Below are 72,089 nucleotides of genomic sequence, written 5' to 3'. Positions count from 1 at the left end.
CCTAGATCATACTATCATCTCTTGTAAAAATAAAATCATACACATGGAGAACAAATATGAGAAGACTACCGTCTATCATTATATAGTATATATTAGCCTCTTCTTCCCTCTTGGTGAAGCCCAATCCTCTCAGGTAAGTATCTACGCAAATTACCAGGCTCGGGGAGACTGGAGGAGCCCATACAGAGTTCTCATTAGTCTACACACATGTTTGTCTCTACTAAAGTTCTTGAACCCCTGAGGCTAATCAATGTAGATTTCTTCCTCAACCATCCCATTGAGGAAGGTAGTCTCAGCATCCATTCAATGTATCCTCCACCCCAACTACGTAGCCAATGCAAGTATGGTCTTGATATATGAGTACCTTGCCACTAACGCAAAGTTATCCTCATAATCAACCCCCTAAATGTGTGAGAAGCTTTTGGCCACAAATCTAGCCTTAAAATTCTTAATACTATATCTACTGCTTGTTTCACGTTATACAACTAGTTGGAGCCAACAATTAACTTTCCCTCAAGTCTAGATACAAGCTCCAAAACATCATTTTTCACGATGGAGTTATACTCCACCATGGCATCTACCCACACTTGCTAGGAAGCATCCTCATAAAAAGAATATGGATCAAAATATATCAATTTTGTCATGAATTCCATGTATTTTGTTTATCTATCTAGTGATCTGCAATGTCTGTGTGAGGAACTAGGAGCTCCAACCTACTCTTGAGCTTCCTACACCAATTTATCAACCAATATGGTCATCTTCCTCCCTCCTTTGGCAGTCATTGTCTAAGCAGGAGCCTCCACTCGACTTGATCTCTACTCCTCATCATGTGGCTACTCCACATCATCCTCCTAGAATTTTGCGTTCCCTTGGGCAAGGACTGACTCTCTGAATCTGAGTGAGGCTCCTCATTGCGAGCTAGAAGATACTCATCTGGTGGCATATCAAATTTCTCTATATAGACCTCCCCATGGTTTTGTCCTCATCAAATCTCACATCCCTTCTCAAAACAATAATTTTGAGAGAGGGAATGTACACCCTATAAATATGTGTTGTCTCAGTGTAGCTCGAAAATATCCCCTTCTCTGCAGCAGGCTCCTACTTCTTCCTCTCATCTCTGGACACATGAAAATACACCACGGACCCAAAAATGTGAAAGTGGGAGAGCACATCTATATTTATACCAGCAAAATCCTCCTTAGGTGTGATCACCCGAGGAATCTTGTGAGGTCTCCTATTTTACAACTACATAATTGTGCTTCATACATATACCCATAGGTATAAGGGTAATCCCTTGCCATGCAAGATTTCTCTAGCAGCCCCAACAATACTCTCGTTCTTCCTCTCTAAAACCCCATTTTTTTAGGATTGTCAAGCGGATAAATCATTCTTGCGGACAAGACCGATGTCCCTAGTATCAACTGATATCTAGCGACAAGCAGAACAAGCAAATCTATCTTTCCCTAAACATATTTCGATTCATTAATAAAAACTAAGAGGCATTTTAGACCCTACCTTAAGTCCAATGCTAGTTTGTGGCAGCCACACTCCAATAGCTCCAAAGAGTCTCCTTTTAATAACCTACAATCACAAACAAGCACACATCAAAGAACACCTGCATAGCTAATATAATAAATCATGTTCATCATAGTGATCAAGGAGTCTATGAAATAAACCATATAACACAGCTTATTGAGAAAAATAAACTTGATTGTATTAACTTTAAACAAAGAAGAACTTTACAACCTTGGTGCCTTGATGTTGTACAAGCTCCTCCCAGGGTCCAAGCAAGAATCTCCTCTACTTTGACAAGCTTCACACTCTTCCCAATGAGATCAAAAGGTATGTAATCTCTCCTCTCAAGCTCAATTAGGAAGTCTAAATTCCAACAGCATTTACCCTAAAAAATATTCAGCTTTCAACCTCCCCAGTAACCAGCCCAATGCCTCATTTTATAGTGCAGAGGAAGGAAGTTACAAGGGCCACCAATGAAGGGATATAATCCTCCTTCAAAGGGATAAGCTCCTCACATCAAGGGGTTAGCTCCTTTCATAATGGGATACATGAACCACCAAGGAGCGAACTTGCCACCTCAATATTCCCTCTAGAAGCTTCTATAAATTACTCAAAGTGAGTTTTTAAGAATAAACTTCTGCCTTTTTGACTTTTACAGGGGTCTGCACCCATTCCTTTAGAGACAGAGCGGGCAGGTCCGTAGGGGACATGACCAGTGGGTGCGGGAGCGCAGGCAAGGCTAAGAGAAAGTGTGGGCCCAGAGTTTTAGATATTTTTAATGGATTTCTCTCATTTTGAAGGCTTGACATGAAGAACTGAGGCTTAAGACTTGCAAAGGAGGTAAGTTTGAGTGGTGATAGACCCACACAAATTGCAAAAAGTCATGGTGACAATTTTTTGTGCAACAGATTACCCCCTAAAGTGCGAAGTCTGTAATAGATGAGGATAGTATTTATCATCTAAGAAGAGTGAAGTACTTTATCATTTCGAGGATCATCTTGTGGAGAGCCTGGTTGGAACCTGTAAAAACATTCAATACAAAATATATATATGTCATCATATCATCGCTGAGGTAGGCATTCCCATACTTAGATTAAAACTGACTAGAAAACTAAACTTCTTTGATACAGGAATGATTTTGTAATACATCACAAGTAGAAACATACGTAGACATAGTATGGGCGTAGCCATATGTTTATGAATAGTCCAATGTATAATGAATAACAAAATTCCTCGCAGCCTGGATGGTAGAAACTAGAACCAGGGTCTTGATTTCTGCTTCCCGAACTAGTACGATTCTATCCATGTGAATGAATGTGTCGAAGTCGAACATGGTAGAAACCACTTGATTACTAGTCAATGATGTAAACTGTTAACAAGTGTGAGAGAAACCACCAGTAATGTCAATGGCTCTCAAAGTATTCAGTACAATCCATGAAATGTGAATAAATGGGCCGATGTTGAACATGTCACAGAATCCTTTGATCGAAGGTCAATGATGCAACCTGTCGTTGAAGGCGAGAAACCTGCCATTGAGGCATACAGATTCCAAGGTACTAACGATTTCTAGATCATCTTTCTAGATAATGAGTTGGAGTCGATAAAAAGCGATCTGTCGTAGGCAAGCCCACAACACAAGATCATAGATCAAGTTTGAAGAAATATGTTTGCAAGGACTAACCCAGGGATGGTCAAGATGGATGACAGATATTTTGCAGATGAATGGTTTATTTGCACCTCTTGAACACATAATGAAACTGCAGATGGTTTGGTGACAATTGACCCAAAGCTAATACCCAGAAATCGGCTGAATACTTTCAATATGGTTTGATTAACTGTTAGGCAAAGGATTTCCCAACCCAGGTGAACAAAACGTGTCGTGTTCAAGAGTGGTTGAATGTTTTTCTGAGACACAAAGTATGAAAAACAAGTTCATTTTTCTCTCTTTTCCCCCACCATTTCTGGCAAGTACCTCTTTATTTTTGACAAGCTTGAGGAGGATAACATTTTCTTGATTATAAGCTCATCCTTTGGATGAGTCCAACTTAGTTTAAATTCGAACCCTAAGAAGGAGTGATCCATTCCTATTTGTAATTGAACAGGTCCTTTATTGCGAAATTTTAACGAGTCCAGTATAGGAGAAACTCGATGTTTTTCAATTTTAGGGAGTCAGAAGAAAAAAATTAAGAAAACTCCATGGTTGTCCTTTTTCGTAAATTTGTGTCTCCCAAGCCCGAAAAAGTATAAAATAATACTTGAGAGAACCACTTGATCATTACGATCAAGGAGTACTTTTCATATTTAGTGGCCCTGATCTAAAAAAGTAAAAAAGCGATCAAAGACACGTCGTTTTATTACCAATATCGAACTTGAAACGATAAAAGTCCAGCAATATTTTCATGTTCATACGGTCAGCAAAGAGCTGTAAGTGGACCGTCTTTTTAATTCCATTTTAACGAGTTTAAAAAGAGAAAACTTGGCAATCTTTTCATATTTTAGGAGTCAGAAAAGAGCTTAAATATGACTCTAATGTTTTTTGTTGAAAATGATCAATTTTGCTTGAAAAATCCGAAATTCTGCACAAAAACTCAAACATTACTCATACCTATTTAAAATAAATAAAAATGCATCAAAAAATTACCTTTTCAAATTGGAAAATAAACAAATTGAAAATTAATTTATTCAAAAAAGCTTATAAAAAGGGCTTTTGTAAATTCATTTTTACCGTTTGACTTTGGAGTGAGAAAAAAAAAGCTTTTGGGTAAGAAACTTCCCGTGAAGATTGCGGAAAATCCGTCCAGTGGAATCGAAAACCGTCACCTCAAGGTAATCCACATCACTTTAATCTTGCATTTAAATCATTTGAATTTTGTTTTTAGGTTTCTATTTTGAGTTTTTAGAGAGAAATTAGGTTAAAAGACCGCTCGCGGGGGTCCGCAGGCGCAACATGTGAAACCTGCGGACCCCGACTTTTTCCTACAGAGGAATGAGCCAGGGCCCCGCACCTGCTGTTTAGGTAGAGTGTGGACCTACGCACTGTCTCTAACTTAGAGAGTGCAGACCCCGCGACATAGGTTTTACAACTTAAATTTTTCAATTTCTGCCCAAAAACTTTGAACTAAGATGTTCTAATACACTTTTTCTTTCAATGTACGATACACACAATGCTCATTTGGCAGGAACGGGAGCACAAATACGTGGATGAAGCCGCATTAAATCATCAAACCTCAATAGATGCATTGAGGGCATGCAGGCTATTTAAATTCTAGGCCATACTTGGCATGAGGGCCCAAGTAGACTTTCTGCAGTGGTTGGTGGACAGATGGAATATACAAGACCAATGTTTCATTATTCGCGGCCACCGGCACGAAATGGAGCTAGAGGAAATTTACTTCTTAACTGGTTTGCCCAAGAGAGGTGAACGATTGTCTCTATTCGGGACTAGGCCAGGTGGCCAGTCTGTCGATAGTCTCCGACTAGAGTTTTGTAATGACCAAACAAAGGACAAAGGGATTGATATCAAAACTATCTCCCGTCCTGAACTCAAACTGATTGCATTTACTGTCACCAGACTCTGCGGAAGTGCAGCACTACATGTAGCTACCAGATCCCAAATGCGAATGGCAGTAGACTGTTATCGAGGCACCATCTTCAACTAGTACGAAGCTGTGTTGGCTAATGTAAAAGGCCAACTGACTAGAGCAAAGAATGGACAACTAAAAAACTTTGGATATGGTTTCTTAGTTGTGAGCTTTGTTTTGGAGAGGGTCCCGATGTTGGTCCCGCAACATCTTTCCGTTGAAGCTGGACTTCCCCGAGAGCCCAAGCTGATGCGTTGGGTTGCAGTTATGGCTCGTCATCCTGAGGAGGGTTCAGAGGTTGTTCGATTTCCTCCTAAGTATTTTCGTTGGTTTGAGAACCAACTTTTCATGATTCAGGATTTTCCTTATGCTGGGATGGATTATCGTGGTGACCCAGACATGGCTCTTCCACTAGGAGAGCAGTGGGATGACTCAGGTAAAATCATTCTCAACATTTTCTAAGTTTTAATTTATTTTTTTTTTTTTTTTTTTTTTTTAATATATATATATATATATATATATATATATATATATATATATATATATATATATATCTATATATATATATATATATATATATATATATATATATATATATATTTTAAATCGTCCAAAACTGATAATAAAAAGTTTCAAATGCAGATGTGGGTCCATGGAGACCAGCCACTCTCCAGCCCTATGAGAGGAGACACCCAGCTGCAGCAGTACCGGCCCCACGGGACGAATCTACAGAGACCCTGACCAAATTGGAAAATCATCTAGAGCGTTTGACAGTAGATATTCCAGAGACTAGCATAGATGATATTCCTCTTAGGTTACAGTGCTATGTGATTGGGGTCCCAGGACCTTTCAGGAGGTTCCTTTGTAGGGTGGCCCGAGAAATGTTTTCTTATCATGATCATCACCAGTGATAGGATGATCGCCTTTTGTAGACTCATATGACATTTTTGGATTTTCCTTCCCACACAAATTTGCAACAATATTGTCCCTAACTCCTTCTAGGATCAACCTCCCAACTTTGGAAATATCCTTCTTCCATTGAGTCAGTTGTTGTGCATCTGATACAACAAGTTTAGGAATATCAATTTTGATGTATTCCAAAACCCAATTATCATCTAATACAACCTCAATTCTTTCCTTCCATGCACAGAAATTTGAAGTTCCCTCTAGGGCATGCTTTATTCTCAAACCATATTATGACATGATTATTACACGTGTATAATTACTACACCAACTGATCTCCTCTTCAACTTTCTTTAATATAATCGAGGAACTTGGTATCTATCTTGTTTTTTGCTCCAATACCATGTAGAAATTTTTGAAAATCTTGCAACTGCTAATGAGATCGAATTGATAACAAAATACACAAGATTTATCTACTAAAACTTTTGCAAAATGAAAAAAAAAATAGAAACATAGTCATAATAGATCAATCATACATTCAACAAAATATTTATCTGGGGAACACAACTCGGAAATAACACTCTTGCTTGTATTGTCAACTGAGAAATCTAATCTAATACAAAGAATATTCTTAAAGCCTAAAGCCTCTACAATACTGATCAACTCATCCTGAAGAATTCCCCAACACTTAGCCAAATCAACTTACAAGGAATATCCTATTTCCTTACATAATTCAGTCCCTAAAAATAGAAAAATTTTCTATTTCCTTGTGTAATTCCCAAGAGAATTTGGTATGCTCAATTCTCAAACCTATACAAAAAACCTATAGTACAATAATGATTGAAATTGTGCCTCCATCCAATCTCCATAGGAAATTCAACTTGCATGAGAAACTAGAGTTAATTTTAGCAGTTAGAACTAGTTAACTGCGAGTCTCTTGAGTTGACAAAAATCAAACTACTCACCTGAACTCAAGACTATCTTTGTTATAGACTATAGACTAGTTAAATGACAAACAATACTATTTATCTCAATTAGATTGCTAAATTGTAGCAATCAACTAGCACATAACTCACTGAAATTCATCTAACTCTACTTACGGACAATAAACTAGTGATGAACCACACCACACATGTTAACTAATAACTAACTTGAATTTCTATGAGACTCGATTTTAATTTTCTTCTTTGACTAGGAACAAGTCAAAAGAGTCCCTTCCTTACTACCATTTTAACACATTGGACCATTTGTAGGATCATACTATATATCATTCAATACTTTTTCAATTGGCGCCTAAAAAGCTTCAATTATTGTAGAAATCATTGCAAATCTATAAAATTTAGCATTTTTATAGCTCTTAAATATGTAAGAATGGATTTCATAGTAAAGTTGTAGAAAAAAATTGTTGAGACCCTCTTCTCTTTAGCACTTGATCCTTTGACCCTCCATTGTGCGTAGTCAAGAATGTGGATACCCATAACTCAAGGAGGAGGATTCACACTAAAACTAATTTAGATTGAAGTCTCAATTTAGTAAGTAGAATCCATGGTCAAAAATTTAGAAGAAGGAATTGAGAGCACAATTATGCTAGAGAAATAGAGTTGAATATTGAGGAGTACACTACTTCCACTCACTTATTTCTACTTGGTTGCAAAAGCTGAAAATACCAACAAAGAACTAACTCCTAAAAAATAAAAATATATCTATGGAAAAATCTCATGACTCTCTAGCACAAAAAGAATAAAATAAACTAAAATAGAATAAAAGAAAATAAATAAAATAAAAAAATCCCAAATGTATGGTTTTCTCTACACTCTGAAGGCCAACACAATTCCATGACATGATTTACTTTGATAAATAGACTTGAAATCTCTTGATAATTAAAACATTCGCTCAAGGAAACTCATGCCAGGTTCTTCCCATCTATTCCACAATATTTTATAGAGTTATAGATGCATTAAAAGGTTCAAGCCTTACCATCATCCATCTAGAAGCGAGCATGTCATTCACAAAACTCTCATTCTCTGCTTACATCAAAAGGGAACACTAGTAGCCCCATATCCACCATTTTGGGATGTTCTCTATGTTAGAAATCTATTGTCAGTCTTACTATAAAATTATACTTCATTGTTGAAAACCAAGAAGCCTCTCATATGTTTAAAGTGACAAGTAAATTCCTTCTTCATATATACAAATTCATTGGCTCTAGGCTTACATCAATGTTGAGTTGATTTCTTAAGACTATTATATATTTGGGTGTGAGTTATAAATTAAAATTCTAATCTTTAGGGATAATGAATCCGCCAAGAATGAATATGAGAAGAAGAGATAACAAGACTCCAATATTGGTTAATATCATTGTTCTACAAATTCCTGCCATAAGATGAAATAGGGATATTGCCATCTAATTGACTAGGAAAGTGATAAGAAATTTCTAAAAGAACCTATAGAGTAGATAAATTTATGTCATTTAAAAGGAACGAATGTAATGAAAATATTAAGATTTGATTACTAAGAATCGAGACAATCCTCATAAACAATTAAATTGTTGATAGTACCTATTAGCTTCAAGGGAAACCCTAATGGTGTAGTAATTTTTTATCAACAAAAATCCAACCTCCAACAATGGCATTGGAATTCTTGGTAGGCAAATAGGAATATTGAAAGTCCATCTAGGGTAGATGAGTAAATCTTATTGCTTGAACAACTAAAGGATATTTATGATTTTTTGACCAATTCTACAAATCCGTTGAACATGTTTGTGAGGAAGTTGAAAAAAATAGCTCCAAGGAATATATTTGCATCATTTTGGGTCCTATGATGCATTTTAGTTTTCAAGAATACAATTGAGGCAAAAAGGGATCCAACTGTAATTTGTAAAGTAAATAGTTCCTATTATATCTCTCTAATCCTTGTAGTGTTATTTCTAATTTAAGATTGACATTTTGAAATAACTAAAACATATCTAAAACCAGGAAAAATTATAGGCTATAAAACATCTTGCATGTGTTGTCTTGAAGATGTGAATTGAGCAATGTGACTTGAATAGAAGCCAATTTTTTTTTCAAATGGGTCTTGAAGATATCCATTTTGGGCATAGGGTTCCTATCGAAAACTAATGTTTCTCCGTGACTTCTCTTCCTATCATATGGAATATATAACTCATTTTCTAAATGTGAACTACATGAAACTGCTTGAATCTTAATACAAATTCCTTGACATGTATATAGTGATAAGGTTGCTTCTTGTCTTCCCAATTTTTCTCTTGATCCTTATTTTATGTAACCTGCAACCATGGATATTGATGAGGAAATAGTAGTATAGTATTCTAATGAATTGAAAATCCAAGCTATTTTGAACTTTTTATAGTCTAAAGTACCTCTTGTAAAAAATCTACAGTGGAGTTTCTTTCAAGGAATTTGAATATATGGAATTCGAAAAGTTCCAAGAAATTACCCCAACGTGATCCAGGTGGCTCCAGACACATGTTGAAGTCCCAGAGGAATTAGAACGGGTCAAAATTAAAAGTGGTCAGATTTCTCCCAAACCAGCACCAGATCAAATTGCTTGTCGCCCTGATTCCAACTATGCGAACAACACTCAAATCTAAGCTCGTATGGAGGAGACAGAGCTAGTTAAAGTTTGGTCAAAGTTAGGTAGTGGGTGAGTTTTAAGTTTCCTACAAATTCAACATCAACCAACATGGAAACTTAGCTCCCGAGAGCAGGCGAAATTGTGGTCAAATTTCCCAATATCCCTTATTTTTGTGTGTGTGTGTGTGATGAGGTGGTGGGCCATGACCCCCGCCACCCCCCCTCCCAAACCATATGTATTAAAACAAAATTAATATTAAAAAAAGGGATGGTGGCCATGACCCTGCCGGACCTTACAACCACCAACCAAAAATATATATCAAACATATATTATGGGTGGACCACCTGCCAACTCACCCGTCCCCCCCAATAAAATGCAATGTATCAAGAACCAGAGGCGGTGGGGCTTGAACCTGCCTGGCCAGCCTGACCGACCCTCCTCCCGGGCGCCTCCACACAACACACCAATGCAACACATCATACGATAGTTCCGTATTAACAATAGTTATCAAACCACCACCTGAAAATGTGGACCACAAATGGTTATAAAACGATATGTCAGGAATAGGAGGGGCGGGATTTGATCCCCCGACCCCTCCTCAACCATCTACCTCCTTTGCCACTGCGCCAACGACCCAACCTTGGTAACTCTGCCGACCATCAGATATTTAATCACTCTTGCACAATGTGAATGGGGGGAGGGAAGACCTAGCATGGATATCTAGAGTTATAATATTTTAATTTTGACAGGCGGAACCATGCCTTGCCTAGATGCAGGAGTGGAACCCTGAACTTGGAGATTTTTCCCTGGAGGTAAAAATTCATTTTGTCAGAATGTAATCAAGTTTGCAGTCATTTTTCTCATATTTTCATAGGGAACGCAATGGCAAAGTTGGATTCTCCTTTTGAGCAGCGAATTTGTAGATCGTCAGCAGGGGAGAATCTTCGATAATCTTAAGGGAATCTTCCAGATTCCTTGGAGGTTGAAATTTTGTAGATCTAGAATGCAGCCAAATTTATACTCATTCTTCTTAGAATTCTACAAGGATCTCAATGGGGAGATCAGTTTTATGATTTGAGTTGCAGATCTCCAGTCAACCCAGAGGAGGGAATCTTTGGAGAATCACGAGGGAATCTAAAAAATTCCTAGATGCCCAAATTTTTCCGGTGTCAGAATTCGACAAATAGATAGTCGATTTTACACCTCTCAATGACACAAATTTAGTGGTACAGTTAGTTTTTGCATATGAGCCTTCTGTTTTTTTTTTTCTACTTTCCATATTGGAGCAATGGTGTCAGATTACAAAGCATGGACAATCGATTCTATGTCATTCTACCACAATTTCAATGATGCATTCAGACCCAACAACTGAGTATTCTATTCTTCAACTAGCATGAGAGTTGAGGTATATGAAGTGTTGTCGTCATGCACGTCTTTTATCATTTGCTGTGATATGTATTATGTTGTTTTGATTCCTGCTTGATGTATGATGCAGAATGTTTGTGTCTATTTCATGTGAGATGTATTCGTCATGGATTGTTATGTATGTTTTGATTGAGATCCATTTATTGTCATGATGGTGGGATACTCATTGTCACCATGGGTGTTTTGATTGAGATCCCTTTGTTGCCATCATGGCTGGATACTCATTGTCACCATGTGTGAGATTATGTCACGTTGATAGGTCTATTGTGAGTGATAGTTCCTGTAGCGGAATGTCTCGTGGAGAGACATTTCCACTCATGTAGAGGGCACATGTCCTTATATGACATAAAACATAGTCCATGTACATCTTCACCATTTCTAGCACTAAATGATGTGGCCAACACCATCTTGACATCGGGCCCGGAGACGTAGTCCACACTGGACGAACTCCGTTATCAATGCCTCTTATTTATGATTTTCTTATCATCATTATGTTTCCATTTGATTAAGAATTAATATATGTTAATTTATGCTCTTATAAACTGAAATTATAACTACATCATGGAAGCAAAATATCTTGTTTAAATCTTAATGTTGAGTCAACTCAGATCAAGTTTGGTATTAGAGCGGTCTTCATGTGGATGTGAATTGCGAGCGTGAACAATGGAACATGCAACAATGGAGGATGACAAAGAGATGTATGATACCATGCTTAGAGTGTCCAAAAATATGGACATAATGTATGAATCTCTATAAGAAGAGATAGAGGAAAAGCAACAATTACAGTTTTAGTTGTGAGCCATGGAAAAGGCACTGGAAGAAATGAAGCACAGCAACCAGAGTCTTCAAGAAGATAATGTTGAATTGAAGATGCTTCTAGGAGAAGAGAAAGAGGAGAAACAGAGACTTTAGCTTGATCTACAAGACACGACAGAGGCCTTCGAGGAGTTAAAGCATAATGAAGGCTTAGTGAAGACCTCGTCACCTATTTCTTCAGTTTCATCTTCACATGACACTATTTCTGTTGGAAATGTAGAGGTGCTGATTCTAGGAACTGCCATGAGACTCCTTACCAAGATGGGGTACAAAGGAGGAGGACTTGGTGTTAATGGCCAGGGCATAACATAGCCATTGGAGGTTGTGCAAAGACCTCAATTTGCAGGCTTGGGATACACCGAAGGAGAGAGCTCAAAGGTGTCAGATTCTTTTGAGACATTGTTGAGACCGTCGAGGGATGAGAATGGTGGTAACACATCACCATCATCCCATGGAAGTATTCATTCCGGAGAAAGATTTGAGGCAAGGTCTTGTTCCCATGATCATACTAGAGACCAACAATAAAGGTATAACCAGTCTCGATATTCTAATGTTAATTTTGATTACAACCATATTGTTAATAATTAATGAAAATCATGGAATAAAAGAACTTGTAGTTTTTGCGGTTTACATAACCATGTATTTTTTGAGTGTTGGAAGAGAATGGTAGCACGAAATAGGATGAGGCGTGAAAGGACTTCTCTATAGTAGGAGAAGAAGCATGTTAAGCAGACTTGGAGGAAGAAGACTTACTCTAGTTATTGCAACAGAGGTGGTAATCAAAGAGCCAGATGTAGAGGCTCCATCCAGAGTAATGCCTTAAAAAAAAAATGTCCATGCAGAAACCAGTTGAAAAAGTTGATCGATAAGTGAAGCCGCCACAGGGAAATGACCCATTCACTTCGATAAGTAAGAGATGATTTTTCTAGATGTCTTAGCTTGTCATGGCCTTATTTTTTCCAATCATGTGTTGTATTTTAAACTGTAAAAGTGGCCAGATTGGTCCCAAACCAGCACCAGATCAAAGTGCTCATCACCCTCATTCCAATAGTGTGAATGAAACTAAAATTCGAGATTGTATGGAGGAGATAGAGCCAGTCAAAGTTTGGTCAAAGTTGGGAAATGGGCCAGGTTTAAGTGTCCTACAAATTCACCATCAACTGGTGTGGAAACGTAGCTCCTAAGAGTGAGAAAAATTGTGGCCTCTTTAAATTCCCAATATCTCTTATTTTCGTGAAAATTGAAAATTGAAAATGGTAAATTATTTTAATAAAACGAATATATATATATAGATATATATATATATATATATGTATACATATATATATATATATATATATATATATATATATATATATATATATAGATATATATATATATATATATATATATATATATATATATATATATATATACATATATATATACATATATATATATACATATACATACATATACATATATATACATATATCTATATATATATATATGTGTGTGTGTGTGTGTGTGTGTGTGTGTGTGATGAGGTTGTGGGCCATGACCCATGTGACTCCCCCCCCCCCCTCCAAACCTTATATATGCGTGATGAGATTGCGGGCCATGACCCATGTGACTCCCCCCCTCCAAACCATATGTATTAAAAGAAAATTAATATTAAAAAAAGGGTCGATGTCCATGACCGCACCAGAACCTCCAACCACCAATAGATATTATGGGCGGGTCACCCACTAGTGGACCCTGCCCCCCCACTAAACTGCCATGTGTCAAGAACTGGAGGTGGCGGGGCTTGAACCCACTTGGCCAGCCTGGCTGGCCCACCTCTCGAGCGCCTCCACACAACACACCAATGAAACACATCATACAATGGTTCCATATTAACAACGGTGATCAAACTGCCACTCAAAAATGTGGACCATAGTCGGTTATAAAACAATATGCTAGGAATAGGAGGGGCGGGATTTGATTCCCTGATGCCTCCTCAACCATCTACCTTCTTTTCCACGCTGCCAACGACCCGACCTTGGTAACTCCACCGACCATCAGATATTTAAACACTCTTGCACAGTGTGGAAGGGGCGAGGGAAGATATGGCATGGAGATATAGAGTTATAATATTTTAATTTTAGTAGGCAGAACCATGCCTTGCCTAGATGCACGAGTGGAACCCTGAGCATGGAGATTTTTCCCCAAAGACAAAAAATTATTTTGTCAAAATGTCATCAAGTATATAAGCAATTTTCTCATATTTTTGGAGGGAACACAATGGTGAGGTTGGATTGGCATTTTGAGTAGAAGATTTGCAGATTCCCAACAGGGGATAATCTTTGAGAATCTTGAGGGAATCTTCTAGATTCCTTGGAGGCTGAAATTTCCTAGATCCAGAATGCGTCCAACTTTATACTCATTCTTCTCAGATTTTCACAATAATCTAAATGGCGAGATCAGTTTTCCGATTTGAGTTGCAGGTACCCAGTCAACCCAGAGGAGGTAATCTTTGGAGAATCGTGAGGGAATCTAAAAGATTCCTACAGGCCCAGATTTTTTTGGTGTCAGAATTTTCCAAATGGATAGTAAATTTTACACCTCTCAATGACACAAATTCAGTCGTGCAATCCGTTTTTGTAGATGAGCCTTCTATGTTTCATGCATTTTCCATATTGGAACGACAGTGTAAGATTTCAAAGCATGGACAATCGATTCTATGCCATTCGACGTCATGATTTTGATGGTTTTTTTAGATCCAACAACTAAGTATTCTATTCTTCAACGAACATCAGAGTTGAGGTATATGAATTGTTGTTGTCACGCACTTCTTTGATCATTTTCTATGTTATGTACTATGTTCTTTCAATTCCTGCTTGATGTATGATGGATAATCTTTATGTCTATTTCATGTAAGATGTATTCATCCTGGATTGTTATGTATGTTTTGATTGAGATCCCTTTGTTGCCATGATGGCGGGATACTCATTGTCACCATGTGTGTTTTAATATAGATCCCTTTGTTGCCATGATGGCAGGATAATCATTGTCACCATGCATGTTTTAATTGAGATCCCTTTGTTGCCATGATGGCAAGATACTCATTTTCACCATGTGTAAGATTATGTCATGCTAAGAGGAGGTCTATTGCGAGTGATATTTCCTATAGTGGAATGTCTCATGTAGAGGGCACATGTCCTTGTATGATAGAAAACATAGTCCATGTACATCTTCACCATTTCCAACACTAAATGAAGTGGTCAACACCATATTGACACCGGGTCCGGAGACGTAGTCCACACTAGACGAACTCCATTATCAATGTCTCTTGTTTATGATTTTCTTATCATCGTTATGTTTTCATTTGCTTAAGCATGCATATATGTTCATTTGTGCTCTTATAAAATGAAATTATAACTACATCATGGAAGAAAAAGTTCTTGGATGATTCCAGTAGCTGAAGGAACCCGGATCACTACGTCCATGTTAGACAATACAACTTGAAAAGAGTATTTGTAGGTCCAATGTTCATATCCCCTATAAATGGAAAATTTTAAGAGTGATAATAAAACTTATTGATTTTACTCACAAAAATGACATTTAGGATTGATTACACCTCTCATGTTTGTGAAGAGGAATTTTCAATATGATTATCATCCATACCAGTTGTGACACGTTTCTTTCTCCCACCAGAGATTCTCCTCAACATGTCATTGTCAACTATTATATCTACATAAACATCTAATCCCAACATTTGTTGAGTCACATGGATTGTATAATAACGAATTCTATAATCTCATCGGCTACCTACAATATTTATTTAAAGCTTTTATTTGCCACTAGATTTTTCTCCAAATTCATTTACAATGAGAATATAATCAATTTGAAGGCTACTCCATGCCTTATATTTCTTTTTCCTGTAGAAATAAATCAATTATACAATCAAAGAACCAAATTGACATCAACAAGAAAAGTCATCCCTATATTTGGGTAACAAATATAATCTATCAAGATTTTCTCTGAGAAATCATATGGCCCATAAACAATAGAGCACTAGTGTTGTACTAGCTTCTACAATGGATATTATCAAGTTGGTTCTAGCTATGACAACTACTACTAAATGGTAATTATGTCAGATGGATGTAAGGAATGATCTTTACGTGGATACCAACAAGAGGATATCAAAATGGAGCATCCACAAGGGTATGTTCCATATCTTTCTTCAGTTTGAAGATTGAAGAAATCAATATATGGTATTTTAAGAAACTTCGACATGGTATGCTAAAATATATATGTCTCTTCTCTCCAAAAGTTTTTCAATGACGTAAATCTAATAATAATATGTATGTTTTGAAAGAACCTTATTCTCTATTTCTTATATTTATATATGTGGATGATTTTCTTACTATAGGAAGTTCAATGGCTTCTATTTCAATAGTGAAATCCCCTTTACATTGATGGCTCTCCATGACTAATATGGGTTTTTTTTTTTCATATTTTGTTGGTCCTAATATCATCCAAGATGATAATGGGATTAAGTTAACCTAGTACAAATATGTTGATGAAATTCTTGATAGATTTCAGATGAGTAGTTGCAAGGATAGTCCTACTCCTTTCCTTTTTGGAGTAAAGCTAGAGGATGGTGGTTCTATAGAATTTTTTGGATTGTAGTATATATATAAATTTGATTCAGAATATATTATACATTACAAATTAGAGGCCATAAATATTGTATGTATTTGAGATGTTTCTAGGTACATGCAAGAGTTGCATGAACTACACTAGAAAGCAACTAACTCAATTCGTAGATATGTGAAGGGCACTAAAAATTATGGCTTACATTTTGTAGCAGTATATTCCTTTGATATTGTTGGTTATATAGACTCATATTCAAATCGTGATAACTTAGATCATAATTCCACATTAGAATATTTTCTCTACCCTTATTTTAGTCCCATGGGTTTTTCAAATAATAAGCACAAAACTATTACTCTTTCATCAGAAAAGGCAAAGTACATGGTGTAGTGAACATGGTTACTTAGACCATTTGGTTGTAGCACTTTTTGGTATAGATTTATGTACAATTTCAACTTCATATAGTTGTATGGTGTGATAACTAGAGTACACTAGAGTTTCGTAGAGACATAGTTAAGGGATAGTGGACCAAGCACATTAAGACTCACATGTAGTACATCAAAGAGCTACTTCATACAAATTTCATAAACATATAGTATTATCCTTCTTCTAGACATATTGTAGACATATTCTCAAGAGTTTCAGTAGGTAAAGGTGTTGGTATTGTAGTGTTGGACTTGTTGGCAACAGGTTCATGGTGCTACTTGTCATGTTCATGTGTGATGGATGTTTGGCTTGATGGCCTTGGTAGTTGGCATTGAAGTCAATATCCTTATGACTAGACCTAGTGGATATGATGTTGTGGTTGTTGAGTAGAGATGGATTTAACATGTGATGATTTGATTGAGGTTGGAATGTTTTTCTTAGTTGGATATGTTTTTTCTGCAGGTGGTTGGAGTGTTGCTATAGGTTTTACATATGTCTCTATTTGTCTTGGAGACACTGGATATGTTTCTACACGTCTTGAGTTGTGGTGGCTTGTGTTGGAGGTGCCTCTATCATTGTTGGAGGCAGCTGGATGACTTGATGTTGTTGTTGTAGGAGTTGGAGATGCTGCTACAGGTGCGAGAGGTGTTTAGAGATGTTGTGGTTGTTGTTTGAGGAGATGGAGGTGTTAGTCTTGGTGTTGAGGTTTGTAGACTAGGCCTTGCATGTCACTAACTTGTTGCAGAGGTTCTTGGCCTATGTCATTAGTTGCACATTTGTCACATAGGCTTGTAGAAGTGTTCAGATGTATAAGACAGTGTTCCATTAGCTCACAGAGGTTTTGGACTAAAGTTCCATGTTTTTCTTCATCCTTAACCCCAGATCACATGGAGCCAAGCCTGTGGGAGTGACTGAAAATCTCTAATCACTAGAAGATAGGTGTATGGGAGTGACTAGGATGTATGATGGAGCTAGTTTCATGCATGCGATCGAGCATTTGCATGAGTTTTTATCTAGATTTATCGCATTGGTCAAATACTTTTTGTGTTGGAGTGACATTCTTATTCGGATATTTTTAGTTTATGGTCGAAAAATTTGTGGGATCTCGAGAAGCTAATTAAAGTTGAAGATATCAAAATGAATATTGAGTTAGTGGTTTGATAGATTCAATGATCTCAATCCGGATCAACTCAAGCATATGAACAGAGTTGTGAATCCCAGTAGTTATTGCTAATGATTGACTTGAGCATCTCAATTCATTTATATATTGGAGGAAGCTCAATGCTAGTATGGTTGAGTATTTTGTGTTACGAGTGAGTGTGTGTCTGGAGGATTGTGTGGAAGCTGCGTGAATTATCTAGTGCAAAATTGTCTGAATTAGTTTGTAGTTATAGAAGCAATGAGATGAACTATGTTTCATCCATCATATTTGTGCAGTGAGTAAGGTGATCAAGTGTGGATTGAAGTAGTAAGTTGAAGATATTGTATTTCAGTTTCTGGACAATTTGGGGTTTGCAGTTTTGTTTTTTATTCATATTTTGTGAGCCTTTTGATGATACGTTGTTGCAGTGCTCATGTTGAGAAATTCTCAGTTCCCGTACGAAACATTTTTAAATGAGAACCACATAGAGGAAAATATTTGGAGGACTCAGGTGAAATCAAAGTAAGTGAGCAGTTTTCTCAAATCCAATGGTGGTTGGATAGTTCGGAAGAAACTAGGCAAGGCTCGTTGGTCGTGGTCGCTTCTAGCAGATCCTAACCTGTGGAGTCGATTGATAGTTTAGGAGTAACTGAGTGAGGATCATTGATTGTGGTGGCCTTCAACAACTGGTAGTTCGTAGATCCACGTGAGAAACAATATACATTTGATAGTAATGATATTTTTCTATCTATGTAAAGAAATGTTTGATATAATAGAATTTGAGTAGCGTAGTAACAATGGGTGGTTTTTGGCCCTAGATAGGGTTTTCCACCAGACATACTTGTGTCCATTGTGTTGATTTATTTTATGGTTGCATGTTTATATTTGATGTTATGATTTATGTTAATGTGTTTTAGTTTGTGCATGGTTAAAGCATAATATATTGGAGAAAAATTTATAAGTGCCTTCACTACTGATTCACCCCCCGCCCTCTCAGTGGTGATCTAGTTTCCAAAAATTGGTATTAGAGTGGGGCTCTCAGGTGCAGCTTGGTCATTGGAGAGTGGATCTTGGATATTTTGATAGAAATTTGCATTTTTTTTAGAATGAGTTCTCCAAAGAAATTGGTTCTTACTACTACAAATCTCAATGTATGGAAAGAAAATGTGAAAACTAAATTATTAAGGAATTTAGACTTCTATGATCCATAACATTGTTTAGAAAATCTTCAGCAAAATCACATAATCAATCTTTTGTCGACGCGTTTCGAACCAACCAGTGTGGTTCATCGTCAGGACAAGTTGAAGGACTGATCTGGCTAAGCTTGATTAAATAGAGTGTGCAGAGATCCCAACGGTTATATTGCAACGGCTAATTTTGACTTAGTCAAACTAATAATTTTATTATTAACCGAAACCTACTATTATTAGTTAATTGAATATAATAAATATAATGTTTAAATATAATGGTCATTATATTTATTAAAAATCTATATTTATTATTATTCTTAAATTAATTAATTCCAAATAAATAGTATTAAAATACTATTAATCTTTAGAATTTAGTTACAATGGTAATTGGTATTTAAAAATTGTTTATACCTAAGGATCCAATGGTAAAGATATAATAGTTAATAAATTATGGTAAATTCATAATGGTAAACTACCTATAATGGTCATTAATAAATTATATTAATATTCCCAAATTATTTAACTCTAAATGGTAATAAATTACTATTGTTTTTAGAATCAAGTTATAATAGGTAAAAGTTTAAACCAAAAAATCATTTTAATTTAAAATTTTTTAATTGTAAAGGCCCATTCGAAATTAAATTAATAAGTACTAACCACTAATCTATATTTTCTTAATAATTTATAGTTCTAATAATATTAAAAAACAATAAATAGTATTTTAGTTAAATTAATATTCCTAGAATGTAGTTTACCTAAGGTAAATGCCCTAATTAACATACATGTTTATTAATAATAGTATATTCATTAACCTAATATTATTGGTATACCATATACTTTTCTAATAACTTCTTGTTTATCATTTAACCTTAAGGGTCATTAGGTAAAATTGGATTACCTCTTATCATTAATTATATTCAATAATTTATCAATAATAATTTACTAAAATTCTTATTAGAATTAATTATGTTATTAGTTATTAATCTTATTACTTATAAGGTTTAGAAAAGGAAGGCCTTTATTAATTCAATATAAGGAAATCAGTTAAAAGTAAAAATCAATGAAACAATCTAATCTAATTTAAAATACCCCTTGGAATAAGGTTAATACTAACAAACTAAAACCTCAAGCACTCCAGATTAATAAGGCAACCCGCCAAAACCAGAACTTGAGGAGAGAGAAGACAGAAACCCTAAGAAGGAACAAAGAGGGAAGGGTGGAGGCTAGGAAGACAATGCTGGGACCCAGCAACTGCTAATCTTCCAGCCATCATCCCTATTAAGATTGTTCGGCCTTTTCTCAATCTCCAGGGCCTCTCTAAATTTACGATGGTGAAACTGCGCAACTTTGGCAATGACTTGAGCATCTTCTATACAAACATGATGCATAGTCTTCCCCGCATGCTCAGCCAGGGCTGAGGACTTGGTCCTACCATGTCTTAAGTCAGCCGAATGCTCACTGATCCGTTGATTGATAGAGCGACCAGTCTCACCAATATAAGGGGTCCCACAGGAACAGGGAATGACATAGACGCCTTTCATGTCCTTAGGGTCAATAGGGTCTTTCACAGACCTAAGGGAGCTACGGATAGTGCAGAGGGGTCTAAACGTTGCGGGCACATCGTATCTCCTCAGAACCCTCGCAATCCTATCTGTAGTCCCTTGGATGTAAGGAAGGTTCACACCCAAGACATGGTCTTTGGGAACCTTTCGGATTGAAGGCTCCTTCTTGGCCTTGAGGAAGGCTTTTTGACCAAGGCGCCTATTATAACCATTCTTCTCAAAGACATCAAGGAGATGAGCTTTCTCCGCTTCCAGGCTCTCCTCATCCGAAATTCTTACAGCACGTGTGGCAAGCGTGCTAAGGACTCCTAACTTCTGAGCGGGGAAATGATGCGACGACGCATGCAAGTATTGCTCAGTATGCGTCTTCTTTCTAAACACCTGATGAGAAAAGGAACCATCCACCTTCTTAGAGATGAGAACATCTAAGAACGGAAGACAACCATTATCTTCTTTTTCCATCGTGAATTTAATGGCGGTGGACTGGTTATTGAGGTGACAGAAGAAACACTCCAGCTCGACCGGACCATGAGACCAGACAACACCAGTGTCATCAACAAATCTTTTCCAAAGCTTCGGTAAGAGACGAGAGGAGGCCAAAGCCTTAGACTCAAAATCCTCCATGAAGAGATTAGCGACGATAGGGGAAAAGGGGGAGCCCATGGCAACTCCGCAAGTCTCCTCATAGAATTCTCCCTCGAAGCTGAAAAAGGTGGAGGTAAGGCAAAGCTCAACTAACTTAGCCGTATCAGGGTCAGTTAGCTTATTAATTACCATCATGGCCTCATTGATAGGAATACAAGTGTAAAGAGAGACCACGTCGAAACTTACCAAAATGTCCCCGGGCTCAAGATTAATTTTCTTAAGATCCTCAATAAAAGAAGCTGAGTCTTTGACAAAGGACTCAGTCTGCCCTACCAAGGGTCTCAATTTAGCAGCGAGGAACTTGGCCAGGAGGTAAGTCGGACCACCAATGGTATTGACAATGGGTCTCAGGGGGACCCCATCCTTATGGATTTTGGGAAGACCATAAATCCTAGGGGTGATGGGGTTACCCTCAATAAGTTTCATGGCAAGAGGAATCGTGGAATTGCACGACTTGATCGCATGAGCGACCGCTCTGGAAACCTTTTTGAGGGGATTTTTCGAAAGCTTCTTATAACTCCCACTATTACAGAGATGGTCAAGCATCTTAGTTCTGTAATCTTTCCTATCCATGATAACAGCAGCCCCACCTTTATCTGCTTTTAAGACCACAACATCCCGATTTTCGTTCAAGGTCCTCAGAGCCTCAAACTCAGCCTTGCTAATATTGCTACGGGGGGGCTTAGCCCTCCTCAGGGCAATGGCGCATTGAAGTCCCTGAGATTGGAAGATCTCCTTAAGCTCCGACAGTCCGCGAAGTATAATAAACTTTCGCGCTGTGTGGTTCCGGAATCAGGTCTAGTCGATGTCCATGGTTCAGACAGTCGGGTCTCCTCCAACCAGGTCTCCTCCCTGAGGGCTTGGGTTTTAAGCGGGTCTTCTTCCGATGATCTTAATCCGCCAACCGCTGGTTCGAGTTTGGTGAGAGGAAGCGGTGGTGTGAGTAGCAACCAGGTTTCGATCAGTGAAGAAGTCTGGGGTATCCGAGGGCCCGTATGTCTGATCAACCAAGCGGTGGGTTCTTGCGTTCGCTCTCCAATCGGTGCTCAGCAGTCAGATGATGTTGCGGATGTCTCAATGGATGGTGAACTGCGCGGAGTTTCTGTTTCAGCTGGCATTACTATGGACAAGTCAGCGGTTTTAGATCTGCGCAGAGATGAGCGGATTTGTGTAGAAATGTCAGGCCGTTCTGATGTGCGAAGTGATCCGGCCGTGGTTGAGCTGGATTCGTTGAGTCTAAGTTCGTCTTCCCTGGAGAACGAGACCTTAGGTAACGTTTTGACCGTTAATACTAATTTGTTTAACGAAAAGAGTAGGAATATTATGATTTTAAACGATGGCGTTGATAGTAATAAAAGCGTTTTATATATGAATAATGATGATGCTAATTTGAATTACGTTGATAGTAATAAAGGCGGTTTATATAAGAGTAATGATAATGCTAATTCGAATTACGTTGATAGTAATAAAGGCGCTGTATTTAATAGTAACGATAATGCTAATAGCGTAAATAACATGAATAATAAGTTAAAAAACAATTACGATGGTAGTTATAAAGCTGGTTTATGTAAAAGTTATGATGATCCTAATTGTGATTTTATTAATATATGTAATAATAATAATAGGAGTCAGTTAGTGATCGAAAATAAGCAGGATGATTGCAATAAAGAAGCGGCAATATACAGAGATAATAATATTAATAATAACCCGTTAAATAACGAAGACCCCAATCCGGTTAATGGTTTGGGTGTTAGCAGTAATTTAAGTATCATTAATAAGCATTATGGTATTAATAACTTGGGCAATTACGATAATAATAATGCATTATATATATGGGATAATAAAAATAAAAAAGTCAAGATTCCGAATGGTGTTAAAGCATACAATAATAATAGTGGTTGGTATGATAAAGGGTTAGATGGGATTGATTGCCTTGATCATAGAGTTAGTAGTAAGGGTCCGTCGTTGGGTAAGTCGGATTCTTTCCCTCAGGACAATAAGGTAATAAATCTGTCGAGTTTTTCCTTTCCGCCCGCGGTTTTTAGTCTCTTAAGGAAGGGTCTTAACTTTGCCTTAGCTCCCAGAAAAATCCCGGTTGAAGACATCATTTGTGATGTGGAATATGGCATTAAGAACCTTCCTGATAAGATTAAAGACACGATCAGACAGGATTGCGCCGTTGCCCTGAGGAGGGCTAAGCCCCCCCGTAGCAATATTAGCAAGGCTGAGTTTGAGGCTCTGAGGACCTTGAACGAAAATCGGGATGTTGTGGTCTTAAAAGCAGATAAAGGTGGGGCTGCTGTTATCATGGATAGGAAAGATTACAGAACTAAGATGCTTGACCATCTCTGTAATAGTGGGAGTTATAAGAAGCTTTCGAAAAATCCCCTCAAAAAGGTTTCCAGAGCGGTCGCTCATGCGATCAAGTCGTGCAATTCCACGATTCCTCTTGCCATGAAACTTATTGAGGGTAACCCCATCACCCCTAGGATTTATGGTCTTCCCAAAATCCATAAGGATGGGGTCCCCCTGAGACCCATTGTCAATACCATTGGTGGTCCGACTTACCTCCTGGCCAAGTTCCTCGCTGCTAAATTGAGACCCTTGGTAGGGCAGACTGAGTCCTTTGTCAAAGACTCAGCTTCTTTTATTGAGGATCTTAAGAAAATTAATCTTGAGCCCGGGGACATTTTGGTAAGTTTCGACGTGGTCTCTCTTTACACTTGTATTCCTATCAATGAGGCCATGATGGTAATTAATAAGCTAACTGACCTTGATACGGCTAAGTTAGTTGAGCTTTGCCTTACCTCCACCTTTGTCATCGAGGGAGAATTCTATGAGCAGACTTGCGGAGTTGCCATGGGCTCCCCCTTGTCCCCTGTCGTCGCTAATCTCTTCATGGAGGATTTTGAGTCTAAGGCTTTGGCCTCCTCTCGTCTCTTACCGAAGCTTTGGAAAAGATTTGTTGATGACACTGGTGTTGTCTGGTCTCATGGTCCGGTCGAGCTAGAGTGTTTCTTCTGTCACCTCAATAACCAGTCCATCGCCATTAAATTCACGATGGAAAAAGAAGATAATGGTTGTCTTCCGTTCTTAGATGTTCTCATCTCTAAGAAGGTGGATGGTTCCTTTTCTCATCAGGTGTTTAGAAAGAAGACGCATACTGCGCAATACTTGCATGCGTCGTCGCATCATTTCCCCGCTCAAAAGTTAGGAGTCCTTAGCACGCTTGCCACACGTGCTGTAAGAATTTCGGATGAGGAGAGCCTGGAAGCGGAGAAATCTCATCTCCTTGATGTCTTTGAGAAGAATGGTTATAATAGGCGCCTTGGTCAAAAAGCCTTCCTCAAGGCCAAGAAGGAGCCTTCAATCCGAAAGGTTCCCAAAGACCATGTCTTGGGTGTGAACCTTCCTTACATCCAAGGGACTACAGATAGGATTGCGAGGGTTCTGAGGAGATACGATGTGCCCGCAACGTTTAGACCCCTCCGCACTATCCGTAGCTCCCTTAGGTCTGTGAAAGACCCTATTGACCCTAAGGACATGAAAGGCGTCTATGTCATTCCCTGTTCCTGTGGGACCCCTTATATTGGTGAGACTGGTCGCTCTATCAATCAACGGATCAGTGAGCATTCGGCTGACTTAAGACATGGTAGGACCAAGTCCTCAGCCCTGGCTGAGCATGCGGGGAAGACTATGCATCATGTTTGTATAGAAGATGCTCAAGTCATTGCCAAAGTTGCGCAGTTTCACCATCGTAAATTTAGAGAGGCCCTGGAGATTGAGAAAAGGCTGAACAATCTTAATAGGGATGATGGCTGGAAGATTAGCAGTTGCTGGGTCCCAGCGTTGTCTTCCTAGCCTCCACCCTTCCCTCTTTGTTCCTTCTTAGGGTTTCTGTCTTCTCTCTCCTCAAGTTCTCGTTTTGGCGGGTTGCCTTATTAATCTGGAGTGCTTGAGGTTTTAGTTTGTTAGTATTAACCTTATTCCAAGGGGTATTTTAAATTAGATTAGATTGTTTCATTGATTTTTACTTTTAACTGATTTCCTTATATTGAATTAATAAAGGCCTTCCTTTTCTAAACCTTATAAGTAATAAGATTAATAACTAATAACATAATTAATTCTAATAAGAATTTTAGTAAATTATTATTGATAAATTATTGAATATAATTAATGATAAGAGGTAATCCAATTTTACCTAATGACCCTTAAGGTTAAATGATAAACAAGAAGTTATTAGAAAAGTATATGGTATACCAATAATATTAGGTTAATGAATATACTATTATTAATAAACATGTATGTTAATTAGGGCATTTACCTTAGGTAAACTACATTCTAGGAATATTAATTTAACTAAAATACTATTTATTGTTTTTTAATATTATTAGAACTATAAATTATTAAGAAAATATAGATTAGTGGTTAGTACTTATTAATTTAATTTCGAATGGGCCTTTAAAATTAAAAAATTTTAAATTAAAATGATTTTTTGGTTTAAACTTTTACCTATTATAACTTGATTCTAAAAACAATAGTAATTTATTACCATTTAGAGTTAAATAATTTGGGAATATTAATATAATTTATTAATGACCATTATAGGTAGTTTACCATTATGAATTTACCATAATTTATTAACTATTATATCTTTACCATTGGATCCTTAGGTATAAACAATTTTTAAATACCAATTACCATTGTAACTAAATTCTAAAGATTAATAGTATTTTAATACTATTTATTTGGAATTAATTAATTTAAGAATAATAATAAATATAGATTTTTAATAAATATAATGACCATTATATTTAAACATTATATTTATTATATTCAATTAACTAATAATAGTAGGTTTCGGTTAATAATAAAATTATTAGTTTGACTAAGTCAAAATTAGCCGTTGCAATATAACCGTTGGGATCTCTGCACACTCTATTTAATCAAGCTTAGCCAGATCAGTCCTTCAACTTGTCCTGACGATGAACCACACTGGTTGGTTCGAAACGCGTCGACAAAAGATTGATTATGTGATTTTGCCGAAGATTTTCTAAACAACTAAATTATTGCTTTGTAGCTCTAACATTTGGAGATTGGTTTTTGAAGGATAAGATGGATATTTTCTTGCATATAAAGTATGGAAGAAAAAGGATCAATCAAGGAAAATTATTTTTGAAAATATACATAATCCATATTTAGAGATATTGGAGATTTAAAATCTTCCAAAGAAATATGGGATAGATTGCATATGCTATATGGAGCTAGTAGCACCAACAATGATGAAGGGATCGAGAAGAGAAGCAAAGTGAAGAAGGGATCTCCACTTGAACCAGTTATGAAAAAGGACAACAAATCTGAAGGTATAAGTCGCAATGATATGATTTTGAGTTATGTTTTTGATAACAGTAAAGAAAATGATTCAAATTTAGTTAGTGAAAGAAATCACGATCACAATTATATGATCCTTAAGGATCAATATGAATCTTACATGGATGTTATTGATGATTTTTCTAGTCAAATTAGAAGACTAAAGAATGTATGCAAGGATCATAAGAATAAATTGTAGGATTTTGAGCAAAAGGAGAAAAATCTCAAGGAAGAAATTACTACGTTGAGAACACAACTAGCATAATTGAAAGGATTAGGACAGGTCAATTGTAACAAGAAAAAATATAAGAAGTATTATGTTGAAGCACTTGAAGATGTGATTGCCGAATTGATAAAGGTGCTTGAGGAAAATAACTAGAAATTAGGGAAAGTGAGGAGCACCATAGTGATAAGAAAGCCTGGTAGCAATCTATAAAAGTGTGAGACAAGCATGCATGCAGGAAATAATAATAAAGAAGAACCAAAGAAGCTTGCAACAAAGAATGTGACCACCAATAGCAATAAGAAAGAAGAGAGGAAAAAAATTCATGAGAAGTAGCCAAATAGAAAACCAAAAGGAGCCTTTACATCTAGAAGACCATTAGCTCCTATGGTTGAAGATAGCAATATTGAAAGGAGAAGTAAAAACTCCCTTTTCCCCCTTGATGGATGATATCGAGTACTTGCATTTTCACAATTTTGGTCTTGTGGAATTTGAATGTAGGAGAGGAATGCAATATTTCATGCAACAATATGATTAACCGAAATGTAACACCCTCCTCCCATATCTTCCCAAGAAACCGGCTAGCCTGGGTAAACATGTGACGAGAGGCCACTATGATATGATTTGACCTCCTAAGTCACATTAATGAAGTGGAACTGACGAAAACACACCCTAGAGACATTCAAAATTAGCATTAGGATCCTCAGGAAAGAATCCAACCTTTCTGCCTGTAGAAAAACCTGTAGATTCACAAGCTCATGTAATCTACTAAAACAAGAGACAAGAATCTACTTCTATTCTTTACATTGGAAGCCCATAAACATCAAGCAAACAATAATCAATAGAGGAAGAGAATCAAAGTCACATAAACTAATAAATATCTGAGGAAGGCCACAACTCAAAAACCCACTATTTGTTTTGTATTAATTAGGAAAATCAAGATGAAATTATGATGCTTGTTCTCTCTTGAACAATCCCAACACTCAACAAATTCCATATCCAACTCATAAGCAAGCTCAAGGAAAAATCTTAGCCAATTCACAAGCTCTCCAAGTCTCTATTTCAATGTGTAATTCGTATGAAGAATAGCTTGTGTGTAAAGGGAAATAAAACCTCTAAAAATAGTGAAATCCCTCAAGGATCAGTTCCTAATTGCATGCACTATTAGTGCAACTCAGAAAAATATAAAACAAATATTAAACTGCCCCTGCACTCTAGTCTCAACTGGGTCTTTCTCCAGAATCAACAAGCATGAGTTTCTGATGGTGGAATCTTCAATTAACTAGAGTAACACTAATTAGGTCACTAGTGTCCCAACTGATTGTTTACTCAATATCAGTTCCTGAAACTGATTGGAACTAATTTAACTGGACTTAACTCAATAAACTAAGTTAGCTAATTACAACTCATTCATAACTCATCCTTAACTCCTATAAGTTAGGGAGAACATATAAATGTCTTCTAAAAGATTTCCAATTGGAATTTCCTAAATTAATTAAGTTAATTAAACTTAATTAAATATTTTCAAATTGCTATGAGAAAAGAATTCTATTTTGATTAACAATTTAAATCAAGGACAAATTAAACTAGAATTTCTTGTTTCCATTTCTCAAAACTCCCTCTCAACAAGAAAGGGATTATCAACTACCCCGATTTTGTCTCTGTGAAACTCAAATTTACATCTTCACAATACCTTTGTCAATATGTCAGCATCTTGATTCTCCATGGGAATGTAATCTAACAACATGATCTGTCTCAATACACAATCTCTGAGATGATGATACCGAATATCAATATGCTTGGACTGATCATGAAAGACTAGATTTTCACAGAGTTTGATACAACTTTGAATATCACAATAAATCACTATCGGAAACATCTACTGACCAAACAAACCAACCAGGATCTTCCTCATCCAGATAGCCTCACATGCCACCTGACTTGCAGCCATGTACTCTGTCTCTTCCCAACTGAGTGCAATTGATCTCTGTTTCCTACTGTACCAAGAAACTGTAGCTGACCCAATACTAAAGATTCCTCCTGATGTGCTCTTCCTATCAGATGGACTCCCCACCCAATCTGCATCGGTGAAGTCTTGAAGCTTCACTCCCCATGTCCATCTATAACATAACCCAAACTGAGTAGTGCCCCTGAGGTATCTCAATACATGATATTCTGCCTTCCAAAACAACTTGGTAGGCATAACCATCTCTTGACTAAGTTGGTTAACTGCATAACACATATCTAGTTGGGTGTTCACCAAGTACATGAGTGAACCCACACGCTGCCTGTAAATAATAACTTCCACTACTTCTCCTGACGTAGCATCCTCCTTCCTCTACTTCCAACTAGAGGAGTCTCCATGGGTTTACTTCTCTCCATGCAGAATCTTCTCAGTATCTCATTGGCATACTTGCCTTGAGAAACAAACAGCTCCCCATCTCCCTAGCATACCTCCATGCCAAGAAGCTAATGCATGAGTCCCATGTCCTTCATCTCAAACACTCTTGCAAGGTTCTCCTTGTAATATTTGATGATATTCTCATCACCTGTCAGTATGAGATCATCTACATAAAGTACAATGATCAATAGCTTACCTTCCACCACTATGTGATATAAGTTCGCATCTACTTCAATCTTTGTGAAGCCCAACCCCATGAAGTAGTTATCTATCCTAGTGTACCAAGCATGTGAGGCTTGCTTCAACCCATACAACGCTCTCTTGAGTCGTTACACATGCGACTCATATTCAAAGGTTTCAAAATCTTCGAGCTTCTCTATGTACACCTCTCCCTCAATCATGCCATTGAGGAAGGCAGTCTTCACATCCATTTGATGGATATTCTAACCCATCTATGTTGATAGTGCCAAAATAGATTTGATAGATGAGTACCTTGCAACACGAGGAAAGGTCTCATCATAGTCAATCCCCTCTACCTGTGAAAAGCCATGGGCCACAAATATGGCCTTATGCTTCTCAACGCTACCATCTGCAGCTTGTTTTACCTTTTAAAGTCAATGGGAGCTCACAACTTACTTGTCCTCTAGTATCAGGACCACATCCCAAACGCTATTTCGAACTATCGAGTCATACTCCTCCACCATTGCATCACCCCAAATTGGCTGTTGCATTTCTTCCTGAAAGGAAGATGGCTCTATCACAACACATGCACCCATAAGTTTCATGTATCTAGTGTACCTCTCGGGTGACCTCCTCTGTCTGTGTTGAGAAGAGGGTGCTCCCACATTCTCCCATGCATCATCCAACAATCTATCAGCCTATCTAGTGCACTTTGTTCCCTCTGTGGAGGACTCTTCCTAAGTGGATGTATCCACTCTCCGAACCTCTGCATGTGGTTGATCCACATCAACCTGAGGTTCCTCAACCTTAGGAGATAAAATCTCCTCCTCTGCATGTAGCTCAAGATCCCTCTCAAGGGATACTCGCATGGCCTTGCCCTCATCAAACTTGACATCCCTGTGAGCCACTATCATCCGACTAGTTTGCATGTACGCCCAATAGTTGTGGGGAGCATTAGTGTACCCCACAAAGATCCCCAACTCTGTTGTTGGCTCAAGTTTCTTCTGTGCATCATCTTTGGGCACATGGAAATAAACCAATGATCCAAAAATCCTAAAGTGACCAACATCTTTCCTCTTATTGGAATAAGCCTCCTTTGGTGTCTTCATCTCAAGTATCTAATGTGGGCTACGGTTCTGAACATAAACCGTTATGTTGCATGCCTCAGCCCACAACTGTAGTGGTAGGTCCTGATCATGCAACATCGCCCTTGCTTCCCCTACTATGCTTGTGTTCTTCCTCTCGGCATCCCCATTATGTTGAGGGTTATCAGCTGCTTTCAACTCTCGTTTAATCCCTTCTGCTGCACAGAAGTTCTTAAACTCATTGGAGATATATTCTCCACTATTATCACTCCATAGAGCTTTAACCTTATTGCCTGACTTTTTCTCGACCAATGCTTTGAATTCGAAAAACTTTGTGAATGTCTAATCCTTTCCCTACTTGAAAAATATCCATCATTTATGAGAATAGTCATCTACAAATATAACATAACATCTATGTTTGGCGGTGGATACTATTGAGAATGGTTCACACACATCTGAATGGGCTCTCTCCAGAATAGAATCTCCTCAACTGTCTCTGTCTCCAAAGGAAGACTTGGTGTATTGTCCCAAGGTACAACCCTTGCATGTATCAAACTACTCAAGCGTACCTTTGGGAACACCGGTAGAGATTTGCTACAATATCTTCAGAGCCCCATGATGCAAGTGGCCCAATCGCCGGTGCCACAACTCGCTGATGTCTCGGTCAACATATTTCTCGCTTTTCAACTCAAAGCAGCACAATCCTCTACCTCTATCTTATAGAGATTCTGAACTCGAATCCCTATCTTCTTTACTTGACCTGTGGCTATGTGTCGAAGGGACACATTTCCTTTAAAAAATGTCACATCATAGCCTCTATCCTCAAGCGTGGCAACGGATAACAAGTTCTTCATCAGTCTGGGTACATGCATAACATTCTTCAAGGTGAGTGGAGCCACATGCTCCCTCTGAAAAGTAATAGTGCCCACATGAGTAACACTATGCTTACCGTCATCACCCATCTCAACATGCATCTTGAGATCTTTCTCCTCCAGTTCACTGAATAACTCTTTATCACCAATCATGTGGAAAGAAGCTCCACCGTCTAAGTACCAGACACTTCCCATCATTAAAGACACCATGCATGCAATGAGGGAAAATTCCAATTCAAATTGGGAGGCCAAAGCCTCACTCACCGCTCCTCCTAAGGACTTCTCCTTAGACTTCTTCAATGGACAGTTTGTAGCAAAGTGACCCATCTTGTGACAATGAAAGCATTTAACTTTGTCATTTCTTTCTTCTTACCTCCATCATAAGAATCTGATTTGGAACAAGAAATTTTACCTTTCCCCTTCCTTGTCTTAATCACTAAGGCACAGTTCTCCTCATCATTAGTCTTTGATGAAGATCCATCCCGGGTGTTCCTATTGATCTCATCCTGCATCAAATCTGACCTTAGTCGTTCCCAATCCGGTAGGTTCTCCCGACCATTGACAAAGTCCTGATAACTATAACAACTCTTTGAGAGTTCAAGAAGAGCAAGGTTCGCAGTATCCTCCTCAGAAACTGTGATTCCAACACTTCCAATTTCATCCCGACATTGACTGAACTTGGTCAAGTAATTTGGAATCGTCTCGCCTTTCTCCACCTTTATTTTACGAATTTTATCCTTCAGTGCCAACTTCCTTTGATTTCTGCTATTCTGATACAAGCCCGTCAATCTTTTCCACGTAGCATGTGGATTTTCCTTTCCATGGGGATTCGAGACAATGTGGTCTTGAACTCCCTCAAGGATTATCCTCGTTGCCTTCGCTACATATTTTTTCCATTCGGCCAAGATTTGTTCATCTATAGTTGTTCGCTTGGGGACTTCTTGATCAATGAATTCCTTCAAGCCATTATCTTCTAGCACAACCTCCATCCTATCCCTCTAGGCTATAAAATTTGAGCTGCCTTCCAAGGCATACTCAAGCCTCAACCCATGGAATGCCATCTACCAATCCTGAAGTATGTATGAAAATTTGACTTTCACCTATAACCCAGAAACTCAAAACTTCCAAATCTCATTTAGAGAGCTCATTTTAAATCGGTGATATCTCCCTCATCCGAACTCCAATTTGGCCGATTTTGTTTTAACTTGGGTATCTTTTTCCAAGGAATCCAAATCCGCAATTTTTTTTTCTAAAAATTTTGCACAGAAATTCTCGGATATTCTCTGCAAACTCTCAGCCCAAAAACCAATCTTGCTCCAATACCATGTAGAAAACCTTGTAGATTCACACGCTCATGTAATCTACTAAAACAAGAGACAAGAATCTACTTCTACTCTTTACATTGGAAGAACATAAACATCAAGCAAACAATAATCAATAGAGGAAGAGAATAAAAGGCACATAACACAATAAATATCCCAGGAAATCCACAACTCACAACACCACTATTTGTTTTGTATTAATCAGGAAAATCAAGATGAAATTACAATTCTTATTCTCTCTAGAACAACCCCAACACTCATCAAATTCAATCTCCAACTCATAAGCAAGCTCAAGGCCAAATATTATCCAATTCACAAGCTCTCCAAGTCTTTATTCCAATGTGTAATTCCTATGAAGAATAGCTTGTATTTAAAGGGAAATAAAACCTCTAAAAATAGCGTAATCCCTCAAGGATCAATTCCTGATTGCATGCACTATCAATGCAACTTAGAAAAATCTAAAAGAAATAGTACACTATCCCTGCACTCTAGTCTCAACTGGGTCTTTCTCAGAATCAACATGCATGAGTTTATGATGGAGGAATCTTAATTTAACTAGAGTAGCATTAATTAGGTCGCTACTGTCCCAACTAACTGTTTACTCACTATTAGTTCCTCAAACTGATTGGAACTAATTTAACTAGACTTAACTCAATAAACTGAGTTAACTAATTATAACTCATTCATAACTCATCCTTAACTCCTATAAGTTAGGAAGAACATATACATGTCTTCTAAAAGACTTCCAATTCAAATTTCCTAAATTAATTAAGTTAATTAAACTTATTATTTTCAAATTGCTATGACAAAAGAATTCTATTTTAATTGACATTATAATTCAAGGACAAATTAAACTGGAATTTCTTGTTTCCATTTCTCAACACTGCCAACCAACCCCTAGGTACCACTGAGATTTTGGACAACTTGACCTTTTGATGTTCTCATCCTATGGGCACGTCAGTGTCCAGGGACCTCTAGATGCTCTCCCAAGCTTGCAAGATAGCATCCAAGGACTCTTTTCCTCAATTCTATGCCAGTGTCCCTAGGAATTAAGCTACATTTTCAGGCCCAAAGACTAGGTCACTTCCCAGAATTGCATGATACCTTTAGAACAATAAATTAACAAGGAAATGACAGTCCAAAATAAATAATTTGAATGAGACCTTGATTGGACCCCTACTATCCATGAAACATATTTCGTCAAACATATCATGAATATGTAATCTACAAGTGTAAATAATAGATCTGAGCATAGGGCTCTCATACTTAGCTAAGAATCACTAAGAAACATTGATGCCTCAACACATCAACTTCAATTTCATCCATTAGTTCATGGATACATTGATCATTCATTTAAAAGTAAAAACATGATGAGATCCATACATAGCTACTAACATAAAACATATAAATAACCAACATAATAGTAGAAAAAATCCTCATGAAATCACAACTATATAAACCACATATAATCCAGGATAGTACTCATATATTTTCAAGGAGAAATAAACTCTTATTGATGATGGAAAATCCAAAACTGGGATGGGACTTCCATGTTCCACCCGACCGTATAATAGCTTATCCAAATCTCTCTTTAGCCATTCACCCCCGTTCCATATTCCAATAATGAATGTGGGATCTCATTGAACACATCAATCCAAAACCATCTAGGGCTTCCAGAGGCCATACACCTCAACCCATCAAACATTGATTCCACCTCACAGTCTGACATCACTAAATCATCATCAAATTGGTCTCTATCCTAGCCTTCCTAGGATTTCAGAGCATTTGTTCCAACCAAGGTCGGGCTTCCATAGCGTTTTTCCAACCAAGGCATATAGGACTAATAACTCAACCCACCAAGGGCTCCAAGATCATTTTTCCAACCAAGGCTTCCAGGACTACTAACTCAACCCAAGTTGTTACAAGGCTTCCAAATCGTTTGTCCAACTAGGGCTTCCAGGAACTAGTAACTCAATCCAAGCTAAGGAAACATCAAAACCAACAAAAAAAAAACAAGAAAATAAGCCCACAATCTCCATGGCTGTCCAGAAAATGGCAAGGCTAGGAAATCCACTATCAATCCAGGAAATCCTCCGTGCCAATGACAGATCATGACCAAAAATCCACATGCATATGCCATGCATGCCAAAAATAGTGAGGAAGATATACATGCAACTCGGTACCTGTAAGAAAATCCCACTATAGTTATTGATCCTGATGTCCTCTTGCGCTTTCCTGCTCTTCATTTTCCTTCTTTCTCCAAAAATTCAAGTATGCCACCCCCTCCAAGAGTGTTCCAAGAAAATTCTAAGTATCCAAGACTATGAGAGAGAGAGACAATAATGAGAGAGATCCAAAACTAAATTGATAAAAGGTTACCAACTGATCCTCAGAAGCCTTTTTAGGAATGAGGCCCTGATTTTCTTCATTTTCCTTCATTTTACTTCATTTTCCTCCTCACATGAAATCTATGACCTTTCATCTCCCTTTTCTCCTAATTTCCATTATTTTCATAAATAAATGTGCCAAAAATGTCATTTTTCATTTCCAAAGCCTTACGCATTTCCTTTGCCAATTTCCTTTGCCATTAAACAATTAGAACTGATCCCCATAACTAGGATTTTCCCAACATTCAACTTGGAATAAGTGTCCCATCAACTGTGGTTATTAGTTTCCCTTTATTCACTTTTATTACATGGAATTTTTACCAGGGCTATTACAGAACCCTCACCCTTTAGGGAACACCACCCTCGGTGTTCAACAACACCTATAACTACAAAATTCTTGTAACAAAAATATATTGCTCATGGAGCTTTATAACTTAGCTTGTTGTAGTATTTACAATGATCAATCTGCTGAAAATCAAACCAAAATGAAAACATAACAACATAACATCATAATGACATGACACCCATACTACTTATTGGAGCTTTATAACATAGCTCATGGTGATATTTACATCCATATACATATGTAGATAAACCAACATTACCAAACCACATACCAAATCATATACAAGGACATATAACAAAAACGATGCAAAAAAAAAATTTCCTCGACCAGAAAACAAGGAAGGATACATAGCCCGCATCTAATCCAGCATCTCCCATGTAGCTTCATCGAGCCCAAAGTGCTTCCATTCCACCTTAACTTGCTCAATTTCTTAGTTCTAAATCATGAGCACCTTTTTCTTTAATATGCACTGAGGCTTCAGCTGGAATTCTCCATCTGGTTCCACCTGCAATACAGACCAATCAATCATATGATCAACATCTCTAACATACTTCTTAAGCAATGACACATGGAAAACATCATGGCATTTCAATATCGGAGGTAGTGCAAGTTTATATGCTATTGGCCCAATCCTCTCAATGACACCGAAGGGTCCACAAAATAGTGGTGTCAGCTTGGCACATGATCCAATTCATAAGGAGATTTTCTTTGGTTTGATGAATAAGTACACCTATTCCCCAACCTGGTGTAGGAATTTACAGGGTAAGTTCCTCAGACAGAATACCAAAGGACACCACTCACAAATAGATCACAGATCAATACACCCGTATTGTTCACGTGGTTAAAACCCTCAAAGAGGGAAACAGTCCACGACCTGAGCCAACGTGGCCACTTCAGGCAATTTATTAATAAAAGAATGAAAATTTACATAAGCTTCTCTCATGAACGGTTACCCTACAAATGACCCTCCATGCTCTTTAAATACAGATCATGGACCAATCGGGTGTTAAGCCACGGATCAAGTGTCGGTAATACCGAGGAGAGAATGAATCGTCGGATCACTACATATCGTGACCATCGGATTGTAAGTTACAAAAATTACATAGTAAAGAAACACACTTTACCTAACTCTACACTAGACCAAGTTATACTTAACTATTTCCTATGTGTCGGAATATCCTAACATCCCCCCTTAAGAACAACTTGGGATAGGATTGAAGGATTTACAAATATGACACAATAGGAGAAGGAAGGAAGCACTAGAGCCTATCCCCCCTTAGTGACAACTTCCTGAACTCCAACCATAAATCGAAGTTTAGTAAACTTCGCCTCTGTGAGAGCCTTTGTAAAGATGTCTGCAACTTGATCATCTGTTGAACAATATTGCACTTCAAGAACATGGTCGTGAATGAGCTTTCTGATGAAGTGCATGTGCAATTCAATGTGTTTGTTGCGCTGATGTTGGACTGGATCTTTGCATAGTTGAATAGCACTTTGATTATCACACCAAAGTGTAGTTGGATGCCGCTGCTGAAAGCCAAAATCTGACAGGATCTGACGAAGCCACAAGGCTTCCTTACTAGCTTCTATGGCACCACGATCCTCTGCTTCTACTGAAGAAAGAGAAATGGCACTTTGTTTCTTGCAAGCCCATGTAATAGGTCCTGAACCAAGAGTGAACACATAACCTGCAGTAGACTTCCGATCATCAGGGTCACCAGCCCAATCGGAATCAGTGAAACCAACCAATAGAGGAGATGCTTCGGCACTGTAATGAATCCCAAACTGAACTGTACCTCGAACATAACGAAGTATTCTTTTAGTTTCTTTCCAATGACTTTCATGTGGGTTTTTCATAAACCGAGCAACAAGGCGAACAACAAAGGAAAGGTCAGGACGAGTATGGGTTATATACAAAAGTTTTCCTACAAGTTGATGGTATAAGGTAGCATCAACTTCAGGGGAAGTACAAGTGACTGAAAGTTTGGCTCCAAACTGAAAGGGAGAAGGGGATGGCTTACAGTCTTCCATGTGAAAATGGCGTAGTAAATCACATGCATACTTGGACTGGGAAAGGGAAATACCTTCCTTAGATTGCAAGACTTGAAGACCAAGAAAATAATGCAAGTGTCCTAAGTCTGTCATTTCAAACTTCTTTTTAAGGCTGGACTTCACATGGGTGATAAGGTTGGGATCACTACCAGTGAGGAAAAGATCATCAACATAAAGAACAAGAATGATAAGAGACTTGCCCACTTTCTTGGTGTAGACAATATTGTCAGAATGACACCTAGAAAAGCTAGTTTCTAAAAGAAAGCTATCCATTTTGGCATACCAAGCCCGAGGAGCTTGCTTGAGACCATAAAGGGATTTCTTAAGCCGACATACAAGGCTAGAGTCTATTTGTATAAAGCCAATAGGTTGTTCCATATAGATTTCTTCATGCAAGTCCCCATGCAAGAAGGCAGATTTAACATCCATTTTGTTGAAATGATTTTTCATTTTGAGGCTGAAATTGCTTAGGACCCTTGTTTAGTTTAGGACCATTCCTTTTAGGATACGACTTCTTAGGATTCTTTGAATTTGGTTGCTGTTGGGTGGCTAACGCTTTCTTAGAAGAGCTCCCAAGATTAAGAAGACCAAGGTGTAAGAGTTTTTCTTGTTCTCTTATTAAAGAATCACAAAAGGAATCAAAGGAAGGGGACTTGTAGGCTTGTCCTTGAGAAATGAAGGCTTCTCTTGTAGAATGGAAAGTGGAAACAAACACAGAGTAGGCTGGTCCCAACTTAGTAAGAATGGAATAGATAAGGTTACTATCTTCTTTCTTAACCTTAACACCTTCCAAGAGAAGTCTAAAGGTCTTGAACTTGGACAAAAAATCTTCAATGCAAGAAAAATTATTGGGGTCCAATGTAAGCAACTCATTTTCGAGTTGATGGGCTTTAAATTCATTTTTAATTCCAAAAACTTTAGTGATCTGATTCATTGCTTCATCAGGAGTATCAAGTTCTGCAATATGGAATCTAAGATTTGGAGAAATAGACATCCCTATCAACCCACATGCTTGATGTTGCCTATTTTCCCATTTAGCTGCCTTATCTTCATCTTTTGGTTTGGTTTCTTGGCCTGAGGCTATTCTGTAAAGACATTTACTTATAAGTAAATCCACAATGTAAGACCACCATTGGAAGTAGTTGGTGCTGTCAAGAATAACTTGGCATGGACTTTCCATTTTAACAGAAACTGAAGCTATAGATGCTGAAACTAAGTGTTCCAATGGAAAGACCTCAAAAAATTAGGCTGGTTAAAAAAAAACGGCTCTGAAAACGGCTTCTAGATGAATAAGTTATGGCTTTTTGAAGAAAATTTGATGAAGATGCCAACGAAGTGCGGGGATGTGCGGAAATGAATGATAATGTTGTATTTAAAAAAAGTCCGCCCCCCTTTCCAAACTTAATCTAATTAGCTCAACAAAAAGAAGACTTGAACTCAAGACCTCTTCTCTCATAAAGTAGCTTTGGACCAAGTGAGCTAAACTAAAAGTTTAGTAATCACTGAAGCTTTGGGTTGCGTGCTTACTTGAGGAAGCTCTTTTTTCCTACAAAACAAGAAACACAAAACCAAACACGGACATACAAAAAAAAACAAACCTTACGTGGCGTGGCGGAAAAGAGCATACGCATGAGAAAAATCCTTGCTTTCTGTTTCTGATTTGCCCAGATCGCACAGAGTCACAGGGCAAAGAGCATACGCAGAAATGAAAGGTATAGATCCGGTAATAAAAAAAACAAAGAGCTAAATAAACCGAAATAAATAGAGAGAAAATAACTGTAAACTGCAAATAAACACTATATACCTCCAGATCTCAAAACTGACGTAGCTAGGGCTACCAGAAACCTTTTCGCGTGAAACGAAAGGGGTTCCTCACTGGATCATATGCTCCTAACACAATAGAGCAGTCCTCTCAGCCCGAAAGCAGTTAGAAATAGTAGATCTAGGAAACAACAGTCGGATGCAGTTCTACCGGCTTCAGATTTGGATCACCAACGGATGCGGCCCTCAAAATAGCTCTGATACCATGTAGGAATTTACAGGGTAAGTTCCTCAGACAGAATACCAAAGGACACCACTCACAAACAGATCACAGATCAATACACCAGTATTGTTCACGTGGTTAAAGCCCTCAAAGAGGGAAACAGTCCACGGCCGGAGCCAACGCGGCCACTTCAGGAAATTTATTAATAAAAGAATGAAAATTTACATAAGCTTCTCTCATGAACGGTTTCCCTACAAATGACCCTCTATGCTCTTTAAATAGAGATCATAGACCAATCGGGTGTTAAGCCATGGATCAAGTGTCGGTAATACCGAGGAGAGAATGAACCGTCAGATCACTACATATCGTGATCGTCGGATTGTAAGTTACAAAAAGTACATAGTAAAGAAACACACTTTACCTAACTCTACACTAGACCAAGTTATACTTAACTATTTCCTATGTGTCGGAATATCCTAACACCTGGAACTCCTTGAACAACTTGTTCTGATCTGTATAAATCTTCTACCTATCTAGTGTTGCCTTTAGATTTTTCTTCGTCACCTACATTTCCTGTTGCAAGTCTGCCAACATGTCTGGTCCAATCAACACTCTTTTAACTGAATCACTCCAACTGATGGGATTGTTACAACTCCGCCAATACAATGCCTCAAATGGACTCATACTCAATGATTCTTAATACCCATTTTTGTGAGTGAACTCTACCAGTGGAAGGTACTCTTCTCACTTCCACTATTGATGCATCACATACATTGTCAACATGTCTTCCAATATCTTGTTGACGCTCTCTATCTATCCATCTGTCTGGAGATGATAAGTTGTACTGAAGTCCAACTTTGTGCCCAAACCTGAAAACAACTCCTTCGAAAACTTGGAAGTGAACTTCGCATTCCTATCTTTCACAATCTTCTTTGAGACACCATGCAATCTGACAAAATATATAATGAACACCTATGCTACATTGCTAGATAAGAATGTAGACTTAACTGGAATGAAATGTGCAACCTTTGTCAATCTGCCCACAACAATAATGATGGAATAATTTTGTCTCACTGTCCTTGAAAAACTTGTGATGAAGTCCATGGAAATGACCTCCCATTTCCACTCTGGAATCATGATCGACTGTAGTATTCCACCTGGATGTTTACAGTCTGACTTCATATGTTGACAATCAAAACACCTAGCCACAAACTCTACTTCATCCATCTTCAGGTTCGACCAATAATAAAATATCTTCACAGTAGTCAATGTCTTTTTATAGGCTGGGTGACCTAAATATTGTTTTGTGTGAAACTCTCTCAAGATCACCTTCTTGAGCTCACTGTTATATGGCACATATATCATGTCTTTGTATCTAACCAATCCATCCATTGTAAGGAAATAGTCTGCATCCTCTCCACCTGCACATGTACCATGACCTATACCTATAACTGTACCTATACATATACCATCACCTGTACCTGTACTCTACCATAACATGTGCATAATCTCCATTTACCTAACATCTTGGTGACCTACCTATAAGATCTTATCATGTAAGTCTGTCCCATAGGAGCTCATCACTACTAAGTGATTTACCTATATCTACCTGCTAAGAGAATCTGCCACTCTGTTCTCTTGGCCTTTGATATACCTGATCTCAAAATCAAACTCATTGATTGTAGCCAACCACAGAGCTTGCCTACCATTCAGATTCGATTGGTCGAATAGATACTGTAATCCACTGTGATCACTCATCAATCTAAACATCCTACCCAGAAGATAGTGCCTCCAAATCTTCAAAGAATGTATGATCGTTGCTAACTAAAGATCATGTGTGGGGTACTTCTGCTCATTCTAATTCAGCTTTTACAACTCATAGCACACTACCTGTCCTTCTTGCATAAGGACTCCACCAATTCCTTTCTTGCAAGAATTTGTGCATACTACAAACTCTTTGTCCAGATCTGGAATCTTTAACACTTGTGCATGTGTCAACAATTGCTTGAGCTTCTCAAAACTAGCCTCACACTCCTCTCTCGATTCAAACTTCTTATGTTTCCTCTGCAATGATGTAATAAAATAACCAATCTGTGAGAAGTTCCTAATGAACCTCCTATAATAGCCTGCCAACCCCATGAAATACCTCACCTCGTCTAGATTCTAAGGAGCTACCCACTCCATGACGACCCTTATATTTTCTATATCTACTGCAATGCCCTCCTTGGAGATAACATGCCCCAAGTAGCATACCTCAGGCTCAAAGAAACTACACTTGCTGAGCTTAGAATACAACTGATGCTCTCTTCACAACCTCAACACTGCTGCTAAATGCTCAACATGCTCTTCCTCATTTTTATAATATACCAATATGTCATCAACGAACACAATAACAAAATTATCCAAGTATGGATACAACACACTATTCATCAAGCACATAAATGTAGCTAGAGAATTAGTTAAGCAAAGTGGAACTACACTATACTCATAATTCCCATACCTAGTCTGGAAAGTTGTCTTCTAAATTTCCTCCTCTTTGATGCGTACCTGATGATATCTGGATCTCAAATCAATATTTGAGAACATAACTTCTCCCTTCAACTGACCAAACAAGTCATCAATCCTTGGTAAAGGGTACCTTTTCTTGAAGGTCACTTTGTTCAACTGCCTGTAGTCAATGCATAATCTGAGAGTACCATCTTTCTTCTTCACAAACAATACCGGTGCACCCTAAGGTGATACATTTGGCCTAATGTATCCCTTGTCCAACATTTCTGTCAACTATATCTTCAACTCAACAAACTCAAGTGTGCTCATCCTATAAGGTGATTTTTATGTTGGAGCTTCCTCTGGCACAAAATCAATAGAAAATTATACCTCCATGTGAGGTGGCAACTCTGTAATGTCCTCAAAAAATACATCCTTGAACTACTGTAAAACTGGGTACCTTCTTAACACATTTGCATCCTTAACTTCCTTACCTTTATCACTAGAAATTTGAACTACAAATAAAATATACCCTTTCTAATGACTATGCTTTGCTTGCATATTTGTCAGGATCCTAATTGATGTGGCTTTCTTGTTTCCTTGCAAAACTCTTGGTTCCCCATTGTCATCCAAACACTCAATATATTTTTCATAATAGCCTACCTTGATTCTATGAAGATACAAGCAATCCATGCCCAACAACATACTGTATGATCCCAATGGTAATACATTCAAATGTGTTGCGGTAGGCATACCATTAAAAACAAATGCACAAGCTCTTAACCAATCATGCACTTGGTTCTTTGTACCTGTAGCCAACTGCACTAACTAAGATTATGCATGCAATTCCTTCCTCAAATGACACTTATCCACCAAGTCAAGAATAACATAGCTATAATTAGATCTAGAGTGAATCAAAATAGAATTAACTTGATCACAAAGATTACTATTTATCTCAATGATAGATGCCTAATGGTGTGATTGTTTGTTATCCAATGATGCATAAATGTGAGGAACACTCTAACCAACATCCCCAACAGTATGTGCTTCATGCACACTATATATCTGAGGCCTACCACCCTGATTCTATGGATAATATCTCCTGCGATGATCTTTACCACAAGTCCAACACTCTATAGGCTTCCAACCTATCTCCTTGTTATGTTCTCCTGATCAGAATCCATGTCCTCTATATGATGCATTGAACTTCTTAGATGGTGCTACATTCTCTTTATTATCTATACCCTGAGGTCTTGCTTGTTTCTTGTCCCATTTTCCTTTATTCTTTGCATTATGATTCCAATCGCATTTAGTCTCAAACTTGCGATTCGATTATTCATAGAAACTCCTTAACTTTTGAATGGACTCCTATAATGATGTAGGCTCGTCAAACTCAATCCTATATTTGAATGCAACAGGTAACCCACTAATGAACCTTTGAATCTTGGCCTTCTCCTTCGTGAGATAAGGCCCATACATCAGTGACTCCAAGAACTTGCTACTGTACTCATCATCTATCATCAATCCCATCTTTAGCCCATAAAATTTGTTTTCCTTGTCATAAAAGTATCTCCTTGATAGGTACTTCTTCTTGAATAGCCATTCAAACTCACTGCAAGTCAATTCTTCCTCATGAATACATCTAAAATTCTTCATGTCCTCCCACCAAATGTTTGTTTTACCTTTGAGATTGAATGTAGCTACTCTAGCTTTCATGTTCTATGGATATTCATGCAACTTGAAGAACTTCCTCATGCGAAGCAACAATGCCTCTGCATCTTGTGGTTTCTTCATCTTTCCATCAAAAGTAGGTGGATTTTCTTTCTTAAACTCATCCAACAAATACCCCCTATCACTCCTCCTATAAGGATGATAATAATGATGATCATAGTGCATATCTGAATCAGAACTAGAGTAATAAATGTGTCTATCCCCTCTCATATCTTAAGTGTCCAACAACCTGCCATCTCTAACTGTTTCATCTCTATCTGAACTGTGACCACAATGCGACCTACTACCATATTCCCCATTAGTTCTATCCTCATGCTCATGGCTGATCCAACGTTGTCCCTGTCACTGCAAATTGTACAAACTCTGGAGTATTACTACATTTACCTCTGCTTGTTTCTCCTGATCCTATATGATTCCTTCATTATGTGCCTTACAACTCATTATTTCTTCCTTTAAGTTTTTTAGTGTAACTTACAAATCATAAGAGTTACCAACACCATAATGATCTTCTAATTCATTGGGAGAGTCTTTGTAGTCTACCATCTTTCTAGCCACTTGATATTTCTTCTTGCAAGATATATTGTGTTAGCTAAACCAAATCACCATAAAGAAACATACCTTATTATAGCTCGAGGAGGATACCTTGTCTACAAGATCAAAAAATCAGTGTGATACATGTATAACATAATCATGACAACATATAGAAACATAACACCTAAGCATATGACCATGCAACCATCATTCTAGATAGGGTCCAGTCATCAATGCATCACCTTAACCATGACCTCATGCATGACAACAATCATTACATCATTGCACACTTGACCACATGAAAACATGAATATGCGTAAGAAATGTGAAGCCAACCACACATATTTATAAACACATATGATCAAGCATAAATGAACAATACGTGTAACCAAACCTACAAGAATGATACATGCAACAAACATACGAGAATGAAACCAAACGTACAAGAATGTAACCAAGCAAGATATAAAAACATGTAAGCGACATTTAACAACATGTAACCAATCATACACTCGCGATGATACACCCCACAACAATGACATCAACTTCCACATGATGACATCAATAAAACCATGATCAACATTATGTAAATGCAACAAGCACATGGAACACAAGTGTAAGAGACATACATGCAACTGACATGCATGCATGACCAATACACATCCCATCCAGTCTGAGTGGTGAACCATGCTCTGACACGACTCAGTGACACCCTCACCCCCCATCTACCCAAGAAACTGGCTAGTCGGGGTAAACATGCGACAAGAGGCCACTATGATATAATTCGACCTCCTAAGTCATGTTAAGGAAGTCAAACTGTTGGACACACAACATACATACATTCAACATCAATATTAGGATCCTCAAGAACCAATCCAACCTTTCTGCCAACCAACCCTTGGGTCCCACTGAGCTTTTGGACAACTTGACCTCTAGACGCTCTCACGTTATAGGCATGCCAGCATACAGGGACCTCTATACGCTCTCACAAGCCTGCAAGCTAGCATCTAAAGACTCTTTTGCTTAGTTTTGTGCCAATGTCCCTGGGAATTACGACATATTTTTAGGCCCAAAACCTATGTCACTGCCCATAATTGCATGATACCTTCAAAACAGTAAATTGAAAAGGAACTGACGCTGCAAAAGCAATCAGTTGAATGAGTGCTTGACTAGACCCCTACTAGCCATAATAGGAATTTTGTCAAACATATCACGAATATGTAATCTACAGGTGTAAATAATAGATCTGAGCATAGGGGTCTCATACTTCACTGAGAATCACTAAGAAAAATTGATCCTCAACACATCAACTGCCATTTAACCCATTAGGTCACTGATACATTGATCATTTATTTACAAGTAAAAACATGATGATATCCATACGTAGCTACTGTCATAAAACATCTAAATAACCAACATAATAGCAACATAAATCCTCATGAAATCACATCCATATAAACTACATATAATCCAGTGTAATACTTAGATTTACAAGGATAAATAATCTCTTATTGATGATGAAAAATCCAAACATGGGATGGGACTTCCACGTTCCACCCGACCATAGAAAGGATGAGCCAAATATCTCTTCATCTATTTACCCATGTTCCATATTCCAAGCATGAATGTGGTATCTCATAGAACACATCAATCCAAAACCATCCACGATGTCCAGAGGCCATCCACCTCAACCCAAAAAATAGTGATCCCACCTCACGGTCAGACATCACAAAACCATCATCAGATTGGTCTCTATCCAAGCCTTCCAGGGCTTCCAAAGTGTTTGTTCCAACCAAGGCTTCCAGACTAGTAACTCAACCCATAGTTTCCATCGGGCTTCCACAATGTTTGTCCAACCAAGTCTTCCAAGGCTAGTAACTAAACCCAACAAGGACATCCAAAGTGTTTATCCAACCAAGTCTTCCAAGACTAGTAACTCAACCTATGTTGTTACAAGGCTTCCAAAGCTTTTGTCTAACCAGGGCTTCCAGGAACTAATAACTCAACACAAGCTAAGGAAACATGAGAACCAACCAAAACAAAAAAAGGAAATAAACCCACAATATCCATGGCCATCTAGGAAATGGCAAGGCTAGGCAATGCATTGTCAGTCCAGGAAATCCTCCATGCCAGTGACAGATCATGAAAAAATATCCACATGCATACGTCATGCATGCCAAAACTAGTGAGGAAAACATACATGCAACTCGATACCTACAAGAAAATCCCATTGTGGTTGTTGATCCTAATGTCCTCTTGTGCTTTCCTACTCTTCCTTTGCCTTCTTGTTCCAAAAATAAAAGTATGGCACCCCCTCCAAGAGTGCTCCAAGAAAAATTGAAGTATCCAATAGTATGAGAGAGAGAGAGAATAATGAGAGAGCTCCATAACTGAACTAATAAAAGGTTACCAAGTGATCCTCTGAAGATTTTTATGAGTGAGGCCTCTATTTTCTTCATTTTCCATTATTTTCCTTCATTTTCCTCATCACATGCAACCTATCACCTTTCACCTACCTTTTCTCCTAATTTCAATTATTTTCATAAATAAATGTGCCAAAAATTCCATTTTTTCTTTCCAAAGCCTTTTGCATTTTCTTTGCTAATTTCCTTACCCATTAAACAATCACAAGTGATCCCCATCACTAGGATTTTTCCCAACTTTCAGCTTGGAATAAGTGTCCCATCAACCGTGGTTATTATTTTTCCTTTATTAACTTTTATTACATGGAATTTTTACCCAGGGTCATTACACAAAAGAAGGACCTAAATTTAGGTATAAGAGTTCTTTCAATGATCATTATTTTTCTTGTAACATGTTCTGTCATCAAGCCATTCATTGCAAATCTAGTGTAAGAAGATGGAGGTCCAATATGAGTAGTAAGAGATAAGATCCTTTGGCTACATATCTTGGTCATATAGAGTGTTATGTGTGCCACAATTTTTGGAACATGGCCAAGGATTGTAAGATGCTTATTGTTGGCTTAATGGGTCCTAACCAAGGTATAGAGTTAGTTGCACCAAAAAATCCCTACACTACTAGCCCTTATGGCATCAATCTGCAGGGCGTGGACCAAAGTCTCACCCGAAGCAGTATGGGGGGATGTTGGAACCAAGTTTCCACACCCAGAGATCAGCGTGATGTCATTTTGTGCCCTAAATATACCTTCACGCAGATCGATAAGCCTTTATGGCTTATCGATGTAACTTCCTTTAGTCAGCCTCTAAACCTCTGTGAAGGTCTATGACTAGCTTTTGCGGACCATGAATAGGTAAACTAACTATTTACGCACATTAAAGATTACTCTTAACCTAGTATTTACTCAGATCTGCTTAAGTGTTTGATAACTTTAATGTATAACAATATAATCTTTGCGTAAAACCTTAATGTAAATTGTGTTTGCATAACATTATAGATCCAATCGAGTCGCACATCAGTACAGCATTATTTCATAAACCCATCATTCATCACAGCATAAGTGCATTCATACATAACAGAAGTAAATAGATGAACCATAGGAATTTCTGTAACAATATTCTTTATTGATATTCAGTTAATGCTTACAGACTCAAGACTTCCCTGCGCACTTAGCTGCAGGGGTCCGCGCACTCAGCTACGGACTCTACTCTAGGTCTCTTCACGCATAGCTACAGAGCCTTCCTTTTTTCTTTCTGCGCTAATTCTCTAGGCTCTTTCCATTGACCAAACTCGTTACCTACCTTAGACATCCCTAAGACACGCCTATTTATACAATCCCATGGTCGCAGACCATGGGTAAATCTTCAAAAACCAAGCTAACTTACATAAAGAAGGGTAAAACCCTTTTTGACTCTTTGACTATCTATGTGCTTCGCGACCATAATTTTTGGAGACTTTACATTCCTTTACCTAAAACTTTGGTCTTTTTCCCCAAAATTGACCCAGGGGACCCCATCCCAACAGGCCCCCAACACAAGGATCATGACTCGCCCTCAAGTCACTCGGCCGACATGGAGATCTTTCTGTGAAGATCCCCCAGCTCCACTTGTGCAACCGCTACTTCAGACGCACTTTGTGTGGTTGCTTGCTTAATCTGTTCTACCAGCTGTTTTGTGGCTGGTCCTGCACTGTCCTACTTGATCTTCTGTTGCGTACTCTGCAAGTTCACCAATTTTTCCTAAATATTGGTGGAGACTATGTAGGCCTCATCCAACCAAGGCCCCAATCTAGCCTTAAGGACTGCCTCTTTCTTCTGCGATGCTTCCACCTGTGTAAGCAGCTGCTTAGCCTCCTGCAACTTGGTGAGGCGTTGTGCTATAGAAACGGTGCGTGTCGTCGCCCTTACTTTGTCATATTGTTGTTGTAGCTCGCGGACCTCTGTATTTAATACCTACAGGGTGGGGTCTTCTGCAGGGTAGTTACTACTTCCATGGCCTGTTCGAATAGCGTGGTGCAGTCCACCACCATGGCATATACCGTAGCAACTCCATCCTTAACAATGGATTTGCCCTATTCCCTTATCTTCGGTGGGGTTGAAAGCTATGACTTAAGTTCTAGTTCAGTTATCTTCATGTTCGACTCGAACTGGACTCTGGCCACCTCTTCCTTAGCATCTTGCATGCCTGCAGCAAGCTTTCTTATCTTTGCCTCCTATGGTTTCTCCTCAGGGATATGCAATTCTGGCACTGTCCTGCATGCTTCTGCCACCACAACTACTAGCTGGGTGCTCTACACTTGAATTGTCTTCGTTTCTTCCAGATTCTCCATATTTTTTTCCAACATCTGCTCATTGTTCACCTGATACTCACTTATGAGGCTGAGCACGTGTTGCTCCCGTTCTCTTAGCTCCGATGTCACACCTGACTGCAGTGTGTGAAGGTACTCATTCGAGAGTGCAGATAGGTTTAGGCCAATGTTCTTTAGAGAACTTACGATGACCTTTTCATCGGTTGCCTTCGTGCTCAAGGATCCTTCTGGTAGCATGACTAACCAGAGATCCAATGATCTGACCATCTCTGCTGCCTGGCTGGTCCTAATTTCCAAACTTTTCTGTGTGGCGCTTACCTTACCCTGCGCCCACCTCGTTCTTACTCATCTGAATCTACAACTCACGTAGATCATGCTAAATGGTACTTAGCGCCTGCTAATGCTATTGTTTGAACTACTAGAGCAGTTCCACTGCAGTATCATGTACCTTATCTCCAATCTCATCAAGGTCACCTTCTATTAGAGTGATTGGATCCAATGATGGCTTGGTCTCTTTGGTCTTCTTTCAAGGCCCCTCCTTTTCTTGTTCCCTGTACCACTTCACCCCGAATGACGTGCTTTGTCCTTCGTCTCCACCACCACCCCGCTCTGACTGCTCCTCTTTCTCTGTCTGGGGTGAAGGGGACTTACCAATCTGCGAAGTTGCGCTCTTCTTGTTTGGCTTGTTGCTTCATGACACGCTCCTTTTCCACTTGGGCTTTCTCATCGGACTCTTTTTTGTGCTTTTCGGCCAACTATTGGACCTTCTTCTTTGCTTCTTCCTTCTTTTTCTTCTCCATGGATTTGCTAGAGCCCGTGTCTTGGTCGGATGGTGTATGTCAATCTATTGGACAACGCTTGATGGTTTCCTGGATGGTATCATCTATGTATAAGTAAGGAAGATCAAACCATTTTTGTTGCGGATCCTTCCGCACCTTGATATATATGTGGTGGAAGTCTTCCTTAAACTCCGTGTAATCTGCTAGCTTCTCAAACACTGTTGGGAACAACCGCAACTTCTGGTTGATGGCCATGCGAATGCTCGCCTCCATCAACACCCAGAAAAATTTGGTCTCCATGACCCACGCAAAATCCTTTGTGGCCCAAAGCGAGGAAAATTGGGCAGCCTCCAACAATCCTTTGCCTAGAGGAGTAAACTAACTATCCTACAGTAGGTCCCAAGCCACTATCATGATGGAGAGAAATAACCACGTGTAGTGGAAGGTTTTTCTCTCATCCCGCGCCTCACGACAATTCACAAGGAACTCGCTATACAGGTAGTGTGACCAATTGAACTTCACGCCCTCCATGCACTGTGCAACCAATGAAATTACGGACGCCGGAACCTCATCCACGCAACATTTTCTCATGACCTTGCCGGCTAAGATCTGTGTAGAAACTTATACTGCAGGGTCAGTGATAGATGTAATGGAGTACCCACATAGCTTCTTGACCATCTTGAACTTTTCCTTCATTTTCTCTACTAGGTAGCGCTCACTCATCTTTTTGCCAAACTCCGTGGCTGGATTCAACCCTGAGTCTGACAAGAGCGTGATCCAGTGGATCAGCATATTTGTAATCTGCATCAACGCGCTCAGCTACAAATATTCATCATTCACTAGGGTTAGCAATTTCTTGATGATAATGAGGTTTATTTTGGAGCAATGGTAGTGGGGCACTCACAGCAAGTTCAACAACCTCGAGTGATTCACCCTGCAAATCCACTCCACAAGCTCCAACGTGGTGACACCTGATTCCTTTTAATATACCCTCTTCATATAGTTCTTCGTTGCAAGGTGGGGGAACCTCTCATTGTCCACCAAATCCTAGTCTTCTAGCTTTAGATGGGGAATCTGCACCAAGCGCAGACCTTCAAAAGTGATGCCCTCCAGTAGCAGTGGCATATTTAGGAGGAATTTTCCTGCATCTGGTTCCTTAGGGACCTTCACTTTTCCCTTATGCGGAGGGATATACTTCGAGAACTTGGAGATAGGCTCCACACCCTCGGAATCGATATACTTCATGCCCTCTTCGATCACCAAATCCATCGCTGTCTCCTTATCCTGTGCCAATTGTTTCTCTTTCTTTTGGGCCTGGGTAGCAGCATGCTTCCTTGGTGACTCATGCATTGAAATTGGCTTCTTTTGCTTGTCTTTCTTAGGCTTGGGGACTTCCCGCACCAGTGTAGGTTGCAGCCTAGGTGACCTCGGCATTGTAGGCACAACGGCCAGAGCCTCCATTCTCACAACCTCTGGAGTAGCTCCCTCAGAAGCGACATCCCCACCAGTACTCATAGTTTTCACGAGGCTTGGTCCTAGCATCTTTTCCAGGCTGAATGTCTAATTTAACTCTAATAACTTGGAAAATGTAGGGCTCACAACTAAATCATCCCAATACGAGTGATTCAAAGGTAATCGATAGTACATCGCAAAAATTCTAAGGATGTGTTGATGCCTCGAAAATTGCTGCAACAACAATGGGGGATAACCACCCGGTCCGGACCTTAAAGCAGCTCCTTTTCCATTTGGTGTGGTGGCTCCGACTGGTTTAACTAGGTCCAGTTACCTTCTCCCTATTGCTATTGGTTTATGATGTATCTTTACCTACAAATAGATAGGGATATCAGATCACTTCTTCTTGCTGATCAGGCAAGAGAATGACCTTTAAGTTGATTTGGGTTCAACCAAGCCACAACTAAAATTTTGCCTCTTTGAGGAGAGGACTTAAAAGAATGTAGAAATTACTCTAAATGCAAGCTTATTCTATGATGCAAGCAAAAGAAACTAATCTAAATCCTATCTTAATTAGGCAGATATAGATCTAACCCAACTAAGAGCAAGATAATTAAAGTATTGGGATTTAAATGTCTCGTTTATAATGAATATCAAGTTAATGAAGTAGTTCAATTAACTGATATTATGGTTACCAAAACACATCCTATTGAGACCTATCAACTGAAATAATAAACCAACAACATTCCCGGAAGTAGTTCACAAAAATGATATTGATTATCATATCAATAAATCCAATAATTGAACAATAATATGTGGAAATAGTTCACAACACATTACCATTCAATAAATCATTTTTATAAGATAGATTTCTGAGTAAATAGTTACTCAAAAATCAGATTTTAATTCATAAGAATAGAGATACCTAATAACAATATTGAGACAAATTACCCATGTTGACAATAGTGCACAAACATGAATAAAATGAGACATTCATGTTACCATAAAAATGAAACTGATATTTGAAACAGTAGTATTAGAAATACCAATTTATTGCATCCATTTCTCTATCCTTGGTCTCCAACAGCTCTTTACATTGCTTGAACTTCTACTTTCAAAGCTAAAGCCACAATAGTGCAAGCTTTGCCCTTCATGCATAATTCAAGATACAAAAGGAAAATCCTCAATAATCCCCAGATCTGAGATTTTCTCTCATCTCTTCTACAACTCTAAATTCCTATTACAGTAGTGTTTTTAGAAGTCCAGAATTGCAGAGGAGAGCAGCCCCTTAATTACATTCTGCAATATATTATTTATACTATTTGCAAAGGAATTTTGGAGAAGAGAGTTTGTTGAAGAGAAATCTGCCAAATACAATTTTATTTGTTCAAAATTCCAATCTTTAATTGTTGGAACCTTCTCATTGATTGAGATCCTTTTGTCCATATTTTTTCCACAGTTTTCCTGCAAAAAAGAAACCAAAATAAATTAAGATGCAATTAAAATATTATTTCTAGCAATTAAATCAAATCCAATCAAATTTTATTTAAATAAATAATTGAAAATAAAATGTAAGCTTTCAATTGATGCATGGGATGGTTTGATTGGCTAAAGATATTATTAATCAATGGATCTGCAATTAGAAGAGGCTTGGACAAATGAAAATGAAGAAAATTAACTCAGAAAATTGATTTTGCTTCAAAATTCGGAGCTTGATCTTCTGCCTGATTTTTGACCCAATAAATGATTAAATCTGTTAGTGAAACCTCCTCAAAAATTCCCTCCTTGATTTTCTCTTTCCAATGAGCCGTCCTGTGCCTCATTTGGCCAAGTAAAACTCAATCTATGAGCTTCCAAAGTTGATGAGTCAAATCTGACATAAATCTGGAAATTCTGTTGCTGGGCTAAAAATCAAAATTGTAATTAAAAACTAATCCTATATTAGTCTCTAATTAATTCTAATTTAATTGCTAATTATAAACTAAACTAATTATTAATAAACTATTTATTAATTAATATCAAACTAATTATTATAATTAACTGATATAATTAACAAATTAATCTAATTATTTATTTATAAACTAATTAATACTAATTTAAATAATATTTAAATTTTAATTTAATTTAATTAATTTAAATATTAATATAAAATTATTTATTAATAAATATTAAAAAAGTAACCTAACTTACTTCTCATATTGTAACGTATTCATTTCAAAGCAATGGATTAATGGATGAGCCCAAAGCAAAAGTCACCTTTGATTCATCGCATCGGAATAATGTTGAGTCGGGCTCATAAAGTTTGTATATGATGAAAACTCTCAATGCGATGGAACATTCGCATTGAAACTTTAAACACGCTTTTTAAACTTTGGTTAATTCTTCCATTGCTTTTTGGTTAATCAGCGATCGGCATCGGGAGGTGTCAGGGGGTTTCAGAAATGTGTTGTTTAAAAAGTTCCGATGCGATTGCCATCTCCGATCCGATCGCCCGATGCGATTATGAATTTTTTTTTTATATATATTTTTATGTATTAAATTTTATTTTAATTAAATTAATTATATTTTAAATAATAATTAATTTAATTAATTTAAGATTTAATATTAAAGATCAATTTTTAATTTGGTTTTATTGTATGAGGTTTTATTTTATAAACTACAGCCACTTGAAAAATGAAAATTAAACTATAGCTATTTTGAAAATAAATAAAAAAATAAATTACAGCCACTTCAAAATTATGATTTTCGAGATTAGTAATTTATTAGAGTAAATTACTAAAATCGAGTTGCTTCATGATTTGACAGTATAAGTTAAAAAATAAAAAAAATGTTAGTGAGAACTAACTAGGGGTTAATATTTACAATAAATGCATTATTGAACTAATTTATTTACAAAATGCAATATTGTACATTTTGCGCATTTTTAACCCAGGCTAGATAAATGATGAGACTTCAAAGGAGTGCCATTTTTAAACTAGTTGACCAAATGAGGCGAAACAAGCGTCAATGTGAAATTTATAAAAAATTGATTCTATCAAAGCAATCAAAACGAGAATCCAAAGAAAATGAAAAATTAACAAAAGCGTAGGGCAATCAACTAAATAAAAATCCAAAAAGGTGTTTAGCCAAAAATTTTATAGAAAGGGTCCCCATTAGTTGAAGTGAACACATCGATAATTGGGGGGTTGTGTTTTTACCACAACAATGGCGACACATGGGAGAAGAACCAGTTATCTCTCTTTGATATGAATGAGATTTTCCTAAAATTAAAGTAAAAATAATTAAATAAGAAAAAATTATGCTTGAAATGCTTGACTAAGTTTATTAGTCTGAATAAAAGCAAGAATCATCTGATTGTAATTTTTCTTAAAATTCCTCATACATTAAAATACTTCAAAACTCTTCATCAGTCCTTAATTAGTTGTAGAGATAAAGCAGGGGTCACTTTACAGCTTAGCTTTTAAAATATACTCCTTTGTCATAGGTAGAGCCACTGCTGCCAGCAAATATCTATAGTTTCGACAAGGTTACCTTTTAATCATCAATGATTCATAATCTCATCTCTTTAAAAATTATTGATCTATAAATAAATCCATATATATATGTTTATTTTTTATTTTTTTATTCTTATTATAAATCTTTAAAAGCCATTGTCCTGGTTTGGTGGCCAGATATTTGACAATGCCATTCACTGGTTATAATCGGACTGAACAAGCTGGCTCGTGATGAGACCCCTTGTCTTATAATTGTTTGCAATCATAAGCCATTACCTTGGTTTGTTTAGCAGTGTTGGTAATGTCAACCTATTTTTCCCCTATGATCATAGTAAGTAGGCTCACGATGAGACCTCTTATCTTTTAAGTTTAAATATATTTCAGGATTATACTCTAGAAAAATAAGACTCTTTCGGACAAGGAGAATCATTGACTCCTTAAGAGTTAAGAATGACAATTTCAGAGTTAAAGGTGCTTTGCTGTAAAGTGTCTTTACTTGGTTATAAATAACTTTTCTTGACTGATAATAAAACTTTGAAAGATCTTGATAAAATTTTGAAATCTCAAAATGATTACAATTTGATGAAAAAAGAAATTTTCAGATTTTATGATACTTTGCCAACTTCTCTAAATTGGTAATTTCTTCCTTAAGTATGTCTACCTTTATAATAATAAAATCAAACTTTACTAAAAGATTTAAGAAAAAGCTAATAGGTGACTATTAACAATTTTTCTCCACATATCCTGACCATTGTTAGGTAACAAATAGGCCTTCCATATAAATAATGGCAAAGTCACCAAAATCAAAACTGAAATCCAAAGGAAAAGAATTCTTATGCTAAAATGAGAAAGAAATCAGCAAACAAAAATAAAAACAAAGAAATCTTAAAAATGGAAAGGAAAATCCCAGTTTCGAAAGATAAACTCAAACAAGAATGTTTATACCAATGTCTCAACAATATGAAGAAAAAGAAAGTAATCGCGTAATCATTTCTTCTTATGTCGAGATTTAGAAAAATCATACCTTGCAGGGTTGTAAATGCTTTAGGCTTTTTGGATAGCAGTGACGATTAAAATTCAGCCACAATGAAAACTTTCTGTCTGATATTATTCTTCTTGTTTCAAAGCATCATCTTAATCATTTTCTAATAAAAGGAATGCTTAAAGAAACAAACTAAAGGTTCAGAAACTTCCTGGTATAGCTGTTTTGACGAAATTTATCGCTGCTTCTTGAAATTAAGCCAGAAGAAGAGTATGGACTTCAAGAATATGATCCGGCAGAGGATTGAAAGTTTTTATGAAGAGCTGTAAAACAGATTTGTATATCAGAAAAACAAAACTGAAACTAAAGCAACGAAATGGAAATTAATGAAAGTGGGTACATGAATCTTACCATTGGATAATTTCTTTTGATCTTACTTGAAAGTATCAGTTTCTCCAAACTAGCTAATTTCTTATTTTAATTAGCATTCAAAACATAAAGAAGTCAAACTAACCAAAATCTTGTAACCCAAAATCATTATTTATTTTATTTAAACTAAAGCAAGCAGTAAAATGTAAAAATAGAATGCTTAGTGCTCAAGGGAGTTGAAATTAAAACAAATACATAAAAAATGAGAATGAGAATTTGCAGTAATGACTGTTTCTCAAAATATTATAAGTTTCATATAAATTCCATGATTTTATAAATTGTCCAGAATCGAGACCAAATCCAAGATAATAAAATTTAAATATGAAGATGGAGAGGTCTTGAATTCCTTTTTTTTAATTATGGAATTATATATTTAAAATTGAAATGTATGAGAAATCAAAATGGTTTAAATATGCTGCAAATTGGTCATTAACTGCTTTCTTACCATAATGGTTACCCAAGCTCGCTTTTAAAATAACACATCATTGTATCGGATGATTCGCATCACATGTCTCTTCACCATGCTTGAATTTTAATTTGCAAGACTTCACTTTTGTTGCTATGTCACATATCAATTAAATGTTAATGGCTTAGAGGCATACATTGGAAGGTATCGCATCAGAGATTTCAATGGCAAATTGCTAATAAGAACATGTGCAATGAAATGAAGTGATCACATCATTAAAAAAATATTATATCAAGGATTGGGGAATATTAACATTTTGCTTCCCACATCGCGCATCGCACATCGCAGAATCAGAGATTTGATGTAAGCATAAATAAAAATGCGACGAAGCGATTGCGATATCGGCGATTGGCAAACTTTTGGTACCCGATGTAACACAATATGATTCTTGCGATGCCGATATGCGATGAATGACGTGGCTAGTCGGCGATCGGCAATTTTAAGCACATGGTGTAACAATATTTGATATGCCGATATGCGATGAAGAGTGGACCTGATAGATTTATGATGGTATTTTAATAACATATCGGATCCAAGACATCGGCCCTTTAAAATTATGCTCCTACCATTATTGCGATTAAACGGACGCGATATTTTTTAAACTTGATTTGAATTTCATATCGGGTCCAGAATTATGTGTTCATCGCAATATCGGTAAAGTCGATTATCGGAGATCGACGATTCACGATAATGGAAGTATACGTCAACTGCAAAGCTCCGATATGCGAAATGCGATATGGCATATGAGTAAGATAATACATCGGAGGTATTTTATGAACAATTTGTTATCAAAAGAAATGTTAAGAACTACTTCCGATGAAATCTTATGATGCGAATGGTCTTATGATATTCCTTGAAATTTCAATTGGGTTTTCTAAGTGAATAAAAGCAAAGTTAAAAAATGCTTAAATTCTAATGCATCACAAATAAAATTTCCCTGAGCCTATTGCAAATTTGAAATGGGTTTGCTGCTTACTTCAAGTTTCGAAAACAAATGAAAACCTGTAAATAAAACAGAACACAGAATAAAAAAAAAAATAAACTAAGGAAAAGAGAAACTAATAAGAGATGAGAACGAACTTGTAAATGCGTACCTGGAAGGAAATTGTCTGCAAATTTTACCTTATGAATCTTCAAATTCTTCCTTTGATTTATCAAAATTTTGACTTTGTTCAAAATCATCTCATCATTTATTCTAAATCTAAGTGTGCAATCAGCCTAAATAAGATCTGTTTATTCATGTTCAGGAAATATAAAATTTACCTGAAATAAATATAAAAATAGGCTCCTCATTTGAATTGAAACAACAATTTATTATCTCTGCTTATTCTGAATAACTTGAGAAGAATTTGTATTGTTATAACGACTGTTCAATAATACCTTTAGTAAATGAATATGATGTGTTTTGTAGCATCAAATAATAAACTAAAAATCAGAATGGGATAAAGCCACTACTTGTGGAAAAATATCAAAACAAATTTTGAAGGTGTGCACGCAGCAGAATGGACATCCTTAACAAAATTTCGAGGAAGATAATATGAACTTTATATGATTACCGTGAAAGGTTATAGTGACTAATAATGATTGAATTAGAATTAAGCTTATGATAGACAGTCATACATTTCATGGGATAATGGGATCATGAAGCTTTTATATCCTCAAATCCTTACCATATAAATTTCAAAAGAAAATATTAGAAGGAAATCTCGAAATAAAGAAAAGTGGCTCTGAGGCGATCGATGCCAAGTGCAATCTTAATTGAATTTAATCAAGACATTATTCAAAATAGGCAGAGTAGAGGTATTTTTGTAAGAAATTTAAAAAAGAAAGCAAGAATTAAAATTTTCTGATAGGGAAAAATGTTTTCACTGAACATGTATGAGAATGGCTGATTGCTTTGTTTTATTTTTAATCTACAGAACTGCTAAAAATAAATTAACTACATAAAACAAACTAACTAAATTAATTCTACTTCTATTCTAACCATATACATGGAAATGACTAGGTATAGTCATATTTCCAGTGTAACCATTCTCTCATTTTTATTCCCGCATACATGTACAGTTCAAATGTTAGTAATAAAAATACAAATCTAACTAAACTAAGGAAAATAAATATGAAATCAGAATGTACAGTTATTGTTAGCAAGTTGAATGAAATCTCCTTCTCTTGAAATTTGCTTTCCAATTCAATACCAATTGGATCACAAAAATCTGGATGGATTTCCATTAATGATTGGGAAACGTTCAAAAGAGAAGATGACAGGCCGAATTGTGGATATGAGTTTTCAAATTCAAAGGTCTGGAAAAAATTGTTAGTGTTATGTACAAATGTTAAGCTATTAACAATCTCCTTTGAGAGAAAAAATTCCAAATATTTTTCAAATGAATTAATGAAAAGTAGATGGAAATCTATCAAATGAAATGGAAAATTATTAATTGAATTGAATTGCTGGCCAGATTGTAAAAATGCATTCTCTTGTTGACATTGCCTTTGAAAAAATAGAAGCTTTTGATGAAACATTAGCATTGATTGAAATTGAAATATTAATATCTTTTGATGCTCATGATTGAAATATGAAACTTCAATTTTCCAATCGGACAATGCATCAATTGAGTATTTGATAGTAAGGTGTTCAATATGCCAGCGAAAAGTGTGAAAATTTTGCAAAATAAAATCAGAAAATAAATCTAAATTTAAACAAAATAACTGTGAAAGAAAAACTAAAATAAAATCACTATTTGTACAACTAATGTTACAGCACAATTGGGATTGTTTTGAAATGATTTTTTTTTCACAAGGATTGGCCAAAATTATGGAATTTGAATAATTTTGAATTCCAACTTGTGAAATAGAAAACGAATTATGATTATGAATGGGAATGGGAGTTTGATCCTCATATGAATCATAAATTGGAATGTTTTCTTGAATGGTGAAATCATGAAGATAATTTGCTGCTCTAAAATGAGGATTAATTGGGATAATTCCTAAATTGAAGCGTTCTTCATCCTCAGATGTTATTTGAATTTTATCATGAAGATTCTCTTGAGAATAATAGAAATCAACATCCTCAATGTCAGAGTAATTATCATAAACGACTTCACAAGATTCTCTAGAATTCCCTTCGATCTCATCCAATATATCAAAACAAGGAGGAACAAGAATTTCATGTTCATTAATGGTAAAAGAATGATCAACAATTGTTTCTTTATCTTGATAAAAATTAATTGGTAATTCATTTAAATCATCCTCTTTAATTTCTGAAATATCATTAATAACAAGAGGAGAAAACTTACCATCATTAAAAATATCAGGATAAAGGGAAAAATGTGAACCTAAAACAATGTATTTAAAATTGTCTCTATTTGAGAACTCTTGTGCATTATGCTCATTGTAAATTTCAGTTTCTAAATCATTCCTTTGCATGCTCATGCTTTCTTGAAGAAGGCTACTTTGTTGCTGTGATTTCAGCATTTGCTCATCATGGAGAAATTCAGAAATTTGTACAGCAGTTTGCATTTTATTTACTTTGATTGCTGCTTGTACTTGCTGATTTGCGATTTGATTTTCCGAATTTACCTCAAAGTAGCTTTCAGATTTCAAGGCGGCATTTTCTCCAAAATCGCTGCTGTTGTCTTCTTGTATTTGAATGGAAATATTTTTCAAGCTTTGTGAAACCATTTCATCACAATTTATATGCGCATCCATGTTGGAATTCTCATTTATGTTAGAAGGAGATGAAACAAAGCTCGAATTAATTTCATATGGATTGGGAATGGTTGGAAGAGAACAAATATATTCAAATCAATCTAATGATTCTTCTTCCGTAGGTTTATCTCCGTCTTTAAATCTTAAGCAATTCAAGTGAAATCGAATATTAAACTCATTAACAGACTCATTTTCAAACCTTCGTAGATATTGAATTTCTTCACATACCTGTTCATAATTATAGCCGTCAAATTTACAAATGAAAATTGTAACAAATTGATCCCAGTTGTAAATTGAAGCAACTGGAAGAGTTCTACACGAGCGTCTCGCTTTTGCTGCAAATGTGAGAGTAAAAATTATGCATAAAATTCATTCATCAATCCCTTGAAAATCATAATTTGAAACATTTTGAATAAATTGAAAGACATGGTTAAAAGCAGAAGAATTTCTCTTACCATTGAACTTTACCTGAGACAAGAGTCTTACCACTTCGGGTGGAGTATTGGAATATGCACTTCCATGGATACAACTCCAAATTGGACAATAGTGCACAAACATGAATAAAATGAGACATTCATGTTACCATAAAAATGAAACTGATATTTGAAACAGTGGTATTAGAAATACCAATTTATTGCATCCATTTCTCTGTCCTTGGTCTCCAACAACTTTTTACATTGCTTGAACTTCTACTTTCAAAGCTAAAGCCACAATAGTGCAAGCTTTGCCCTTCATGCATAATTCAAGATACAAAAGGAAAATCCTCAATAATCCCCAGATCTGAGATTTTCTCTCCTCTCTCCTACAATTCTAAATTCATATTACAGTAGTGCTTTTAGAAGTCTAGAATTGCAGAGGAGAGCAGCCCCTTAATTACATTCTGCAATCTATTATTTATACTATATGCAAAGGAATTTTGGAGAGGAGAGTTTGTTGAAGAGAAATCTGCCAAATACAATTTTATTTGTTCAAAATTCCAATCTTTAATTGTTGGACCCTTCTCATTGATTGAGATCTTTTTTTCCATATTTCTTCCACTGTTTTCCTGCAAAAAAGAAATCAAAATAAATTAAGATGCAATTAAAATATTATTTCTGGCAATTAAATCAAATCCAATCAAATTTTATTTAAATAAATAATTGAAAATAAAATGTAAGCTTTCAATTGATGCATGGGATGGTTTGATTGGCTAAAGATATTATTAATCAATAGATCTGCAATTAAAAGATGCTTGGACAAATGAAAATGAAGAAAATAATTCAGAAAATTGATTTTGTTTCAAAATTCGGAGCTTGATCTTCTGCTTGATTTTTGACCCAATAAATGATTAAATCTGTTAGTGAAACCTCCTCAAAAATGCTCTCCTTGATTTTCTCTTTCCAATGAGCCGTCCTGGGCCTCATTTGGCCAAATAAAACTCAATCTATGAGCTTCCAAAGTTGATGAGTCAAATCTGGCATAAATTTGGAAATTCTGTTGCTGGGCTAAAAATCAAAATTGTAATTAAAAACTAATCCTATATTAGTCTCTAATTAATTCTAATTTAATTGCTAATTATAAACTAAACTAATTATTAATAAACTATTTATTAATTAATATCTAACTAATTATTATAATTAACTGATATAATTAACAAATTAATCTAATTAATTAATATAATTATTTATTTATAAATTAATTAATATAATTATTTATTTATAAACTACTTAATACTAATTTAAATAATATTTAAACTTTAATTTAATTTAATTAATTTAAATGTTATATTTAAATTAATTAATATAAAATTAATTATTAATAAATATTAAAAAAGTAACCTAACTTACTTCTCATATTGTAACGTATTCATTTCAAAGCAATGGATTAATGGATGAGCCCAAAGCGAAAGTCAACTTTGACTCATCGCATCAGAATAATGTTGAGTCGGGCTCATAAAGTTTGTATACGATGAAAACTCCCGATGCGATGGAACATTCGCATTGAAACTTTAAACACATGTTTTTTAAACTTTGGTTAATTCCCCCATTGCCTTTTGGTTAATCGGCGATCGGCATCGGGAGGTGTCGGGGGGTTTTAGAAATGTGTTGTTTAAAAAGTTCCAATGCGATTGCCATCTCCGATCCGATCACCTGATGCGATTATGAATTTTTTTTTTATATATGTTTTTATGTATTAAATTTTATTTTAATTAAATTAATTATATTTTAAATAATAATTAATTTAAGATTTAATATTAAAGATCAATTTTTAATTTGGTTTTATTGTATGAGGTTTTATTTTATAAACTATAGCCACTTGAAAAATGAAAATTAAACTATAGCTATTTTAAAAATAAATAAAAAAATAAATTACAACCACTTCAAAATTATGATTTTCAATATTAGTAATTTATTGGAGTAAATTACTAAAATCCAGTTGCTTCATGATTTGGCAGTATAAGTTAAAAAATAAAAAAATGTTGGTGAGAACTAACTAGGGGTTAATATTTACAATAAATGCATTATTGAACTAATTTATTTACAAAATGCAATATTGTACATTTTATGCATTTTTAACCCAGGTTAGATAAATGATGAGACTTCAAAGGAGTGCCATTTTTAAACTAGTTGATTAAATGAGGCGAAACAAGCGTCAATGTGAAGCTTATAAAAAATCGATTCTATCAAAGCAATCAAAACGAGAATCCAAAGAAAATGAAAAATTAACAAAAGCGTAGGACAATCAACTAAATAAAAATCCAAAAAGGTGTTTAGCCAAAATTTTTATAGAAAGGGTCCCCATTAGTTGAAGTGAACACATCGATAATGGGGGGGTTGTGTTTTTACCACAACAGGGTGCAGAGTGTTCTTTGCTAGATGGCCACATGTAATTTATAAGTGAATTCGAATTCAAATTCGACCATTCCCCCCAAAATATATCCATAAATGTTTATTTGGCGGAAAATCTCCAAAGATTTTAGCCTTAAATGCATTAAATACCACCCCCCCGCTCCTCTTAACCTTCTCCTAACAGTCAAATCATGAATAGTGACTATAACGTCATTTTCTGGTTGTGTTGCATCATACCTCCCTCTGTAGTGCAGCTCCCTTCATGCCTCTTCTAGTACTGTGACACCACCCCTTTTTGTGAAACCCCCCTGTTGCGTAGTTCCACCAACCGGACAGTGTAGTTTATAGTCCTGCGTTCCCTTGCAACTACCTGGAGCACTAAGACTATGCTACCATCATGTAGTCATTGAGTCAAATCCCCCATATGGATTCAATCAGATTCCATTTACCCTTCCCGAAAATGGATCTCCATTCAACTTCGCGAGCTAAACTGCTCCACCATTTGTAATCTCTTTGATGGCATATTGTCCCAGCCAGTGCATCTGAAACTCCCCTGGAAGCTTAGCAAACTTACTGTCATATAATAAAACCAAATCATTTACTTTGAAGATGTGCAGTTTGATGTGGCGATTGTGCCAAGCTTTTTCACGTTCCTTTTGAAGTTGTTGATGGAATCCAACCAGAAATCTATCTTCCTTGAGCTCCATTAGCTACGTGAGCCATTCTTCTAAGGCTTCGCGGTCTGCCATTCCTTTGAAAGCTAGTATGCGTAGACTAGGCACAGTGTACTCCATACGCATCAGAGCTTCTATGCCATAGACGAACCTAAAAGGTGTATGACTAGTAAGCTTTTGTTGGGTCCCTATAATACTAGTGATTACCCCATTACTATTGTAGTTGTATCTCTTATTAATATTTTTGTGCTCCTATTGTCCCCATATTGTTATTACTGTGCCCCATAGAATCCCTCTATTGTTATTTTTGTGGCTTTATATTATTATTGTTAGGTCGGCTGGGTTATATTGTGACTCCTTAGACTCCTATATATAGAAAGGAGGTTTTGTCATTTGAATCATCCAAGAATTGTTCATTTGTGTAATGTAAAGGAGGTTGCCCCCTTGAACACACTGAATTCTAAGGCGTTGATCTCTCTTTTCTATCTTTTTGTGAGCTGGTTTCATAACATTTGATATCAGAGCTTTGGATTCTAGGGTTTCGCTGCTCCAAATAGGTCATCATGGCATTTTCGCTATAATTTTTTTTTTTGTGACGTTTCAGAAGCTAAAAAAAAACCATTTGAGAGTAAATCGTGCTGAATCTCGGGTCTGAATTTCAGAGCTTTTAGCATTATATTTGCAGAGATATGATCTGAGGAAGTTGGTCTTTTTGCAGACTCCTGAATTACATTCCAAAAAGGTGACCTGGGGAAAATAGTCATAAATTTCTCTCTGAGCATCGGATTGAAATTTCGTAAGAAGGTTCAAAAAGAGGACGGACTATAGTTTCTTGTATATATTTTTCAGAGCCAAAAGTTGAAATAGTGACTCGTGGCACGCCGTACAAGTTCACTCTACTGAACTAATCTATAATCAGGTCATCTTGGGAGATTGTGCGTAACTCTTCCTTGCAGAATCCAATTTGGATCAGACTGGTGGCATTGGAAAGAGGACACAAAGGGCTACTATAGGTTACAATTTCAGAACTGGATGATCTGAAATTGCAGAGATACATCGGATAAAATATCAAGCTTCTACAAAGTGAAAAAAGGTGTGTAGTTTTTTTAAAATTTTTACATAAGCTTGGTTTGAAAAATTAGTTTGAATCGGTAATTGATGCCCCGAAGAAAGAAAATGCAAACACCTAGTAAGCAACCTGAAATCTCTAGAATGACTCATGAAGAAGAAGAAGAAATGCAACATGATATATCAAAATTACGAAACCAAGTGCAACAAGTGTCACTTGCACAAAAAGCAACAGAATCTAAGATGGATGGTTTAAGGAAAGATGTAGAAGCTAAGATGGATGGTTTAAAGAAAGGTGTAGAAGCTAAGATGGATTGTTTAAAGAAAGACGTAGAAGCTAAGATGGATGGCATGGAAGCTAAGATGAATGGCATGGACGCTAAAATTGATGGCATGGATGATAAGATGCAAGAATTGAAGATAAATATGAATAAGTTGCTACAATAAATTGTCACTAATGGTGAAAGGGTAGTAAAGGAAACTCATGATGAGAACAAAAGAAATGTTAATCATGATTCCATAGACTCTAATGTTGGATCAAAGACCCACCATATTCCAAAAATTGATATGAGGAAGTTTGATGGCAAGGATCCCGCAACATGGATATTACAGATGGAGCAATTTTTCGATCTCAATAATGTGCAAAACACACAAAAGGTACGTATTGCAACTTTATATTTGGAACCAAATCAGTTTGTATGGTATCAATGGCTTTGCTCTCGTAAACAAATTATCACTTGGGAAATTTTTACAGAAGAATTGACAGCACATTATGAGGATACAAAAAGCAACACTTTTTTTAGCCAATTGATAAGTCTCAAACAAAAGGGTTCAATAATGGAACAAATTGAGGAGTTCCAAAAATTGAACATAAGGGTAAAAAATATTCTAGAGGAGCATAGGATTGATGTGTTCATAGGGACTTTAAAGGATAATATCCAACATGATGTTCGCCTTTGGGAACCTGATTCATTAGAGAAGGAATTTAGGTTAGCAAGAAAAATGGAAAGCAAAATTATGGCAACCAGGAAGCATACCACTCACAACTATAAAGATCGAAGTGTTGTTTCCCCTAGTCTTCCACAACCTATAAGGTTGACACCACAACAATTGGAAGAAAAAATAGCAAAAGGGCTTTTTTACAGTTGTGATTGCAAATACACTAAAGGCCATAAGTGTGCTGAGAAGAAATTATTCTACATAGATTGTGAAGAGGAAGAAGAAAAGGAGCAGGAAAGGTCAAAAGAAGAGGATATACTCCAGGAAAAAAGCCTAGATAAAGAAGAAATGAATCCAACCATATTTTGTAATGCATTGACAGGAATTACCACTCCTCAAACCATAAAAATAGAAGGACAAATCAAGAAGAAAAAGGTAATAGTGTTGATTGATTCAGGAAGACCCACAATTTTGTTCATTGTAAGGTAGCAAAAATATTGAATTGCTTCTTATATCCAGCACCAGAGTGTCAAGTGATGGTTGCAAATGGAGGAACAATAAATTGCTCTGGAAAGTTCCATAATATCAAGCTATCCATGGGAGAATATGTATTGACTAGCCCAATGCTTTCCATTCCAATGGGAGGTGCTGATGTTGTAATAGGAGTCCAATGGCTACAATCCTTGGGTACAATAACTTTTAATTTTCAAGAACTTTTCATGAAATTTTCTGTGGAAGGAAAGGAAGTTGAATTAAGGGGTATTGCAGGGAAACTGGGAAAGATAATCAACTCTAACGGTATGAAAAAGCTTCTAAAAAAGGAACAAAGAGGTGTAATTGCACAATTATGTTCGCTAGATGTTTCCACATTGGAATCATCTATTTCTCCAGATCTCCAAAAAGCCTTGGACAATCATTCCAAGGTATTTGAGACTCCCAAATCTCTCCCACCTATTCGTGATCATGATCATGCTATTCATCTGATTCCAGGAAGTGTTCCTCCAAACATTAGGCCGTACAGATATCCCTATGCCCAAAAGAGTGAAATTGAACATATGGTTGCAGAAATGCTAGAGGCTGGTATAATTCAACCAAGTCAAAGTTCTTTATCTACTCTAGTAGTATTGGTGCACAAGAAGGATGGATCATGGTGCATGTGTCTGGATTATAGGGAGCTCAACAAGCTCACTATTAAAGATAAGTTTCCCATTCCTGTCATTGATGAATTACTAGATGAATTGCATGGATCAATTTACTTCACCAAGTTGGATCTTCATTCAGGATATCATCAAATCAGAATGAAGACTGAAGACATTCTGAAAACAACATTTAGAACTCATGAGGGTCATTATGAATTTTTGGTCATGCCTTTTGGCCTTACCAATGCACCTTCAACATTTCAAGGTTTGATGAATTCCATTTTTAAACCATTCCTTAGAAAATTTGTGTTAGTATTTTTTGATGATATACTAATCTACAGCAAGTCTTGGAAGGATCATGTTGAACATGTTGACAGGGTGCTACAACTATTGGAGGAGAAACAATTATATGCAAAAAGATCCAAATGTTTCTTTGGAGTACAAGAGGTGGAATATCTGGGTCATATTGTATCTCATGAAGGAGTTAAGGTAGACCCTAGCAAAATTAAAGCCATTAAGGAATGGAAAATCCCCACATCCATAAAGAATCTGCGAGGATTTCTCGGGTTGACAGGGTATTATCGCAAGTTTGTTAAGAATTATGGGAGAATAGCAGCACCTCTAACAACACTATTGAAGAAAGATACATTTTCATGGACTCCAGAAGCAACAAAGGCCTTCGAGAATATTAAAGAGGCAATGTGCCAAGCACCAGCCTTAGCTACACCACACTTCACAAAAACCTTTATTGTGGAATGTGATGCTTCAGGAAATGGAATTGGTGCTGTTTTAATGCAAGATGAAAGAACCATTACTTTTGAAAGTCATCCAATCAAGGGAAATTTTTTACACAAAGCTATTTATGAGAAGGAAATGTTGGCAATACTCCATGCACTTAAGAAATGGTGACCCTACCTAATGGGAAGACACTTCAAGGTAAAAATGGATCATGATAGCCTTAAATACTTTTTAGAACAAAGATTATCCTCTGAAGAGCAACAAAAGTGGGTCACAAAGATGTTGGGTTATGACTTTGCAATCATCTACAAAAAAGGGAAGCAAAATGTGGTGGCAGATGCACTCTCAAGAAAGGATGAGGATGTGGAAGCATTGTTGTGCGCCATTTCTATTATCCAACCAGATTGGATAAACGAAGCAAGTGAGGAATGGAAGAATGACGAAGAAGTGTGGCCACTTATTCGAAAATTACAAGAAGACTCCAGTACGTCTGATACATTTAGCTGGCAAAATGATTCGTTATGGTACAAAGATCGCTTATACCTCTGTAAGAATTCCCAGCTAAAACAAAAGATTCTTATGGAATTGCACACTTCTCCCTTAGGAGGGCACTCGAGATTTTTAAAAACTTACCACAGGGTTAAGAAGGAATTTTTTTGGGATGGCCTTAAATCAGATATTCAAAAGTTTGTGGCAGAATGTTTGGTTTGCCAACAAAATAAAGTTGAAACAATTAAGACATCGGGTCTATTACAACCTTTATCCATTCCAAACCAACATTGGGAGGAGGTTTCAATGGATTTTATCACAGGTTTACCCAAGTTCGAGGGAAAGAGTGTCATCATGGTGGTAGTTGACAAACTTACCAAGTATGCACACTTTTGTGCATTATCACATCCATTTAAAGCCAATACAGTTTCTACTACATTTATGGAAACAATTCAAAAGCTACATGGAAACCCAAATATTATTGTAAGTGACAGAGATCCCATTTTCACTGGAAATTTTTGGACAAAATTATTTTCTTGTCTTGGTACTCAGTTAGCTCATAGCTCATCTTATCATCCTCAATCTGATGGGCAAACTGAGATAGTAAACAAATGTTTGGAAGGATATCTTCGTTGCTTTGTATCTGATAAACAGACACAATGGGTGAAATGGTTGTCTTTGGTTGAATGGTGGTATAACACTTCTTTCCATAGAGCAACAAAAATGATCCCATTTATGGCACTTTATGGATATTAGCCACCATCCAACACATCATATTTAAGAGAAAATTCTAAGGTTCAAGCAGTGGAACATCACATCGAACATCAACAACAAGTCCTCCAACTCTTAAAGGATAACCTTGTGTTGGCACAGAATAGAATGAAACAACAGGCAGATCAACATCACAACGAAAGAAGTTTTGATGTAGGTGATTGGGTATTCCTACGGCTACAACCATATAAGCAAATGTCCCTCAAGCAAGCTAATAAGGATAATAAATTTTCACCAAAGTATTATGGTCCATACAAGGTGTTGCAAAAGATTGGTACTATGGCATACAAATTGGAGCTTCATGCAGCGTCTCGATTGCACCCAGTTTTCCATGTTTCATGTTTAAAGAAGGTTATAGGTGACAAGCTCCCAGTTCAAACAATATTACTAGAACTTGACGAGGAAGGAAAAATTATATTGGAACCAGAAGCAGTCACAGAAACAAAAACTCGACAGTTACGAAATCAATCAATTTCAGAGTATCTTATCAAGTGGAAGAACTTATCCGCTGAAGATTCCACATGGGAGGACGAGAATTTTATACATAAGCATCCAGAACTGCTTAAGCATTGAGGACAACACTTTTTTGAAGGAGAGGGGCATGTTGGGTCCCTATAATACTAGTGATTACCCCATTACTATTGTAGTTGTATCCCTTATTAATATTGTTGTGCCCCTATTGTCCCCATATTGTTATTACTATGCCCCATAGAATCCCTCTATTGTTATTTTTGTGGCTTTATATTATTATTGTTAGGTCGGTTGGGTTATATTGTGACTCCTTAGACTCCTATATATAGAAAGGAGGTTTTTTCATTTGAATCATCCAAGAATTTCTCATTTGTGTAATGTAAATGACCTTGCCCCCTCGAAGAGGCTAAATTCTAAGGCGTTGATCTCTCTTTTATATCTTTTTGTGAGCTGGCTTCATAACAACTTTTTACTAGTTATGTAAGCCCATAACACTGCCAGTATGTGCACGTCCCAATCATTCCACTGCGTGTTGCAAAACTTTGTTAGAAAATTCTCCCATATCTTATTAAAATCCTCAACCATTCCATTGGCCTTAGGATGATATGGTGTACCCTTCTGATGGTAAACCTGGAACTCTTCTGTCAGCGCATTGATTGTTTCATTAAGAAAATGTGTACTGCGATCACTCATCAAAACATTTGGGAAACCAAACCTGGTCAACACATATTCAAACAAAATTTTTCTATTGTTGCCTTTGTATAGGCTTTCACAGGTTGTTCCTCTACCCATCTGGTCAAATACTCTGTCGCGGTGATGATATAATGCACACTAGTTTTCTTGCTTAGGGGTTGAATTGGTCCTACAAAATCAATTTCCCTTTTGTCAAATGGATATAACGACACCTACGGATTTAGAGGTAGCTAATCCCTCCACGATTGCATGTCCATCCTCTGACATGCATCACATGCCTTACAATATGACTTAGAGTCTATATGCAGCGTCGACCACCACTACCCAATGCGTAAAATATTTTGTGTTGTTGCTTTTCCTGCATAATGCCCTTCCGCAACTCCTCCATGAGATTTAGCGAGGATAATGGTTCGTTCAAAATCAAGCACATATCATCAAATTATCTAGTCCAATCGCATTTTATACAAATGGCCCACAATGACCGAGAACTCTGTCACGTGCACCACCAATTCTTTCTTCTCTTGACTGGTATATCACTCTAGAGTCGTCCTTGTAGTTAGGAAGTGGATAATATCCACGAAGTGATTATCCACTATGCGCACCACAAAGAGATTATCCACTATGTGAACCATGAAGAGCTACGCGTCAGGCAACCATTCCTCCAAATTGGTAGGCTCCTCGCCTATTTCAATGCGCAATAGATGGTTTGGTCCCATGTTCAATCTTCCTGGCTTCACAATTACCTCAAAACCATATTCTTGAAACAATAACATCCATCTACATGTTTTCCTCTCCAACCCAAGCTTATTGACTAGATACTTTAATGCAGAATGGTCTGTGTATATCTTGAAATGTCCACCTAGTAGGTAATGTTTGAATTTCTGGAGCACGTACACCATAGCCAACCCTTTGCGCTCTGTCGTTGATTAATTCTTTTCAGCCTTTGACAACTTCTTGCTTGCAAATGCTATAGGATGATCCATCTCCCCTTCACCGGCCTGTGTCAACACTGCTCCTAATGCAATACACGAGGCATCAATGTGCACATAGAATTCTTTCTTCCATTCCGGGAAAACCAAGATCGGCATGATAACCATTCTCTCCTTCAAGAAATCCAGACTGTGCTGACATTTTTCATTCCAACAAAATGTAGCGTCCTTTTTTAGAAACGTTTCATGGGCACGGTAATCTAAGGGTGACTCTTGATGAATTTCCAATAGTATCCAGTGTGACCCAACGTTGCGCGCAGCTATTTGACACTTCATAGCACCTCCAAATTAATTATGACCATGATCTTAGCAGGGTCCACCATTAATCCTTGCTTGCACACCACATGACCCAGCAAGATTCTAAAAGGGACACAGGACAAACATTTCTTCAAGTTTAGTGCAATTTGATACCTTCAGCATGTATCCAACATCAAGGGTAAACTACCTACATGGCACTTTACTAGCCCAAACACTATCCAATCATCAAAATATACCTCCAAGAACTTGTGAATAAATTCTTTGAACACCGCGATGACTAAGCGCGAGAAGATCACCGACGCATTCTTGAATGCAAATGACATTACTATATACTGGAAACAACCCCATTCCATCACGAAGGTTTTCTTACTCCTGCCTTCTGGCACGATATTAATCTGATGGTATCCATAGAACCCATCAATGAATGAATATGCTTCCTACCCTCCCAAATTGTCCAGTACTTCATTAGTAAATGGTGTCGGAAAGGGATCATGGACACAACCATCGTTAATCTTTCTGAGATCTAGGAAAATTCTTATCTCGTCCTTCTGCTTATTTTCCTGAACTACCATTGGACTCACCCAATTGGACTCCTCCATGGGTTCAATAAT

The sequence above is a fragment of the Pinus tabuliformis genome, chromosome 3_2 (assembly GCF_031772625.1).
Source record: "Pinus tabuliformis cultivar Carrire ecotype Pingquan chromosome 3_2, CPIR1, whole genome shotgun sequence".
Taxonomy (NCBI): domain Eukaryota; kingdom Viridiplantae; phylum Streptophyta; class Pinopsida; order Pinales; family Pinaceae; genus Pinus; species Pinus tabuliformis.
The sequence above is the reverse complement of the archived record's forward strand: the minus strand, read 5'-3'. Positions refer to the sequence as shown.